At 46.8% G+C, this 72089-nt stretch overlaps 1 protein-coding gene across 2 annotated transcripts; it reads right to left on the bottom strand.

The window, feature by feature from the left end:
* Nucleotides 1-32864: 32864 nt before the first annotated feature.
* LOC146816506 (endogenous retrovirus group PABLB member 1 Env polyprotein-like) lies at nt 32865-60767 on the bottom strand. 2 transcript variants are annotated; one of them, XR_014962456.1, is made up of 4 exons: nt 60556-60712; nt 60421-60468; nt 46623-46718; nt 46461-46509 (listed from the first exon to the last, which is right to left on the bottom strand). XR_014962456.1 is itself a non-coding variant. In XM_085609124.1 (3 exons), exon 3 carries the CDS (start codon nt 35217-35219, stop codon nt 33672-33674), a length of 1548 nt encoding a protein of 515 aa, XP_085465250.1. In that variant the 5' UTR covers nt 35220-35990; nt 60421-60468; nt 60556-60767; the 3' UTR covers nt 32865-33671. The 2 variants fall into 2 exon arrangements, 1 of the variants encoding a protein (XP_085465250.1); XM_085609124.1 differs by lacking the exons at nt 46461-46509; nt 46623-46718 and adding an exon at nt 32865-35990 and having other exon boundaries at nt 60556-60767.
* Between the last annotated feature and the right edge of the window lie 11322 nt (nt 60768-72089).

The raw sequence follows: 72089 nt of genomic DNA, 5'->3' as shown, positions 1-72089 counted from the left end.
CAACCACTAAAAAGTGTTCTACATCTGGCCCGATGTCTGAGTTGAAGATATCTATTAAATTAATTATGGAGTAGGCCAAACGTTTTACACAAATTAGTGAATGACTTGAGTCCTCTTGCAGATGCTATCTTTCCTAAAGTGGAGATACCCAGACAGCCCCAATCCTTAAAGCCCTAGAGAGAGTTTACATCTGGCACTGCGATGCCCATCCACAGCGGGGTTTGATTTGACAGGGTATTAGACCATCGGATATGTTTACTGGAACTTTTCTAGGCCTCAAAATCAAGTTTTGTGCTCGGAGTGTTCGTGCATGGTAGTTTCCCTCCATATTGAAATGAAGTGGTGACTTAACTCACATAGCCCATACTTCCGAGGCAGGTTCAGGGTCAGGCCTTTCCCTGGCTCATTTGTCATATATCCAATCGTTTGCCACCAGCATGTGTGATGCCCTATAATATGATACCGAATCCATCCTGGCTATTCCTCCATCGTAGGTCAATTTGCAACATGTAAGGAATGCAACACTGGGGTGACTATTATTTCAGATGAAGGACCTCATCAGTGTCGCTGAGGTGCGTAAACACCTATGTGGGAGAGCAAATGGATAATTTTGTAATGTATAAATAATCCATCTTTTTTTAACAAGTAAAATTTGCCTGGTAAAAAACCCACAGGTGTGGGCTTTTACACACATCTCACATAAATTGATTCACGCAGAAAGTCTAAACCCTCCTCCCTCTGCAAAATTACATAGAAACTTGTAAAGCGAGTCCTAATTGAGTAGAAATCGGAGTAGAAACAAACAATGAGCATACGTGAGGCAGAATACAGCAAAAGAGAAAAAATATACTTTTTAATGGGGAGAGAATGTATCCTGTACAAACAGGTGTTAGCACTTTACTTAGTGCAAATTTGGGGGACAAATACTCTCTACCTGGTGATTCGAAGTTCACAACTGAGGCTAGTTAACAAATAAATGCATTTAAATCACATGAAGCACATTAGGCTCCACAAGGAAGATATAGAGTGGTTTGGTTAAAACCATAAAGGTGTATTTAAGGTTAAAATGTTCACAGAAAGTGAAATCATCATGATAGTGTCAATTAATAATCAAGATATGGATGAAATATTTAGTTCAAGTTCAAATCACTCAGTCATATAAGAGGATCAACTATCATAAAGTGCAGGAAAAAAAACATAGTAAATCCGTTCTCTGATGCAGAGATCAATCCTCAGCTTTAATCTACTCTGCACTAATTTAATTTACATAATTCGACCATTTGTTACACGTACATGTAGTTTGCCATAAAATGATCCAATCGGGTTAGAGTAAAAAGATACAATCTTGAGCTCATTCATTTCTCATAATCCTCCACCACGGAGCTGATCTAAGCATCCTTCAAACTCACCTTTATCTGAAAGGAAACCAGATACATTGGACCAGCCCGTGCCCTGCAGGTGCACTCTTGCAGCCAATCATGACAACGAGATATATTGGATCAGCCCGTACCCTGCAGGTGCACTCTTGCAGCCAATCATGACAACGAGGTATATTGGACCAGCCCGTACCCTGCAGGTGCACTCTTGCAGCCAATCATGACAACGAGATATATTGGACCAGCCCGTACCCTGCAGGTGCACTCTTGCAGCCAATCATGGCATTCTATGATTATCAGAGTAACAGAAAACATATTGCATGAGAAAGAAAGCGAAGGAACATCGGTCTTTTAAGCACACCTGTCACAAAGCAAGATGGCAACCAATGTTGGCCATTTTAAACACAGGCCTACATCAACTATGGTCAATCTAAATGCATATACTACACAATTAATAGCAAGTGCTTTTATACATGTTAATGTTAAATAAATGCAAAAACGTTGAATTTGGAGAAAAAAACCTCACACGCATGGGGTGTGTCCAAGCAAAAGTTTTTTCTGCATGCTCCCAGCACAATGCGTCACAGAAACATACTAAGTGGCACATTTTTTAAATTAGGGGTTCAGGGCAGCGTAGCAAGTCATCTTACTGCGCTGCCCTGCATCACTGCGAAAGGGCAGGAATGCACCGCATTTATCCAATTATTGTCCTTTCCCCTTGCGCTGTCGACGTTTTGGCAGCCTAGCACCAACAAAGGCACCCTTAGGGTGCCTTAGTTCCATGCAGGATTGTTTTTGAGTGGGAAGGGGCATCTTCCTACACAAAAATACTCCTGAGAGGCTTTTTCCTGTTTTTATGTGTGCTGCAAAATACACCACACGTGGAAAGAGAAAAAAACGAGGCAAAATAAAGATATATTGCCTAGTTATACTTTACCTGGGGATCTGGCTGGGGGCCTAATCATGAGTTTGGTCCGAGGACTGACAGACTGATGGCAGGGGGCCGGTGATCTTCCGACCACCACATTACAACCCTTGCGGTCATGCCGCCCTGGGACCACCGACGCCCCCTGCGTGCATGGAGCCACATTTCAATCACGGCATGGACTTCACAGGGAGAACTCCTATGGCGTTCTCACTGCGTGCATGGACTTCACAGTCCATGCCGTGCTGGAACTCCTATGAGTTCTCACTGCCGTGGCACCGTAGTGGGAACGCCAAAGAATCACCTGCCAATGACTAAAACAGTCTTTACACGTGGGCAGTTCTCACACGGGTTTGGCGGTGCTGCGGCAGAGGGTGGGCCGCCGGTCCCGCCACCTCACCTTCAAACTCTTAATCTGTCCCTTAGAGGCTAGCCTCACGCATGTGCTGCTTCACGTGTTGTGAACGTGAAGCCACCCTCTCATAAATATGCCCATAAAATGACAGCAATTTCCCGCCTCATCACCACCAGAAGCTGTGGCTGTGCAGCAAATAGGAACGCGCTGGCGCAGAGCCACGCATCCTGCGATTGCTAAAGCGAAGGGCAGAGCCACGCATCCCGCGTTTGCTAAAGCGAAGGGGCGGCTGTGTTTACAGTTCAGGCTATTCTGTTCTGAGGCCCCGTGAACCACGGCTGCTGGAAATATCACCAAAAGCCTTTCTTTTATCTGCCAGCAGCGTTCTAAAACAACCACGGAGAAAACAAGATGGCAAAAGCAGTCTTTCGTGAAAGGGGGCAATAATTTAATATATCTGTCCCCTCAGGCTTGCTATCAATTTTTCTAACAAAGGATAGAGCCAAAACCTCTGTAGGGAAATCGCCGAGCAGGCCGCATAGCGTGGGACCGCCACTTACAGCAAAGCGAACCGTTTCCGACTGTAAAACATCGCGTGCACACTTCAGTGGAACAAAAAAGGACGAAAGTAATAATTTCTCACTCCCTGCCACATATTTATCACGTGAGCTGAACAGCTGGACATGGCAGGAAATGTCCCATCATTCAAAGACGTGACACATCTCGAGAGGGCGAACAGTAAGTAAGTAAATAAGTAAGTAAGTAATTTTATTAGCATAGTTACTTAAAACCATTGCTGTACAAAATAGATTAAGAACAAGTATAATAAAAATGCAATTCTAAATAGAATCAGAATAAAACAATCGCATTTCCTTAAGTCGACTGTACACACGGCACAAGTTTTTTTTTTTTTTTTTTAAAAGATTGATCAGCTGAGAGGGCGAACAGGTTTCAAACGCAGGTGACAAAACTGAGCAATCATCTCAGTAGAATGTGTTTTTTTTTGGCATAAATCGTCTTTTTTGGGTCGCAAATGTAAGACTAGACAAAGACAAAAATGAAAAAATTGATTTTGAAAGGTATCACAGCTGTCTTTTGTACTTCTCCACACTGGTACATTTAAGCTATTGAAGAATGGGGGGAAGTAGTGGTGCGTCTATGATTGCTGTAGCTGTTCAGTTTCTTTCCTCAGTATTTAAAGACCCGTCATATTTATAACGAGTAAAGGGGCCTTTAAGATCCATGAGTAATTGCTGAAATGGGAGGACACTGCGGTGGCGCGGACATTCTTATACAAGCAGGTAGACATCTCGAGTTTCCATGAAAGCATGTGTGCAGCTGGTAAAAGGCGCAAAACTGGTTTTATTCACTTTATTGCCATTTTTGACCAACTGGATCATAAAGAAGCTAAACCTCGCCGGACAACAACTGGAAGTGTTCTTTGCGCAAGAGAATTTTTGCACTTGGCACCTCATTGACCTAACTGGACCTTGTATGATTATATATCTACATTTATTGCAGTGTATATGGTTGCATCACACTACATCAGTTTTTATCTACTCCTAGTCCACACTACCTAATTGACTGCCAGTGCTACGAGTTGAAAAAGGGACACGAAGGCGCACTTTGAGGAAAACAGTTTTGTGACATAAGTGAAGGAACGCAAAATGTGTAAGTCAGCCATTTTGTGACTAGGAGATTTCCAGGCTTCAGATCACGCCTCACTGCTCAGTTCCACCTGAACCTATTTCACTTTTGTATTCTGCAATTACTAGTCTGCCCGCTGCCTTGTTCTGTTTTTTTTTATTTACTTATTATTTTTGCAAGTTGTATGTCACTTTTTCCTGCACCCTGGAGATGTCATCAGGGCAGAGGCGTGCCGGTCCTGCAGTCTCTGGAGGTGTCACGGTGCGCAGCATTTTTGGTCGGGGAGGTGCTAGCACTCATTTATGTGCTGAAAAACCTTCCCCTCATGCTGGGAGAAGATGGAATTACATTGAATGAAAATAAATTTGTCGAGAACGCTATTACTCTGAGGTGTCTAGGCGCTGTAGCCTAGAGATAGAACACAATCCAAGGGACAGCTTATTGATAGCCTTGCAGCACATGCTCTGTTAAAAAGCCACATTTTAAGATGACGGCCCTGGAAAGGGCTCTGGTCTCCAGGAGATGAGAGACCGCTAAGGGCATGTGCCCAGCTCTCCAAAGACCTGAGCAAGGCGCTGGAAGACCGATGATGGGGCCAACCTCTCTTTATATTCCGCAGACCTGTGGGAGGCTGTGGGTGGTAGTAGCACCTGTTCTCACACCTCCAGCCACAATTTCTGCTGTCAGCTGCATGTCTGCCCAGCTGAGGACAAGAGAACCCAAGTCAGTGTGGGTGTGAATGCTCGTTTCAGGCTCCAATTTAAAGCAGGGAGTACAGTATTCAGGTAGGGTTGATGCCCCAGAGAGGTGTAGAGGTGTAGAGGGCATTAGGAGCGCCATTCACGCCATGCCAGGTATTGGGAGTTACAAAAAAAATATGTTGACTAAGTAAAGACAACTAGGGTGGCAGGTACTCTGCATGACAGGTGTACGTTAAAAAAAATATTTTGGTAGGAGAACATTATTGGGGAGAGGATGTGGTCTAACGACTTGGGTGGTCTATCTCAAGTCTGGGAAACCGGGTTCGAGTCTCGGCAATGATGCTCAACATCCTGCGATTCTAGGCAAATCACTTAATATCCCTGTGTCTAACAAAAATGAATGTGTCCTTGTGCAACGCAATTAGTGCTCATGTGAAGCGCTCTGATACCCGATACCTTCGGGTCAAGTTAGCACTATATAAAACTCCGACCCCTCCCCCCAAAAAAAACATAATTTTGGAGGTGAAGGTTGATAGGCAACAATTGAGAGGGGAAGATGAAAGAGCCCACGGTCATGCTTCGAAGAGGTGTGTGTTTTGTGACTTTGAATATGTCTTTAGTGTGATAGTGAAGGTAGGTTAGGAGGAGAAATAATACTTATAGGTATTTGTAGGGCGCCTAATTATTGGTAGGCTAAAAAGAGAGAGGATGACAGAGTGGGTTTGTATGACTGTCAATATTTAAAATTGTTTACTGTGGCCAGAAATAGTGATCGGCAACAGGAAGATCCCAGCCAGGGGCCAGAGCAAATGCAAGACCTCCAGTGCTGCAGGGGAACCTGTTAGGGGTAAGAGTGAGTCTAAAAAATATATTCTGTGTGGATACCTGATATATTCAGAAAAGCGAAAACCATCTGGGGTGTACCCAAAGAGGTTGAGTTCCCATCACCCACAAAGGTGGCTATTCATCATTTGGGAGCTCTGAACTAAACCATAAAAACCAACCACTTGGGTAATAATGGCGGTTGTATGGTAGTCCCAGTCGTGGGTGACCAAAAGTAGGGTGATGGTTTGCAGTGCCAAGAATATAAAAGGAAAAAGTGCTATTAAAAATGGCTACCAAGACACAAACAATTTTTATTCTGGTGCTATCTTTGGCATCAAGATAGCACCAGAATAAAAATTGTTTGTGTCTTGGTAGCCATTTTTAATAGCACTTTTTCCTTTTATATTCTTGGCACTGCAAACCATCACCCTACTTTTGGTCACCCACGACTGGGACTACCATACAACCGCCATTATTACCCAAGTGGTTGGTTTTTATGGTTTAGTTCAGAGCTCCCAAATGATGAATAGCCACCTTTGTGGGTGATGGGAACTCAACCTCTTTGGGTACACCCCAGATGGTTTTCGCTTTTCTGAATATATCAGGTATCCACACAGAATATATTTTTTAGACCCACAGTATTTTTTGGTATAATGCTTGTTGATTGGGGATTTATACTGTAGGTGGTCTCTAAACACATCCCTTGGACCCTCTTTACCCACACTTCCCCTTTTGTGTAGGGTTGTCTTATATTGAGGGGTAAGAGTGAGTCATATTTATTCTATTTAAAATTGGATGAGTTATGATAATTCTTTCGTGATTTCACAATTATTATTCACCTGTTTTTAAACAGCATGGCTTTACCATTGAAGTTGTTAAGCCTAAGGGGCCGATTACGATGTCGGGCAGTAAGCTTCCTCCAGGCTGTCGAAATCTCCTCAGGCGCGTTGGAGCCATTCCGACTGGCCGGTCGGTTTCCATTTCCACCTCACGATTACGATGTGCGCAGTCGGAATGTAAATTGTGCAGTCATTCCAAATTGGTTCGGACCGAAACGTATCAGTCGGAACCGTTTCGTACACCCCTATGGATAGCATTTCCGCCCTCGGGATTACGGTGTCGATTTCAAACAGCTTTTCTGCATCGGCCAGTCCGACACGGAAAGGCTGTCGGAAAATGTCTTTGGGGGCCCCTGGCAGGGACCCTTGCCCGACGGCTTACGGTTTATGGTCAAGGGGGCACCTAAGGGACCCCCTGTAAAACCCTGTACTGTGTGGCAGGCACCGTGGGGTGCGTGCCACAGGGTGCAGGGTTTTCTGCAAACACCCCATTTCCCCATAGGAGCCTTTGTTATGGCCGCTTGTCGGGCGAACATGAGCTCCCATATGGAACAATGGGACTGCGACCGAACAGTGTTTGGTCACATCGTAATCTGGAGCCCAAACGACCAACCGTAAGTCGGTTGGTCCTGATTCTGAGTCGGTGTCGGCTGGAAGCTTTCCGCCCGACATCGTAATCGGCCCCTAAGTTGTGAACAAACATGCTGTACAACTTTAAACAGGGTTAGCAAGAGATTTACACAGTTATTTAACTGGAGATGCTTAAAGAAAATATAAAATGAGGCGTTGAAGCCCCTCAGAGGACTAAGGCAATGGCAGTCCCAAATGTCATACTGAAGAAATACATGTAGGTGGGGGTTAAGTGATAGCTATAGGATACAACATAAACTATCAGTAAGATGAGGACTGAGGCGGAAGGAGTTGGAAGTGCATGAGTTCTGAACTAGAGTAGATTTATTGAACTTTTTATTTTGTATTCATGATTGCGCTTTGCTTTTTATTATTTACAAAACAACAATTGATGGAAAGAATGCAGAACAATGTCATACATTCACCCCAGTACAGAGATCTGGGCCTAAATCCATCGTTTTTTAGCTCACCATGCCAGTCCAGTTTTGACCCAGCCATATGCAGATCAGTTTTGACCCTGCGCCCAATGTCATTGTTCAACAGTAATCCAACTCCTTGCCCAGGATAATCACTTCATCACAGAACCTTATCACACAGGACAACAATATGGCTCATTGAAGGTGAGAATAACACAAGACCCCTTTTACCGCTTTGGGACGGAGGGAGGGCAAAGGCACAGAAAAAAATGTGTTTTTCCAAAATAAAGTTCAACTTATTCCTTAAAAAAAAAAATTCAAAAGATTGGAATCTGACATTTGTTATCTGTTAGACTAAACAGTTAGTGGACAGTTGGTGTATTTCCAGTGGAACGTCACACTCTGGCAGCAAGCAGGGTTAGTATTGTTTCATGATAGAGTACCAATGTGACATTTTTAATGTACTTCGACGGGGATGGAAAGACAGACAGCAACAAATAACCTAGAAGTAGGCCAATGCAACTTTTTCCATTACGCTTTTGTCATTTCCGACATCTAAGTAATGTTGCATTAAGCAAATTACACAAAATGTCAGAAATTATGCCAGTGTGTAAGTTTGTACCCTTTTTGGCTTTTGTTGCAAGTGATTTGTTTGAGTAGAAAATGTCTCACAGGAAACAGGCAGAAGCATAAAATGCGTTGCCAGAGACATTTTTCCTCGAACCATTCCCCTCACCAGTATCAGACTTTTGAACGCGGAGTATACCCTTATGTCATGTTTTCACTCCAGATGCTAAAAGTGCATTTTGAATAATTTATGCATAATTTTGGGCACATTTCTCAACATTTTGCAAAAAAATGTGCACACCCATAATTTTGTATATTATCATTGCAGTCTTCTACATAATATAGAATCAGAGTTTGCTTTATGTACCATCACTACATTCCTGTCTACATAGGTGCTACATTTTGGGCATTAACAATTTTAGTGCCACCTCTAAAAATGTTATCAGAAAAAAATAAATGCAGATGCAATTCCAATCACATGTTGCTATTCTCGACAGAAACTTTTGTACTTCTTGTAAAACGACGTTCTATCCGATTTTATTACGCAAGTGTTCCAAGTGATATTGTAGGAGAATGAATTAACTATTCATATAAAAGTGCACGCGATATTAGTGAAAACACTGTGGTGCAGCAAAGAGGCAGCATGAGTTTGGGGGGTTCCGCCCCCACATTACCAGCAGCTGTCATGGAATTCACTAGCACCCCCCCTTCCCCGCCCTTACATGGTGTTGCGGGCCGCAAACATAGGGACCGCCAGAGGCGGCACATGGGCTAGCTATGCCATTGTGAAAATGTGAACAGAAAGAATGACCTCTACATAAAAAGTGCACGCCCAATTAGTGAAAATGTGAATAAATAGAATGACATCGTCATAAAAGTTGCATGCCCTATCAGTGAAATGGTGAACAGAAAGAATGACCTGTTTACAAAACGTGTATGTCCTACTAGTGAAAAAGTGAAAAGAACGAATGACCTCTTCATAAAAATTAAATGCGCTATTAGTGAAAAGGTGAATGAAAAGAATGACTGTTTTATAAAAAAAATGCACACCTTATTAGAGAAAATGTGAGTAGAAAGAGTGACCTGTTCATAAAAGTGCACACCTTATTAGTGAAAATTTAAACAGAATGACCTGTTCATAAAATGTGCATGCCCTATTAGTGAAAATGTAAACAGAATGAACTGTTCATAAAATGTGCATGCCCTATTAGTGAAAATCTAAACAGAGGGCCAGATGTACGACCATTTTTTGCGGTCACAAAGGGGTTTGTAGGCCCGTTTCTGACCACAAAAAAAGTGTCGCCAATGTACCAACCCTATTTTGTGAGTCGCTAATCAATTAGAGACCCACAAAATAGGGTTAGCATCTCGCTATTAGGAAGGGCCGTTCCAAGGTTGTCCCTTCCTAATAGCGACTCCAAAACCTATGTATGAATCTTTTGCGATTGCAATTGTGGTCGCAAAACACCTGCAGTTTACAAGGCACTCGCAAACTGGAAGGGGTCCCCTGGGGACCCCTTCACATTTGGGAATGCATGAGCAAAAAATTTTTAAGGGCAGGCAGTGGTCCCAGGGACCTCTGCCTGCCCTTAAAAGAACAAACTGAAAAGTTTCATTTTTATTTGTTAAATGCATCCCGGGTTGGATTTTTTTTTTAAAATGCTTTACTGGCAAAGCTGTCCCAGACATGGAGGCCTGCTGACCCCAGCAGGCCACCATCCCTAGGAGTTCTAGACATTCCCAATGGGGTCACAAATTGCAACAGCCTCATTATTATTCATGAGGCATGCAATTTATGACCTCATTGGGAATCGCAAACAGTGTCTCAGACACTGTTGTACATAGCATTTTGCGAATCGCAAATTGAGACTCACTATTTGATGCAATTTGCGAGTTGCAAAATGCTATGGTCGTACTTCTTGCCCAGAATGATCTGTTCATAAAATGTGATAGCCCTACTAAGGAAAAAGTGAACTAGAATGGGTGCAGGATGCGCTCGCTCAGCTCCCTCATGTTGGTTTAGGTTCCAGCTAATATGTCTCGAAGAACTTGAATTTAATACCAACTAGAGAAAGACTCTTCTGACTACAAAAACATAGCTGTAAAGATGACTGCGCTTTTTGAGTCATGAAAACCTTCATCTCTTAGTGCCTGTAGCCTTCCTGAGTTATGATTCTTCTCTACAGCAAAGGAATGTAATATTCACTCTTCAAGGTCAATCTCTCCTCTGTTTAATCTCCAATACTTTCTTTTCCAAAACTGTTCATAAACCATCCTCTTAGGAGAAAAAAGGTGAGACAAAAGGTTGGAGTTAGAGACAGATGCTGTCCTGAAAGTAGATTAATGTGGTGCAATAGTCATTTGAAAATAGATTGTCTGATGTGTGATGTGCATGAGCCACCCGAGATGACTGCCTCGTGGGATTATGCCTCATACATATTAAGTGCATTTTCCATTCAGACAGTGAGTTGCAAAGGTCTACTTGTTACAACAAAATATGGAATTCTGAATTTTTCAATGCATTCTTCACAATAGTCTACTTTGGTTCGGACATAGTACACTAAACCACAGTTTATATATCTCAATATTGTCTGATATAAATATTGTGTCCTAAATATCGCATACAAAAACATCATACAATTTAGTGTAGAACTTTTCTAACTTCAATAGGGCGATATTTGTTGTAATCTATACTTAGTGCACAACGCTTATGACATTCTAGTTCTACACCATGCGGTTCATATAGTTTAGGTCTGGCCTTGACACAGTGTCCTGCCAGACTATTGTTTTTTACAATTAATGTCGAATAAACAAAAAGACAGGAGCTTTGGGTCAGAAGTCTTCATCAGTGGGTCTGCTGAGTTGTCATTCATATGCTGCTTCTGCCCACCACAGCATACACCATGGGGTAATGGGTAAGCCCACTTCAGCCATTGGTCCTTCTCCCTGTGAATGACATCATTTTGCCCCAGCACATGTGCCTACCCACCTGCAAAGTAGGGCACTTCACTGTCACTGTCAGGGTTCATTAGCTAATGTCTCCTATGATTTGTTTCTTTTTTTTTTTAATTCTACTATTTTTGGCTTTCCAAAGATTTAACCTAAGTGTTTTTTATTTCTCTGGGTGGGCCTTACTGCTCCCATACATCGTTAATTTCTGCTGACTTCAGATCAGTTGCCCTCTCTCTCTTTCGTCTCCAAATTAGCGGGCACTGGCCATATCTACACATTAAATATATTGTTGCTAAGCAAAATCAGCTCTCAAAGTCAGAAAAACATTTTTTTGTTCCCTGCTGAAAGAATGTAAAACGTTGATCCCTAAAAACCGCAAAACTTTGCATTATGCACCCAGCAAGTACAATTCTATTTGGGAAACAATTTCGAGAACTCCTTCATGCTGAGGCTGTAGCTTAGTGATAATTTCCTTACCCCTACAATATTAGTCTGCAGTCAATATTCTAACCCAAGTATAGCATTGTTGTGGGCACAACACAGGTACAAGTCCAGATTCCTGGTGTATTTCCTTATTTATAGATGAACACAGACAACACACGGCAATTCCTGTTGACCACTCCAGATCTTGCCTCAACTGACAAGATCTGGAACACTCAACTGGAAGCATGGTGCCATCATTCCAAATAAGTTATGAAGAACAAGGGAACCCAATTGAGGTTGGTCAGGGACCTTGGGTAAACAATTATTTCTAAAGACAGTGGTCCCTAGACAAGGATTAATGATAGCAAACAATAAATATAGACCCAATCAGTACTATATTTTACAGCTGTCCAGCCGGACAGGTGTTTTTAATATACAGTTGCTTAAATATACACACAATTCAGCAAGAAACAAATAAAGTGGGACACAAGCCTGTATCCAACTTAGTGGGAAGGATGTACAACATGAAACAAAAAGGCTCAGGCAGAGTAAATTGTTTGTATGAGACACTTTTTGGTGGGACAAACAAATTATAGTGGAGACACCATTACACATGATAAGTATTAAATAAGGAGGTGTATATGGCGTACAACAAGTCAACGGGGTTTCGATCCTTACAAAGGATATAAGATCATCATCAGGATATTAACAACGGTATGCTTGTATACATTTTGCCTTGATCCAGGTTAGAGTGACTTGGAGGAGGTTAGTTTCAGGCAAAGACCGAGTAGAAGTCCAGGCCAAGTGCAAGAGAGTAAAGGATGCAGACAGCCGCTGCCGTGGTCTGTGCAGTTAAATACTGGTTCGAGTCGACCTAATAAAAGGCTGTAACTACTTAATTAAGCTACCAGGAGGCGTTGGGAAGTTCGCACCGTGGAGCGGTCTCCAAATCAGGGTGGCCTATTGTAGTGGGCTGCTGTAAATCAGGGACGGCAAGCCTGAGAACTGTGAGCCGTGTCCGCGGTCTTTAGTGACAAGGAATGGGTCGATGCCAATCTGTGAACAACCTCGGTTACAGCATGTCTTGGCTGTTTGGATCGGAGATACGAAGGATCCTGGATATCCCCGATCCCGACGGACAAGGCTCACAGATCTCTGGCTTGCCGTCCCTGATTTACTCTCTATCTACCCCCATCTCTTTCTCTATTTATTCCTCTCTCCCTCTATCTCAATCTCTCTCCCTTCCCCTCTCTCACTCTCTCTTTGCCCCCTTCTCTCTCTCTCTCTTTCTCTCTCTCTCCTCTCTCTCTTGCTGTAATGATTGGCCTTTGGTGTTTATCCTTTGTTGTATCCAGAGTTGTTCTGCAATTGTTTACGTTAACTTTTAGTACATGGCCCATGATTGTGTTCGTGTTCGTTGTGTTGAGAATTATTCTGCGAGGCAGTGCAGACTGGAAGACAAGGAAGCACTCCTGTGGGCTCCTGTTGTACCTTTGAATAAAACCAGAAACTGCAAAAATATACACTTTGGTGCCGATCACAATCCGGTAAAAAATTCCCCCGTGCGACTCGTATCGGGTCTTTTTACCGTACGAATCGTACAAGTGCCGTACGAACTGGCAATCACGATTCGCATGGTAAAAAGTCCATACGAACCGCACTGGGAATCATTCCCCACACGTCCTCGGGTCGGAAAATGTGTCCGACACGTCCTCGGACGATTTACCTTACAAACGTGAAAAGCCAAGTCCGACCGAGGAATCACGATCCATCCCGTGCGTCCGAGCGTACAACCGTATGGAAAAAACACCGTCCGCACCGAACACCCATAGCAACCATGGAGACATGTGCCCGCATACGCGCCCAACACTCCCCCCAGCCCCCGTACGTCCGACACGTACCCCCCGTGTATGTATACCCCCACCCGTCTAGGTACACCCCCCCACCCCTGTACGTGTCGTACCCCCGTGTACCCCCACCCCAGTACGTTCCAGTCGTACCCCCACCCCTGGACGTGTCGTACCCCCGTGTACCTACACCCCAGTACGTTCCAGTCGTACCCCCACCCCAGTACGTGTCGTACCACCGTCAATGTACACCCCCCACCCCTGTACGTGTCGTACCCCCCGTGTACCTACACCCAAGTACGTTCGAGTCGTACCCCCACCCCAGGACGTGTCGTACCCCCCGTGTACCTACACCCAAGTACGTTCCAGTCGTACCCCCACCCCTGGACGTGTCGTACCACCGTGAACCTACACCCCAGTACGTTCCAGTCGTACCCCCACCCCTGGACGTGTCGTACCACCGTGAACCTACACCCCAGTACGTTCGAGTCGTACCCCCACCCCAGGACGTGTCGTACCCCCCCGTGTACCTACACCCAAGTACGTTCCAGTCGTACCCCCACCCCTGGACGTGTCGTACCACCGTGAACCTACACCCCAGTACGTTCCAGTCGTACCCCCACCCCTGGACGTGTCGTACCACCGTGAACCTACACCCCAGTACGTTCGAGTCGTACCCCCACCCCAGGACGTGTCGTACCCCCCGTGTACCTACACCCAAGTACGTTCCAGTCGTACCCCCACCCCTGGACGTGTCGTACCACCGTGAACCTACACCCCAGTACGTTCCAGTCGTACCCCCACCCCTGGACGTGTCGTACCACCGTGAACCTACACCCCAGTACGTTCGAGTCGTACCCCCACCCCAGGACGTGTCGTACCACCGTCAATGTACACCCCCCACCCCTGTACGTGTCGTACCCCCCGTGTACCTACACCCCAGTACGTTCCAGTCGTACCCCCACCCCAGTACGTGTCGTACCACCGTCAATGTACACCCCCCACCCCTGTACGTGTCGTACCCCCCGTGTACCTACACCCCAGTACGTTCCAGTCGTACCCCCACCCCAGTACGTGTCGTACCACCGTCAATGTACACCCCCCACCCCTGTACGTGTCGTACCCCCCGTGTACCTACACCCCAGTACGTTCCAGTCGTACCCCCACCCCTGGACGTGTCGTACCCCCCGTGTACCTACACCCAAGTACGTTCCAGTCGTACCCCCACCCCAGGACGTGTCGTACCACCGTCAATGTACACCCCCCCACCCCAGTACGTGTCGTACCACCGTCAATGTACACCCCCCCACCCCAGTACGTGTCGTACCCCCCGTGTACCTACACCCAAGTACGTTCGAGTCGTACCCCCACCCCAGGACGTGTCGTACCCCCCGTGTACCGACACCCCAGTACGTTCCAGTCGTACCCCCACCCCAGTACGTGTCGTACCACCGTCAATGTACACCCCCCACCCCTGTACGTGTCGTACCACCGTCAATGTACACCCCCCACCCCTGTACGTGTCGTACCCCCCGTGTACCTACACCCCAGTACGTTCCAGTCGTACCCCCACCCCAGTACGTGTCGTACCACCGTCAATGTACACCCCCCACCCCTGTACGTGTCGTACCCCCCATGTACCTACACCCAAGTACGTTCGAGTCGTACCCCCACCCCAGGACGTGTCGTACCCCCCCGTGTACCTACACCCAAGTACGTTCCAGTCGTACCCCCACCCCTGGACGTGTCGTACCACCGTGAACCTACACCCCAGTACGTTCCAGTCGTACCCCCACCCCTGGACGTGTCGTACCACCGTGAACCTACACCCCAGTACGTTCGAGTCGTACCCCCACCCCAGGACGTGTCGTACCCCCCCGTGTACCTACACCCAAGTACGTTCCAGTCGTACCCCCACCCCTGGACGTGTCGTACCACCGTGAACCTACACCCCAGTACGTTCCAGTCGTACCCCCACCCCAGTACGTGTCGTACCACCGTCAATGTACACCCCCCACCCCTGTACGTGTCGTACCCCCCGTGTACCTACACCCAAGTACGTTCCAGTCGTACCCCCACCCCAGTACGTTCCTGGCGCACCCCCAACACAACCTCCTAAGTACGGAGCGCACCCCATGCCCCAACATCACAACCGCATGTACGAGTCTTACAAAGCCACACACAAGGACAAAATCGTACAACCAAATGGCCCATGTACACACCGTACACACGCTCAAAACGCACGTACACAACCAGGACAAAATAAAACAACACAAGAATACACCAGTCGAAAGGCACACAGCCACTAAACATGGCCAACAACCACTTAAATAACACAATCACTGACCTGCAACTGCCAAAAACAAACAGAGGCCCAATACACCACCACTCCTTATAACACACCCACCCAAAATTCAAAAACTGCCACACCCACCCATGGACCAATAAAAAGGGCCCACACACACAAACCATGAGCCTTTCCAACAGACTCACTGCTGCCAGACACCACAGAACCAGACTACAAGCTACACCACACCTTACACTTGCACACCTTCAAACGACCACCCTCACAAACACCCTCTCATCACATTCACACACACACACAACCATCCACACCCCCCCCCAACATCCACACCCCCCCCCCACACCCACACCATCCCCACCCACACCCCTCACCATGCCCACTACCAAGAATCCAAAGTTCAGTCACCGAGAGTTGGAGGTCCTTGTTGATCAAATCCTCAGAGTCGAGCCACAGATCTTTGGAACATTGGTCAGAAGCACCAGCCAGGCAGCCAAAACAGCCATGTGGCAGACCATCGTCGATGCTGTGAATGCTGTTGCGGACACCAGGAGGACCAAGCAGGATTGCCAGAACAGGTGGTACGATCTGCGGAGGAGGGTCAGAGCCAAGAGGCAGGAGGAACACGACCAGGCCAACGCCACCGGAGGAGGGCCCTCCCGCAGAGCCGTACAGTACCATCCCTGGGAGGAGAGGGTGATGGCCATACTGCCGGTGGAGGCAGTTGAAGGAGTAGAAGGACTCCGAGACCCGGGTGAGTACACAAACAACGCACCTCACATGGGGGGAACTGCAACCACAACCAAAATTAATAACAGGCACGCAACCACCACAAGCCATCGCATTACTCAACCACACTCCATGAGCAGGCACATGCCACTGCTGCCACCATGCCCCATGCACCCAGCTGGACAATGTCAAGTCACAGGCCACAGAAGACAACAACACATGACACGGTAACCCGGATGGCGGGAGGCTGGGCACCAAGAATCACATAGTGCGACTCCAAAGCAGACAACAATGCCCTCTGCCCATATGGCCTAGGTCACAGCCAGACAAACACTGTGTCCCAACACAGGAATGACTTGCCAGCAAATGGCGGACGCCTTGCATCAACACATGGGGGTGAAGGCACTGTTTTGCACATGCCAGCAGCTAATGAACAGCCAACAGTGTGAAAGAGTGGCAGCACACACCACCACAGCAGCAGCGCACAGACACACAGCAGACAAAATGGGTGCCTGGAGATCAGAAACAAACTCACATCAACAGGCCAAGGGCCACTCAAAGATCTGCTAACAGTGTGTGCCCAGGAAGCTGGGCCAAGGTGACAGAGGGTGACACACGGAGGGAGGGAGAGGGGGACACAGAGGGAGGGAGAGGGGGACAGAGAGGGAGGGAGAGGAGGACTGAGAGGGAGGGAGACGGACAGAGGGAGGAGGCTGACACACGGAGGGAGGGAGAGGGGGACACAGAGGGAGGGAGAGGGGGACAGAGAGGGAGGGAGAGGGGGACTGAGAGGGAGGGAGACGGACAGAAGGAGGAGGCTGACACACGGAGGGAGGGAGAGGGGGACACAGAGGGTGGGAGAGGGGGACAGAGAGGGAGGGAGAGGGGGACTGAGAGGGAGGGAGAGGGGGACACAGAGGGAGGGAGAGGGGGACAGAGAGGGAGGGAGAGGGGGACAGAGAGGGAGGGAGAGGGGGACTGAGAGGGAGGGAGACGGACAGAGGGAGGAGGCTGACACACGGAGGGAGGGAGAGGGGGACAGAGAGGGAGGGAGAGGGGGACACAGAGGGAGGGAGAGGGGGACAGAGAGGGAGGGAGAGGGGGACAGAGAGGGAGGGAGAGGGGGACTGAGAGGGAGGGAGACGGACAGAGGGAGGAGGCTGACACACGGAGGGAGGGAGAGGGGGACAGAGAGGGAGGGAGAGGGGGACAGAGAAGGAGGGAGACACAGGGAGAGCAAATCAGTCCTTTGGTGTGTGGGAATGTCTGCTCGTCAGCAGGTGGACTGCGTGCATGTAGACAAGGGTGGCCAGTGCCAGAACCCCCCCTCTTCATCATGGCAAAACGCAGGGCCATGTTACAACCTGTACACGAGCACAAGGACAGCCACCTGCATCATATGAGTGTGTGGATCCACTCCATGTGCACATGTACAGTGCTACAAGGAAGGCGCAAACGCATAGCTCGGCACACATGCACACTCCACTGCTGACTGCAGTCACACTTGACGCAGCAAGTAAGACTGTGCCACACATAGTTAAAGGGGCCAAATTGGTGCCCAAGGGACACACACATGCACAAGTGCACTGTGAGTGGAATGCAAGACAGATCCTAATTCCAAGAGGAAATGTGCCAACTTTGTAACGGATGAAACATGGATGTTGCATGGATCAAAATTAACATTGTCTCTCTCACACACAGGTCAACGTCGTGCTGCACCCCCCAACACTGGGGGGGAACACTCACAGGACCCGGATCTGCAGGAGACCGATCCCACCGGCAGCGACCACTCTCACCACTCTGCGGACGACCCCGACCGACCTGGCCCCTCTGGTGTCCAACCACCTGCAGCACCTGCGTCAGGTACAACCGTGCCAACCACCACCCCCACTCCTGCCACATCCCAGGAGACACCCAGGATCCCTGCCCCAACACCACAATGCAGCCAGGCTCGCCAGGAGGGACACGGTGTCCCGGGCACCCAGGAGGAGGCAGGCGACAACGCCAATGCCACCCCTCAGGGGTCCCGGAGACCCCATGTGCCCACAAGTGCAGGCCAGACGCAAGTGGGCAGGGGTGGTGGGAGTGGAGAACGGCGGAGGCGCGAGCCTGACCAGTTGGCTGGGGATCCGGTATTTTCCCATGTCCGTAACATCCTGGACTCATACCGGCAGGACACCACGGGCATGGCCCAGGTTGTGTCCGTCCTCGAGGGGATCAAGGTCCAGCAGGCCCAGCAACATGCGGAGCTAATAGCCTGTCTACAGCTACACCAACGGAGGATGGAGGACAGACAGGCTCAGCAAGTGACGGCGTCCCAGGGGATTCACGCTGAACTCCGTCGGATGGCCGACACCATGGCCGACCCTCCCTGTGCCAGAAGGCGGAGAACATCACCACCCACAGGGAGGGATCATGAGGAGGAGGAGGAAACATCCGACGGAGCATCCCAGACGTCGTCACGGCCTGCTGCTGAGGTTCCCCGCAGGAAGCCGGGTCGTCCACGGAAAGGACCGTGAGGGTGGCTGCTACATCACCATCTCCCAGGACACCTGGCCTGGCACCTGGCCCACTGGAGCAACAGCATCACAGCATCAAGAGACATTCTCTGCCACATGGCCCTGCTGGTCACTGGCTGACCAATGTTGACAAAGACTGTGGCATGGACTCTGAGGATTTCCAATGGCAAGGACACCAACTCCCCTACTGAACTTTGGATTCCCTAATCCCGGAAAGGCCCTCACTTGGCCCCCCCCCCCAATAATAAATCACACTATTAAGAGTAGATGCCTGCTGGTAGCATTATTACCTAACATGTGTCTTGTACAGTCTAAACATGCCTGAGTCATCTGTTCACTTCAACCATCCACACCCTGGGGCCTGAGTCTGGGACAGGACACATGGGTCACAGTTTTCTAGGCAAGACAGACATGGAGCACCATACACACCCGTGATGGTCAGAACCAGCTGAGGGGGTGGCCGAACAACCGTGCTGACAGACACATTGAGTACAGCAACAGTCATGCGCAGAGGTCAGGGATCCTGGCCCGTGTCCTGGGGGGCACCCAGGTACGTGTAGACAGGTGGCAGAACCATGTCCTGCAAGCTTGAGTCCGGTGGATGCAGAGAATGGGGTCATGGACAACGTTGGATGCATGGGGATGGCACATGTCACAATACCCACACAGTCATGGACATCATGCCCATTACACAGTCTCAGCACACACACACAGCTTGCATCTTGCCACTCGACACATTGACACATAGCCACAATCAGGGAATACCATGCCAGACATGCAGGATGCACCGTGCCAACACACCAGCATTGACTGAGAAGAGGCACCTTGGAGGCATAGGGACACCTTTAATAGTCATGTGTTTGGGATTGCAGAGGCAACTTGAAGTACACATGAACACATCATGTGGAGTAACATGTGGCTCCAACACTGGCACCCCCCTTCTGCAGCACAAATGCGTGATAGCCATGGAACTGGCACACAAGTGTCGGATAACAGCTAAATACCCACAGCTGCTCACGGAGAGACTGCCATACACCATACATCCGCTGATGTGGAAGTCCCACGCCATGTCAAGACAATGTTAACCGTATGTGTCCGAGGGCAGTGTCACACACATTGATGCCTTCATCACAATCCACCATCCCATCACTGATGACTGACAACCAGGCAGCCCATCTATTCAGGTGTACCCAGCTGCATGTCGTGTCCCATGGGGATGCCACATGTCTGCAGAGGACCCAAACCCCGACCGGGGCAGTGTGCACACATCGTGAACAACTGCCACACCCAATACACCCCAGATGCATCCCTTACCCCATGGAGACTTCCAAACGTGTCCGTGCCTGTAACGCTGAGTCAGCCCACGATGCCATGTCCATGAGGAATAGCAGTGCCACAACAATGCAACCAGCAAACGGCATGCGCAGGTACCTGGGGAAGAGAGACACACAAGAAGTCAGCCACAAGAAGCACAGCCACTTGCATGTGCATTTACTCGACACATGTATGTATGACAACATGCTAGGTCACAATTATGCCTGGGGAAATACTACCATCACTGCCACCATCACTCCAGTGACACACCCACACACACCTCTGACCCACGTGCCATACATGCAGGTGGAGACACACATCACAACGCATGCCACACGGGGACCAATGCGTGCACACTCAGACCCTGGTACTCACCACTAAGCAAAGAAGTCGCGTATGAGCCGAGTCCGGATGTCCTCTTGCGGCTCCACATCCTCCACATCACTAGCCCCATTGCCAAGCCCTTCGTCCTCCACGGGTGGATGGTCCTCGTCATCTTGATCCAGGATGAGGGGCACAGCTCTTTCAACTGCCATGTTGTGCAGCATGCAGCAGACCATGAAGATCTTGCAGACCTTCGCCGGGGCATATGGGAGTGCGCCGCCGGTCTTGTGGAGGCACCGGAATCGGCTCTTCAGCATGCCAAACGTCCTCTCTATCACTCGCCTTGTCCGGCCATGGGCGGTGTTGTAGCGGAGCTGGGCCGGCGTGATGGGGTTGCGGAGAGGTGTCAGCAGCCAAGGCATGTTGGGATAGCCAGCGTCCCCTAAATGGAAAGCACATGGATATCGTTAGAACTGGCGAAGCGGTAGTGCTGCTCGGCCAAACAGAATACAGGACAGACAGACTGTACCCACCAACAACACATGCACGTTCGTTGCGCAGCTGCATCATCATATCAGGCATCCCGCTACGCCTCATGATGTAGGCATCGTGTGCTGATCCTGGAAAACGAGCACAGACATGTGAAATCACCATGTTGGACAGACACACCACAAGGGCATTGATGGAGTGGTAGTGCTTCCGGTTGCGGTACGCCACCTCCCGTGCGTGTGGTGGTACCAAACCTACATGTGTCCCATCTATGGACCCAATGACATGGGGCATCCCTCCCAGGGCATAGAAACCACGCTTGACCTCAGTCATCTGTTCAGGGGTTGGGAACTTGATGAAGTCATCCAGGTGAATCAACATGGCCTCCAAGAAATCATGCAGCACACCGCTGAACATGCTCTGGGACATGCCACCAACATGAGCTATGGTATATTGGAAGGTACCCGTGGCAAGGAAATGTAGGGCAGCCATTACCTTCAGCTGGGGTGTCAGTGCCGTAGGATACCTGTGCTGCGGTTGCAGGTGTGGTGCCAGTCTCGCCGTCAGCTCCAGAATCAACGGTTGGGTGAAGCGGTAGAGCCGGATCCTGTCATTCTCCTGCATGGTGGCCAAGTCTGGAATTCTTCGGGCAACAGGAGGCGCTCTGCAGTAATTTGGAAGTGACAAGGAAGAGTGAGTGCACTACGAGAACAACTCATGTCTACTGAGCACATGTAAATCTGCCAATACACACATGCCACATAGGGAGTCAGGCATGTGCTACATGCCCAGGACACGTATGGATGCAAGGTGACACTCCTTCCAAGACCCAGCTACACACGGTGATTGAGAACCTCCCCATGCCACGCCATGGGAATAGCTGTGTCCCAGTGCAAGTGCACTGCCCGACGCAAGACAGGAGTGACATACACCCACACATCAGCAGAAGTGTGATGCTGATTGCAGAGACTGGCAGCGGAACACTTGAGCCACAGGTCACATGACATTACACTAGTCCAGCCCACACACCTTGCCATGAAGGTGCACATGTCATGACTCCCCACACATTCCTTGTGAGTTTGCTGACATGGCCTTGTCACGCTACTCCGTGTCCCTTGCATACATGTGCACCTCACATCCGGTAACACATGTGGCATGGTGTTGGGAACAGTGTGCAATGACAATCTACACACAGCCACATGTTGGTTGCTGCAACGGCTGCAGCTTTTGAGGGTGCTACAACATCAACCCGATGTAAATCCCGGACACATATATGGCATAGTCACATTGTGCACTGTGGGTAGTGATGAGTCATGTGTCATGACCCCTGTACCGGGCATCATGGGACACTTCCGTGTGTTGGTGTCCGTGCCATGCCAGTGACGCTCACCCCAAGTGCGCAGTCCCACATGCACACATGTCAAAGGAGTCAAGGGCATGCCTGGCACACATCGCACCCTCACACAGTACACATGTACACATCTCATCATACATCTGGTGCCTTCTCCACTCAGGAGGCATGTTCCACATCACAGCCTGTGACACCTGTGCCACCCACACATGTGGTAATGCACAGACGATGCCTTGGTGTCCATTCCTGGACAAGTATGTCCATCCATGGACAAGTATGTCCGCCCTATTCCGACATGTGTGTCGCCTATCACCACAGTGATGTCTAAAATCCGCCGTACTGCTGCTGAGAGGGCCTGTGCATGTTCCCAAATCACTGTGGGAGTGCTGCCGTATGTGTACCCATCGTGATGGTGAGCGTAGATGCGAGTGTACGGTCCGTACCACTACGGGTACGCATACGCGTGCAGACCCATAGTGATAGTGAGCGTAGATGCGTGTGTACGGTCCGTACCACTACGGGTACGCATACGCGTGCAGACCCATAGTGATAGTGAGCGTAGATGCGAGTGTACGGTCCGTACCACTACGGGTACGCATACGCGTGCAGACCCATAGTGATAGTGAGCGTAGATGCGAGTGTACGGTCCGTACCACTACGGGTACGCATACGCGTGCAGACCCATAGTGATAGTGAGCGTAGATGCGAGTGTACGGTCCGTACCACTACGGGTACGCATACGCGTGCAGACCCATAGTGATAGTGAGCGTAGATGCGAGTGTACGGTGCGTACCCGTAGTGGTACGGACCGTACACTCGCATCGTCGTCCTGATTTCCCGGCAGTTTTTGGCTGCCGCAAAATATTCACCGTGCGGGGTGACGTCGGTGCGAATCGTGATTCCTGGGTCGTGAATGGCTGGCTGCGTGCGTCCCGACGTCAGGTCGGCGCTTTCCCGGATCGCATTGGTAGGTGTTTTTTGTTCGGTCGGGCTTTTTTACGATTCGTACGGTAATGGTGTACCCGTGCGAATCGTAATTCCATGTTTGTATATTTTGACGACCGGGTACGCGTCGGACGGAGAATATGCTCCGTCCGACGGTTCGTACCCGGTTTTTACCGGATCGTGATCGGCACCATAGTTTCTTCATCATCATTTAGACCAACTTTACATCTGGTGACGAGCTGTTTCAACAAAAGCTCACCAATTTTGTGCATTTCCTAAATAATGTGTGGTGCTCAGGAGAATGCTGAGGGATTTCAACAGGCACTCAGTTTAATATTTTTGTGGAGGTCATTTTTGCTATATTTTCAGGGTTGGCAAACTTTGTGCTGCAAGACCAGTGTCTGGTGCTTTAACTGAGAGGGCATCCTTTGGACAGGATGACGCGCTCTTCCAACGTGTAATGTGACTAGTCCAGCCTACGTCTACAAGCATGGTGGCCATCTTGGATTGGTCTATTCCACATGGTCAAAATAAAATGCCCATAAATCCAGGATTTCAGTTCCTGTTTCAATGATTTTTACAGAGTACCCTGGTATCCCTCTACGGTGTGGCATAATTGTGCATTATTACTACAAGGATATTTACACATAACATTGGCATTTCTCTGTCTATGTGGTAGGTTCGTTGACTCTTCTTTACCCTTCCAGTTGTGTGGTGATAATTCATAACAAAGCCTCTTTGCAGCAAGTTGTTCAGCTTGCGTCATTTTTACCTGCACCAGGAAAATCCAAAATTTTGTGGAAAATTTGGTTTCACTCTTTTGAGAATTTTGTAGTGACAATTGATGCAGATATGTATTTGCCAAAAAGGAGGTTAACACTACTCTTCAGTAATTTAGGCAGCAAAGGTTAACAAATCTGTGACAATCTACCTTTGTTAAATCCTCCCTCTGTGATGGATGGAATGTGTACACTGAGGTAGTTCAAAGATTGAATATGAAGTTTCTTGAAAAAATTAGCGTCACGTTGGAACATTTTAATTTTATAAAGCGAAAGCAGGAGTTAGATGTTGAAGAATATATTTTTGGCACTAAGGAACTTGAAATCCAATTGCAATTTTGGTACAGCATTAGACACATATATAAAGGACCAATTTGTTTACAGTTGCAATTCTAAAAAAATACAAGAGCGTATTCTGAGTTGTAGGGACCCTTCAGTTACTTAGGTAATAGACATGGCAAAAGGAAGTGAAGGGGCTATAGTTTCACCTAAATGTATTTTGAATTATTCTTCCAGATATTCTACAGTTAATTTAGTACAAGATGGAAAATCAGTCAATGCTCTTTCTTTTAAAAATAGGTCGCAGAAACCTTTTTAAAAAAGCCAGGTACAATGTGTTTCATGTGTGGTCCCCGCTCACATTTGAGTAACAGTCCCACTTGTCCAGGTCTTAGCAAGAAATGTGTTAAATGCTGCAAGTTTGGACATTTTCAATGTGTGTGCAGAGGGAAAAGTGTTGCGCAAGTGAGCAATGTACAGGCGAATGACGGCCAAGTTAGGATGGATGTGTGCATGGTGAATGCTTGCAGAACACATTAAAAAAATTACTTTAAACTATTGATACGGGTGCAACATCTCATTTGGATCACAAAGCAAAAGGGATTTTTGCCAGGTTCTTATGGGTGATTTGAATCTTGACATGATGGCAGATTCTGGTGCCCCTGTCACAATAATTTCTGATCAACGTTTTACACATCATTGGTCCTCTCAAGTAGTGGTTCAAAAAATAGACATTCTTTCCAAAGCTTATGGAGATAATGATATTGATATGTTCTGTTATTTCAAAGAAAACTCAACGTGTTTGGGTAGACATGTTAACACAAAAGCTATGTGGCATGAAAGTGCAATAATATAGTAGGATGGCAGGATCGAGCCCAAATGGGTTTGAAACTTGTTCTGGGTTCAGATAATCCTATAATATTGAATGAATCACAGGTTGCCCTTGTGACAGATTGATGAGATGGTGGTGAAGATTTACAAAAATGTTTAGGAGGTTTTCCAGGTGTGTTTGAAGCTAAGTTTGGTAAAATTACAAAGTTTGAACATGTTATAAAGCTTATACAGAATGCCATTCCAATTGCTCATAAGGCCAGACCACTACCAATAAGTGTAAGCGATGACCGCAAGCAATTATTAGACAAATTAGTAGGTGAAGGTGTGATAATTTCCACAGATCCCTCTGAATGGGTCAGTCCCATTGTGGTAGTGCGCAAGAAAACTGGGGATATTCGTTTATGTGCGGACTTGCGCACACTTACTAAAAACATCATGGTTGATTGCCACCCACTCCCCAAAATTCAGGATCTACTTGGCAGTATTGGGGGTTCCAAATATTTCAGTCTTTTGGAATTAAGGTGTGCACACCATCAAATCCCTTTGAGCCCAGAGCCATCTGATCTTACCACCTTTGTGACCCCTTATGTGGTGTACAAGTTCCTCATGTTACCTTTTGGCATAGCACCAGCATCCTGTGTTTTCCAGAAATTAAGTAATCACATTCTGGGAGGGACTGTTGGTGTACAGGCATATCAGGATGATGACCTTATATTTAAAAATTTGAATTTGAACATTTGACAATTTTGAAACAGGTGTTAACCATTTTAAAGGTGTTAGAATCACTCTAGGGTGAGATAAATCAAACATTTTAACAGATAATCTTAACTATTTAGGGCACGCAATCACATCATCAGGAATTAAGCCAAACTTTTCACTCACTGAGGCTATTTCAGAAGCACTTTCTCCTAAGGACAAAGATACATTTAGGTCATTACTGAGCATGAACGGGTATTATTCTTGGTTTGTTCCTGGTAATGCTCAAGTGGTTTAGCCACTGCGCTCTTTAGTAAAAGAAGGTGTTCCTTTCAATCGGCAAACTGATGCCAATGATGCATTTTAGGAAGTGAAGAAATTAATTCCCAATGCCCCTATACTATCATCTTACATTTCTGGGCATACATTTTTCCCTACCATTGATGCTAGTCAACGTGGACTGGGTGCTGTTCTATGTCAGTGGACTCCAGGTATAGAACATACTATGGTTTCGCCTCCAGAAACCTCAAGCAAGCAGAACTTCACTACAGCACAATAGAAAGAAAGGCTACAGTCTGTTCATGGTCTGTGGAAAAGTTCAAAACATTCGTCTGGGGAACACAGTGTGAGGTTTTCACAGATCATAAACAATTATTACATCTGTTAAATAGCACTGGGACAGATAACACCTCTGCAAGACTGGTTACACTTTTGTGTAGATTGCACAAATAAACTTTTGTTATCAGATACATTCCTGGAAGTCAGAATGTCAGAGCTGATTATCACTCCAGATTACTCCTGCAAAACTCTGTAGTAGATGACCTGCAGAATAATGTAGAGTGTGTTGTGGCTAGTGTTTAAGTTATGGTTGAGTCTCATGGTATTGTCTGATCAAGGAATTGGTTGGATGCTACAAAAAAAATGATGTACTTCAAACTGCCATGGATGTGATAAGAAAAGGTTAGCCCAAGGAGCGGTCACTTCCGGCTCCCTTCAAATACTTTGCACAAGTTTCTAAAGAGTTGCCAATAAGTAAAGAGATTCTCATGCATGCTGATCTATGTATTCTCCCACTTTCCATGCGCAACAAGCTCATTGAGGCAGCTCCTGAATGACATCTAGTGGTTGATGATACATGCAGACATTTAAAACAACACTTTTAGTGATCTTCTATGGACAATACCATTTTGCAATGGGTATTTCAATGTCAAACACGTCTCCGATCTGATAAACATTGGAAAATCAGTGATACTCCATTACATCTGGTATCTGTTTCTGATGAGACTTGGATTACATTGGCCTTAGACTTTGCTGGCTCGTTTGATTTCATGCCTTCAGATAAAAAGTGTCTATTTGTCTAAGTGGACTATTACTCTAAGTGGGTTGAATTTGAATTTACCCCTAACCCCAACATCTCATCAGTGATTGGATTTTTAAACAGAATGTTTAACTACGAGAGCAGGTAAACAGAATTAGTAAATGATAATGGGACTGTTATAAATGGAGTTTATGCTTGGCTAGGGTATGTACCTAAGCCAGACAGTTTACCACTCTACTCAAGGTAAGGGAGTTACATACCCAAGATAACTCCTGCTCACCCCCTTAGTAGCTTGGCAGATCAGTCAAGCTTATCTCACAGGCAATAGGTAATGCCTTTGCACAACACACACACACACACACGCGTACACACAGACATGCACGCACACACACACACACACACACGTGACACTAGGCACAGTACAAAAGAGACTCCACACATTGTATTATACATAAAACACAGAGACGACAATCACATAAATCCCTTTTCCCCTAGGCAATTGTCATACCATCATATAGATCATAAAGCACTTTGTCATAAGGCAACTGTCATAAACAGAACAATTTGTGCACCAAAGCTCATATTTATAAGTTGCACATGTCATGAAGAAAACACTATAAAAACCACATTACTGCACATAAATATAGTTCCTGAATACAATACCTATTAGGGTGTCACTGCGAGGCATGAACCTGCTGCAGTTAGTTCACCCATAAATCACCATAAATTCATAGAGCACAGTGCTTATGTGCTTGTAATCCACTCTCTTTAGTAAAGTGGTTGTCAAACCTAGGATACAGGGCCACCGGCTTGCCTACAAAAGTGAATGTGGTAATTTTCCTGGTTCTGTGATACCCACGAGCCGGGCGCCTCTGCGGAGGCCTACCCCCGTAATGCCAAAACAAAACAATGCCCCCACCACTAGAAGCCAAAAGTAGCGATGCTCGTGCTTAGGTGGCGCTGGGGTGAGTGACTTTGGGCAAATGTTGCTACCCACAAACACGCAGTGTAGCCATTACAGGATTATGTGCCAAGACAGGAGGCTGGAGCGGGGCCAATCCTGATGCGAGGTGGCCACCGTGGATTGGGGTAGGCCACTTTCCGTCCCGAGCCTGCACAAACCTTTGCTCTACATGGGCACTTGGGGGTGGACCGGCAGACACATGTGGAGTTCCCGGACGGCTCCGGATATTTAAGCAATGCGATGATTGCGCTGACGTCACTCCGCATGCTCGCGTGGGCTTTCCTTGCGGTATGGTGTCTATAGGGCCGCAGCAAGGAGGGCCATTGAGACGCAGGGTTGCTGCCATCGGCAGAGCAGCGTGGCCCTCCTGGCAGAGCTGTTGCTTGTTGTGGTTCCCCTGAAATGTGGGGAGGAGCCACATGGTTGGCCACACCGGTTGGTCCCAGGTGCCGATCAGAGCGAATGGCTCGAGCTAGGTGAAGCGCTCTCCATGCGATTTTCTATTAGTACAGCAAACCTTTCAACAAATAAAAAAAGCTCCTCATGCTTTGTTTACAAAGTTTGAAGGACATGGCTCTTAGGGGCCACGCAGGCTGCTTACAACCACCTGCAATGCCTTCCCAAAAATGAAGAGTCGATCAGAAAGTAGAGAATACAAACATACATGTTTATTGTCAGTACTCTGCAGAGGAGTTCAATTAGACCTGCATGCTAAGATGTCTGTCGAGGGTCCATTCTAAGCAGCCTAATAGGAATTGCGAAATGCAAAATGAAGTCACACTTGCTAACTGAAGCCTGCACATTACGGGGATAACTCAGCGGGTTGTATAACGTGAATGCAAATAGCATCTATTTAGCCACGCATTGCTAACCTAATATAGCAAAAAAAGTGTGCATTGCAGGAATATGAATTTCAAACCCTACAGACCCTCCTTTTAGCAGATGTGGCTAAATGCTTTATTTGGCTATCCAGTAGGGTCTTTACAATTCTAAGGGAGGAGGAAATGTATAGGTACTCATATAGCAAACATCTAACGATGGAAGGAAGCAACACACCCTAATTGTGTAAACCCATCTAATACTCAAAGATGCCCTCATCTATGAGCATTAGATCCTGGATACCCTGCATCATCATAGTGGAGACTTTATTATCACGTCCTGAGGATCTAGGAGTAGGAGTAAGCTCAGTCACACAGTAAGTGCAGCACACTGGAAGGCAATGAATACATAAACAACAGGTAAAAATGACACCAGCAATAGCTATTAAGACATTTAGTATCTTCCAACCCCATGATGTCAATAGACCCCAGAGCCATCCTGTGAGGGACCATGAACCATTATCTTCATGGCTTTCTAAGGTAAGTCTGCGTGTATTGCGGAGTAGACAGTGGGGGCGCTATCGGGATGTAAACACAGCAGCTGCTGCTGATGACGCAACAGGATCCACCCCTATCAGCCAGGATGACGACAAAAACCCTCCGATTTTGGAGAGCAACGAGCCTTGTAGCCTGAAGCTCCACTGTAACCATGAGTATCACAAACAAAATAAACATTAGGTGGTGGGATCAATGGTGGACTCTTGGGCATTCTCAATATGGAAGTGGTGTTGCATCTACTTTCCCCCACCTCTATGTCTCCCGCCCCTTGACAGCAAAAAGGAGCCGGTACGTCTACCACTGCCAGGGTTATGGGCTTATCTTCAGTGACATTGCAGGCTTGGAAGGATTGGTAGTATTCATTAAACTGCGAAAATCTATCTCCATCCATCCCTGTTCTGTTGGTCTTTCTACCTCGATCTGCTGACCTGAGGCAAGAGCTCAAGAATACTCGATCAAACTGTCCATCCCCTGGGTAAACACCTGTTGGGGACCTACTTTGAGGATATACATTCATTGTCGGAGAACGGGAACTGGTGCCTCTGTGTTCCAAGGAGTCAGTTTGGGAGAAGGAGCGTACCAAACTAAGTTGGGTAAACCATCCCTCACAGCTATTAACATAGGATAAAGGCATAGGCAACATGTTCTCACTTCGATGTGTGGCAAAAGGAAATAAACCACATACCCAACATTTCGATGTTTTATAGACAGTATGGGTTTGATGCAATGTTTGAATAAAAACATTTTCCCTATAGGACTTCCGGTGTTCTTCTTTGTGAGGAGCTAAGGTACCAAAAATATGCTCAGGAGGTGTTGGCGTAGTACTCATCCAAGCATGCACAGGATATTTCTCTACTAGGAAGAGCAGCACCCCAAACACAAATATCAGAGAAAGCAAACTTATTGTCACAAACACTATTTTAGTCTTGGGGGACCAAGTTGACCAAACAGGACCATGTGGGATGGGACGCGGAGCCGCAAGGGGCTGCTCCTCATCAGGGAAAGGATGACCAAAGGGACACATTTTTTAAAACGTCAAGGGCAATTTAGAGGTGTCACAAGGGAGAGAAAAATTCACGGGCTAGAGCCACTATTGCAGCCACAGTACCAGGGGGCACAATTCACCAGCGTCCGTTTAGAGCCTCGCTGGCAGGCTCTTATTGTTCATCAACGATGGTACTATTTAGCACTCCCACGGAGGAGCTGCACAATTGCAACCCTTACAGAAAAAAACAAATCCTTCTTTCAGGATAGGGCAACCTCCCTCCTGGGCAAATACCCTCAACTATCTATCCAGTGTCTAGGGCAGTGCACCAGTATAGTTCACCCTAGTCTAATACAGGCACCTTAGGCACAGCAGTTGCTCCCTAAACTCAAGTCTTTCCCTAACTCCTGGTCTGTTCAGCTGGTGCACCGTCCTTCTTTCGGGGTCTCAAGTTGTATTTCGTCATTCCAGGCACTGTTTCATCAACAAAAAGGGGCTGAAACTCAGAATAAGATGGGCATCGCGACTCAGAGTCGGGTGTATTGGACACAGAGTGATCCGAGGCAGCCCTTATCTCCGGGGGTATCGCCTCTGACAGGGCAGCATCACTTTCCTCATCCATTTGCGCCAACCTCAAACGGGCATCAGAGAAGGGAACAAAGCCTGGCACCCTTTTGCACTCTTAATCAGTGATGCCGTTGTTAACCCAGCGGTCATACGGGAGCCAGAGAGGAACCCGTTTCACATGAGATGTATGGATCCAGTGCTTTCTGCCATCTACCTTGACAACCATTCGAGTGACGAGAAGAACGATGACAGGCCCCTTCCACCTCGGCTCCAAGCAGCTTTTTAGTTGAAAATTCTTAATTAAGACAAAATCACCTGGCTGGATGCAATGCCTTGGCCCCTCTGGTAAGGGCTGCAACGTGGCATGAATCTGTTGGTGAAGAGACTGGAGATCTTTAGACAACTCGTACAAATAGTCTACAAGCAGGAGAGACTCTAGCTCGGAAAAGCGCTTGAGTCTTGGGACACCACAAACATTAGCAGGGCGCCCGAAGACCACTTTGTACGGTGACAACCCTATTCTAGCACTGTTGCTCTGGTAGATAGTAATGCCAAGAGTAACGCATTTGTCCATCGCAATCCTTTGCTCTCTTGAATCCTTGCTAATTTCAGTTTGAGAGTACCATTGTACTTCTCAACCAGACCTGCTGGTGGTTTGCTGCATGAAACTTCTGCTTAATATGTAAACCTGTGCACACCAATTCAATGACTCGTGTATTGAATTGACTTTCGTTGTCACTCCAAATCACGCATGGCAATCCGTAGCGCGGAAAGTACTCTTTAGAAGTGCCTTCGCCGTCGCCATGGCTGTATTCTCTTTGGTGGGGTAAGCCTCAATCCATTTACTGAATGCGCAAATCACTACTAGCACATACTTTAGGTTGTTCACACGTTCCATTTCAATGAAATCCAGTTGGAGAACCTTGAAAGGGAAGGAAGGTAGGGCAAAGTTACCAGCGGGTGTAGGAGTACATTTACCAGGGTTGTGCTTCAGACAAATGATGCAGTGTTTGACCAAGTGTGTGACTACCTTAGCGATATTATCATTCTTCCATACTGGGTCCAGTAGCTTGCATATTCCTTAGGCACTAATATGTCCCGGGCCATGGGCCATAGTAACAACAGGGAAAACAAATGCATTGGGGAGCAACCATATCTGTTTCCCAGACAAGTTACTACAACACCCATCCTCAACCAAACGACCTGTTCTCTCCTCCCACATGGCCAATTCATCCACAGTCGCCTCAGCCTGAATTTCCCTGACATTTTCCAATGTATCTTCAAACATTCCATTGTCTGGGACCCACCCAGCGGGACCTGCTGCCAACATCTTTTTCATCTTTGATGGAGCTGTCTCCTTAGCTGTCTGGTCTGCAAAAGCATTTCTCCTCCCAACATCATCTGTGATGGCTTTCTGAGCGCTGCATTTCACTATTGCTACCTTAGTGGGAAGTGTGATGCGGATAGCAATCCTTGTATTGAAGGACTGGGTTATTCTTAAGACCCAGCGGTGCCAGGGAACAACACCTGAAACCTTCGTGGGTTACCTGTTCTGGCGTACCAAACACAGAGACACGGGACACTTCCAGCGACGTCAGAGATCAGCGTTTATTACTGCAGGGATACAGAGGTCACAAGAAGTACACAACGTGTAGGTTCTCGGAGACTGCTTCAAATTCGTAGAAGTGGGTCGCTCCTTTTATACACGTTTTTGCCATAGCACAGTATGGCGAACAAAGGTTACAACTCGGTTCCCACAATAAACTTCAAAAGGGTCGCATTCATGTTTCAGGAGGCCGGAACATAATTACAACAGTCCTGCCAGTTCCCAACTGTAAAAACATATTCCCTCCGCCATAAAAGCATTAAGGAAGGACAAAAAACAGAATGCGGGGAAAGAACGAGGATGCACAACAGGTTAGAAAAGAGTGTTAGGGGCAATATAGGAAACTCGATAGAGGGGTCAAAGACCTCGTGTCTAATGTATGCGTGACTGAAACAATAGACCGGAGCGGCAAGATGGGCCTTGAGCGGGGCCATCTGCCTCACTCGTGTCATTTCCCTCATCGTAAAAGTCACCTCAAAGAAACACGTGTCCTTCGTACTAGCTTGAAAGTTCCAGGGTCACGAAGCGGACAAAAAGCCCGTTCGCTGGCTACCTGAGGGCAAGAAACAAAATGGACGCTGTATCTAAAATGGAACCCGAGGGTTCGGATGAACGAACCCAAAAATGAGATGAACCATACGTGGCTGCATAGCGAAACTTCGTACACCCACTATACTCGTCATTTGCGGTTCATAGATACCAAACTCATCCATATTCGTCACCACTCAGAAAGTGCCGTCCCGTCTCACACGGAACCTCAGACGCTCCTTTTGCCCTCATGTAGGCAAGCACTAGTCAAGATCGGAATCTATATCAATATTCATCAGATCGTTCAGCTGCTGCTGGAACATCATTCTATTCATCAATGTCTCCTTGGTAACAGATGGCCGCCTTATACACGTCGCAGCGCATAGGCCACATAAGGCAGGACCACACTGTACACAAAGACAACACGTAAACAGAAACGCTACAACAGCCCCTACGATCATCAGAATCTTCCAACCCCAGGTTGACATCAGGCCCCAAAACCATCCTAGGAGCGTCCAATTACCTTCGTCCACGTGTATGGACTCGGAAATCTTGTGCAACTTCGAGATGGCTTGATAAACAGTTGGAGCATTGTCAGGAATAAAAATGCAACAACTCGAATGGATAATTTTACACACACCCCCTCTATCTGCAAGAACAACGTCTAGAACCATACGGTTCTGCAACGTCATGAGTCTATCCGCCTGTAGTTCAGCTGTTAGATTACCAAGGGCATTTGCAGTAATATTAGCAGTCGATTCTACCACACGGGTCAACTGTCGCAGGTTCCTACTATTAACCATAGGTCCCCAAAACGGCAAGAAACCCTTAAAGAAGTCTCCTGCTTCTTGACCAGCAGTATCCTCTTTGCTAATGACGCCTCTCACAACTCTAGTTTTGTGGTAGTCCGAAGCAACTGTGAAGGTCGGAGGTAAAAGATTCGCAATATAACAGGTACCCGAAAAATCGCGGGGTAACCATGTATATGCGCGTTCATAACACACAAAATAGGTGCCCTTAGCAGTCAGAAAAACAGGGGAGGAGAGCGTCGGTAGGACATACGTTTCAGTGCAGGCACTGTTCCCAAGTTGTGCTCTCGGATTTCGACCCAAACCCTGCAGGCAGAAATTTCCAAGGTGCGGTACAATCCATATTGGGGACGAGCTCTTAAGCTGTCTATCACCCACTGATGTACTATACTCAGTCTCACTCAGATCCTTATAAGCCTGCACTTCTTCATCTGGAATGAGTGATGCATCGAAAACATCTCTGTCCAGATCTGCTATGGCTATCGCCAAAGGCTTGTGGTACGGTCCAGGACCAAAGTTGACAGACCGTGGCTCTCGACTGGGGTAGGAATCTAGTGCACTACGGAACATAGTTTGGAATGCTCGAGCTGAACCCTGGGAGCTGTATGGAAGGACCAGATACGGAATACCCCTATCCATGGTGTGTGGCATTAACCCACATACCCAACAATTGGTAGTATTCACCACCAACTGATGCTGATGTAGGAGTTGAACAAAGGAATTATTCATAAATTCCGCACGTCTAACCTGCTCATGTTGAGGCAAAGGATGAAAGGAATGTGGGGAGACAGTGGTGAGGGAACTTAGGTTAAGAGAAGAGGTAGGTGAAACAGAAGGCAAGAACAACGATACTCCGAAATACACTCCACCCACCAATAACATAGATACAGTTAGGAACAATAGAAACACCTGAAACAGAAAACATTTTGTTCGTACAACCCTCCATAACTCTGATCTCTGTGCCAACACCCTTTCTTCTTCCACCAGCTTAGAGAATGCCATCCTCTACAAACCGTCCGTGACGTACTTGACGCACTTCGTTCTGAGTAGCGATTATCAATCCCCAGGAGTTCCCAGGAATCGACAAAAGTAACCAACCTAACGTCAGAAACCTGCTAAACAGAAAGAAGTACCCGCACGGCCCTACGGTAACCCGGATGGCGAGGTTTCCTTGAAACGTTCAGATTTATTACAAGTCTCTTAGCAGTGGAAAGCACAAAAACTCAGAAAGAAAGGATGTAATTGTTCATAATATTCGTAACGTTAAAAACCACTATACTGTTAATTTTTATTAGTCCTTGAAGTCCTTGAACGAAGAAAGTATCGACTTCTTCCAGGTCGAGTTTGCTCTACGAACAATTGTTCAGCTGGCGCAACAGTGTTCAATGAAGTGGATGACGAGTCGGACCTTGGGTTCTCTGCTACTAATGACTCCACCTGTGGATCCGGCAAAGACGAATCCTCTTCCACAAGTTGAGCGTCGCTAAATGGCACAAAACGCGGAGGAGTCTCAGTTTCTCCGGCCGAAATCCCGGTTCTCACCCAACCGTCGGTTGGTAAGGGGATCGGTACCTTCTTTGTGTGACTGGCATGGACCCAATTTTTCCGGCCCTCCAGTCGAACCGCTGTCCTCGTCGTCAACAAGACTAGGTGGGGTCTGACGAATCTGGGCTCCAAGTTACGCTTCCGACCGAAGTTTCGGGTAACCACCCAATCTCCTGGCCGGAGCTGGTGTCCAGGACCCTCTGTCTGCGCTGGTAGAGCTTCAAAGACCTGTTGATGAATTAATCATAGTTTAGTGGTCAAATCATACAAGTAATCAATCAACATTGGATATTCAAGACTATCAAAAGCCCTAGGTCTCGGGACTCCCCAAATATTTGCAGGGCGACCGAACACAATCTCATATGGGCTGAGCCCTACTCGAGAGTGTACGGTCGCTCTGGTCGATAGGAGAGCCAGAGGCAAGGCATCAGGCCATGACAGACCAGTCGTAGCTTGAATCTTAGCGAGTTTCAGCTTCAGGGTACCATTGTACCCTTCGACCAAACCCGCTGCCTGAGGATGGTTGGCACTGTGGAATTTCTGTCGTATCCCAAGGCCTTTACACACACTCTGCATTACACTTCCCACAAACTCACTTCCATTATCCGACCACACAATCCGCGGCATTCCATACCTAGGAAAATACTCCTTCAGCAGGATTTTTGCTGTGGACAGGGCAGTATTATCCTTAAGAGGATAGGCCTCAATCCATCTGGAGAACGCGCAAACCACAACTAAAACATACTTCAGGTTATTGCATCTCTCCATATGGATAAAGTCCAACTGGATAACCTCAAAGGGACAGGCAGGAGGAGCGAAATGACCAGGTGGAGTGGGGGTACCTCTTCCGGGATTGTGCATCAAGCACACCATACAATTTTTAACCACTCTTTCGGCACACTTAGCAATACCATCATTCCTCCATACAGGAGACAAGAACTTGCATATTCCTTTCGCACTAATATGTGACAACCCATGGGCCATCGTCACAACAGCTAATACATACGCATCCGGTAACATCCACCTCTGATATTCCGTCAGGTCAACCCAACATCCATGCGTATCCAATTTCCCTGTACTTTCTTTCCACTTAGTCTTTTCAGCTTCAGTAGCTTCGTTCTGAATTTCTTTCACACTTTCAACAGTATTCTCACACATACCAGTCTCCGTCGGCCACCTTACTGAACTCGTGACATACATTCGAGTCGCAAGATTCTTAGCCGTGTCCTTAGCAATCTCATCCGCAAATGCATTACCACGACCAACATCATCCGTCACTTTCCGATGTGCACTACATTTGACGATCGCCACTTGTTTAGGCAACGTAAGTGCATCCAAAAGATCATTCACGAGATGGCCGTGCTGGATCTTTGTACCATGCGATGTCATAAATCCTCTTTCTCTCCACAATCTTCCAAAGTTATGCGCAACACCAAATGCATACTGACTGTCGGTAAACACATTCACTCGCTTTCCCTTCGACAGAACACACGCTCTTGTCAATGCAATTAATTCTGCTGCCTGTGCTGAATTCTGGTTCAATCTCGCGGTTTCCACAATCGTGCTCAACGTCACCACAGCATACGCAGTCGTCACATCGCCATTCGGCAATTTGAAGCAAGAGCCATCCACATATAAAGTACCATCAGGATCTGACAAGGGGGTGTTTTTCAGGTCCACACGACCTTTTGTTTCTTCCTCAGTCCGTAAATAACAATCATGGGGCAGGACATCATCTGATTCCATATTAATCGGCAACAATGTCGCCGGATTCAGTACATTACAACGCTTAATCTGTATATGACTTGCCAAAAGGGTCAGCTCGTACCCGGACAACCTTGCACTCGTCAGATGTTGAGTCTTTGTCCGATTCAAGAGCGTATCAACTGCATGTGGAACCATTACTATGAGCATATTGTCCATGACCAGACCTGCGGACTGCCGAATAGACGCCGCAGCTGCCGCTGTCGCTCTCAAGCAACTTGGCAACGCTCTAGCCACCGGGTCTAAGGTCGAGGAAAAATATGCACACGGACGCTGCTTATCACCAAATTGTTGCGTTAGAACACTCAACGCACAACCGTCCCTCTCATGGACGTATAATGTGAAAGGCTTGCTGTAATCAGGAGTACCTAACACAGGAGCCGAACACAGCGCATCACGTAGTTCAGAAAAACTTTTCTGGCATTCCTCCGTCCAAGGCAAAGGAGTTGAAACGTCCTTGCACGTGAGAGCTACCAATGGCTTCGCTAACAGTGAAAAGTTCGGGATCCACTGTCTGCAGTATGACGTGATACCTAAAAAGGCACGCACATCTCTCTGAGTTGCTGGCACAGGCATTCGAGCAATTGCTGCAATTCGTTCAGGGGTCAACCTTCTTCCCGCCTTTGACAATAAGTGACCGAGATAGGTAACTTCTTGACAACAATATTGTAGTTTAGAAGGTGACACTTTATGATGTAAAGCACAGAGATGCTGTAACAAAGACACTGTAGCGGCTCTACAGAGCTGCTCAGTGTCAGCAGCAACCAACAGATCATCAACGTACTGAATCAAGGCTGCACCAGCCGGTAACACAAATGCATCAAGCTGACTTTTAAGAGCTTGGCTGTAGATTGATGGACTCTCACAGTAGCCCTGTGGAGCGCGTTTGAATCTGAAGCTACGACCACCTAATGAGAAACCAAACAAGTCTCTGCTTTCCTCAGCAATCGGAATGCTAAAGAACGCATTCTTCAGATCGATCACCGAGAACCATGATGCAGTGGCTGGAATCAGAGTCAGTAAAGCCGTAATGTCTGGCACCACAGGAAACTGTGGAACAACGACTTTATTTACCTCCCGTAAGTCGATAACTAGACGATACACGGGAGGCTTGGAGGGATCCGTTCGTTTCAGAATCGGCAACACGGGACTATTGCACACATTGCCTCGTGTCTCCTCAATAACATCTTTGCCGATCAGATCATAAATGATCGCTAACAGTGCCCTTTCACCATCGAGGGAAATACGATACTGAGGTATACGTGGCAAACGCGCACCAACTTTTAGTTGGACAACATAAGGTGGTATATCCAACAGGCCCACGTCATTGGGACCTGTCGCCCACAAGGAGTCTGGGAGAGATCTCAATTCCGATGGGAACTTATCCATCGATAAATACATAGGGGAAATCACGCTCTTACCCAACGTAAGCTCCACACCCGTAGGAGAACAGTACAAAGTCGCATGTAACCTTTTCAACAAATCTAAACCCAAAAGATTCTCACCACAACCAGTAGTCAAAATCAAAGGAGCTTCCAGCTCATGAGACCCAATTGTAAGGGGCAAAGGGCTAGAAACTGGATTGCTAACGGGGGCGCCAGAAAATCCAACGGAAACATTCGTTAAGCCAGACAAAGGCGCGCCAGGGAGTTTTTTGAATGCATGATGGAACTTTTTGCTGCACCAGTGTCCAACAGAAAAGGCTCAACGACGCCCATAGTGGCTACTGCAACATAAGGCCCTCTCTGATCTACCGGAACTGATACTTCTCCATTCCTTTGTCTATGGCTGTCCTAGTAGATACCATCCGCATCAACATCACATTCAACATAACAGTCATCCACATGATACTGTGCAGACCGACTGGACGATTGTTCGCGCCGATCGAAACAATTTTGCGAATCCGAAGACGTCGCAAAGCGTTCGGCCTGATTCTGGGTAACTCCGCGACCTCTACCACGAGAGACCTGTTGAGGACCGCTACGTCCTCCCCGAGCCGATACGCCATTGGTCCTATCACGGAGAACCGGACAATCAAACTTCAGATGGCCTTCCCCACGACAATACGCGCACTGATTGTATCCCAGCACAAAACGAGGTGCGGGCGAAGCATTGCGCGGCTGTGGTCTAGAGAACTGTGATTGCGATCTGTTTGGCTGCTGTGTATCACTGAAATTCGAACGCGGTGGATAGGCTTGCTGCAACAAAACCTTAGTTTTGAGATCCTTAGTTTTCTTTTCTGCACGCTCACTTTCCTCTTTTTCTCTATTTTCGTAATATTGGGCCGTAGCCAATATTTGGGCAGTGGTAGAGACAGCCCACGCACTCTCAGAATTCTTCAACTTGTTGCCAAGGTCGGGTGACAAATTTGATACAAATTTATCAACGAACAACCGCTGACCACCCTCGGAACCCATGTCCTGACCACTATGATCAATGAACGCTTCCTCAAATCTTGTAAAGAAATCAGAAACACTTTCATCCCTCTTTTGCCTGCACGCTGATAATTTGTCCCAGTTGACGCGCATCGCTGGCATAAGTGTTTTCATGAGGGTAATTATCCTCTGGGGCAAAGCCACAATAATCTGTTCGGGTTTAGCCCCACCAACCTGCCGGGCATCTGCCGCTGTAAGGGCGGCCCAGTCACCGCCTAACTCGGCTACGTGATTCTCGTGCCGAATTTTCGCCCAAATCGGCTGAGGCACCACATTGCCGAACAACATATCAATATCGGCTAGGTTCATAACAGTAGCATCCACCAATTGGGACAGCTCCTTATAGTAACCCGCAGGATTCTTACGGGGATCAGGTAAGGATTGCTTTACTTGTAACACTTCCGATCGTTTCCAAGGGAGGTGTATCCACACTCTCTGGAAATGGCCTGGGACAGGAGGGATAGCAGCCTGATCACCTGGCATCCATACCGGGGGAACTTCCCGTATAGGATATTGACCAGGTTGTACCATCCATTCCGCGGTCGCGTCCTTAAACAGCGCACGTGGTTGCACTGTACATCGAAAGGATAACAAGCGTTCCAGAGCCTCTCGAACTTTGTCACCTACAATTACACCCGTGGCAAACCGAAGCTGTAGCTCGGAAACCTCAGGTGGTATATCATCCACTATATCATCGTCCCACTCCTCTTTCAATGACTTACACAATTCTTCGAACACGAATCGCTGCGTGGGCACATTAAACTGAGAAAACGTTTCGAACACTACACGTGGGGTGTATTTAACAGGGTTACGAATCCATCTACGTGCCGTTTTCACCAACGATTCACGTTCCCTACCATCAGGAAGCTGGCTGCGTCTTTGAGCAACGTCTGAAAGAGTTGAACCAAGTATCGGCCCAAAGAGCGGAGACTAAAGAGAAGCAACAGCAGTCATGAGACGACTACGAACAGAAGGAGAAGAGGAAGAAGATACAGGCGTAGCAGCCATAGGGGTGGAAACAGTAGAAGTAGACGCAGCAGCAGGAGTAGCGGGAACGACAGGCTGAGGAGGGACTTGGAAAGGCGCAGTAGGGAGAGAAGCCGGGACAAGAGGATGTACGATCTGTGGCCCCAGGGGATTCGGGAGTACGGGAGGAACGGCGGGCTGACCAGCAGCCGCCAAAACCGCGGGTTGAGGAAGAGGTGGACGAACGGGACCCATAACATCAGGAGCATAGGGAGGTGGCGATTTCATCAGATAAGACAAAAGCGAATCTTCCACCGATTCTTCTCCTGTCTTATCGATCGTAGAAGGTAGCGCCGGATAACATTTGTCCACTGCCATATAATGAAGCCGAGCACTAACTTCCTGCTCTTTCTCATCTTTGTCTAACTGATATTGTTCAGCATTTCGCATCACCGTAATAACACCTTCTCGCTTATTTTTCTTATTCTGTTTGATTTCTTTCTGTTTGGCCTCTTTCCGCCATAACCGGAAGGAATCAAACATGGCCGGCCTAGCTTTCCTTTTAAATAATTTAGCTTCCAAGTTATCTAAAATAGCAGTCTCGAAACTACCATGAGGTGGCCAACTAAGGACGCCATCCTTTTTAGTGTAACGAACCCAATATTCATTATATACGATAGGACCCACGCCATGGCGACTATAGAGCTCATAAAGCGGAGTTCCAGCCGGAGGTAAAGGACATGAATCCTCCAGCCGGGAATCCATGCTGCAACATTTGAGAAACCCAAACAAAGTACTACGGCCAGGCATCGTGCACACTAACCAAGTATACAAACTTCAAGGGCTATCGAATTACGATGTCCTCGCAAAGATGCAAGACCCTCGGTTTTTGGCAATTGCAATCGTCAAATAAAACCCAACAACTAAGAACCACGAATGCTATGGAACCATGCAAACAACAAAGCAACACTGGGAGCGACCCACAAATACTTAACTGAGAGAACAATGGCGTCACCAGGAAGGCCCGTCAATCGTCTCGCCGTACAAAGGACTACGCCAGGCGCCAAAACAGGTCGACAGTCAGGGCATCGGTCCGTCGCAGCCGTCAGGAGGCGGGGATCTTCGCGGGAAAAGACGTCGGGCCACTTGTTTCGACAACTGGATCGATGAAGCGGGGTGCACCTTCCCTCGGAGATTTCACACGAAGTTCCTCACGATCGTCGGGCTTTGGACCGGTACCGTTGATGTCGCCCCACGTTGGGCGCCAACTGAAGGACTGGGTTATTCTTAAGACCCAGCGGTGCCAGGGAACAACACCTGAAACCTTCGTGGGTTACCTGTTCTGGCGTACCAAACACAGAGACACGGGACACTTCCAGCGACGTCAGAGATCAGCGTTTATTACTGCAGGGATACAGAGGTCACAAGAAGTACACAACGTGTAGGTTCTCGGAGACTGCTTCAAATTCGTAGAAGTGGGTCGCTCCTTTTATACACGTTTTTGCCATAGCACAGTATGGCGAACAAAGGTTACAACTCGGTTCCCACAATAAACTTCAAAAGGGTCGCATTCATGTTTCAGGAGGCCGGAACATAATTACAACAGTCCTGCCAGTTCCCAACTGTAAAAACATATTCCCTCCGCCATAAAAGCATTAAGGAAGGACAAAAAACAGAATGCGGGGAAAGAACGAGGATGCACAACAGGTTAGAAAAGAGTGTTAGGGGCAATAAAGGAAACTCGATAGAGGGGTCAAAGACCTCGTGTCTAATGTATGCGTGACTGAAACAATAGACCGGAGCGGCAAGATGGGCCTTGAGCGGGGCCATCTGCCTCACTCGTGTCATTTCCCTCATCGTAAAAGTCACCTCAAAGAAACACGTGTCCTTCGTACTAGCTTGAAAGTTCCAGGGTCACGAAGCGGACAAAAAGCCCGTTCGCTGGCTACCTGAGGGCAAGAAACAAAATGGACGCTGTATCTAAAATGGAACCCGAGGGTTCGGATGAACGAACCCAAAAATGAGATGAACCATACGTGGCTGCATAGCGAAACTTCGTACACCCACTATACTCGTCATTTGCGGTTCATAGATACCAAACTCATCCATATTCGTCACCACTCAGAAAGTGCCGTCCCGTCTCACACGGAACCTCAGTATCAATGGGCCGTTCTGTATTCGCTGTTCGTGCGAGATCGAGAAACCTCTTTCCGCCCAGGGGCGCCCCAAATTATGGGCCACCCCAAAGGCACACTGGCTGTCGGTGTAGATATTAACAGCCAGTCCCTCACTCAACTCACAAGCCCTAAGGAGGGCAACCAACTCTGCAGCTTGGGCCGAATTGGTGTGGGATACGGGATGTCTGAACTACAGTGTGTACGTTGTGATTGCATAAGCTGCAGTGGTAGTGCCATCTGGCAATTTGAAACACAAGTCTTCCACCTATAGTTCCCCTTGGGGGTCAGATAAGGGAACATCAGTCAGGTCTACCAGTCCTTTCATTTTTTTCTCAGTCCGAAACAAACAGTCATGGATATCATTGTCCTTTTCTTCCAAAGGGAGGGGTAGTAACATGGATGGGGTCAGAGTAGCGCATCTTTTGATGGTAATGTGCTGAGCAAACAAGGTCAATTCATTGCCAGTCAAACGCTCACTAGTAAGGTGCTGCTTCTTTGTCTTATTCAATAACGTATCCACAGCATGAGGTACCATTACTGTGAGATCAGTATCATTGACAAGCCCTTCCGATTGTCTGATAGAAACGGCCACCACAGCGGCAGCTCTCAGACAGCTCGGGAGTGCTCTGGCTGACATTATCAAGCATAGCAGGGAAATAGGCGCAGGGTCTCTGCTTACCACTGAAACCCTGTGTTAGGACAGAAAGCGCGCAACCGTCCGCCTCATGCACGTACAGCGCAACAGGCTTCTGGCAATCAGGGGTACCAAGCACAGGAGCAGAGAAAAGCGCAACCTTCAATTGTTCAAAAGCTTGCTGGCATGCAGATGTCCAAGGCAGGGTTTCATGCACATCCTTGGTGGTCAGGTAAAGAAGGGGTTTTGTTAGTAGGGAGTAGTTAGGGATCCAATGCCGACAATACGATGTTATCCTAATAAACCTCGTGTTGGGTCTTAAGAAGAGGCATATTAGTAAGAGCAGCTATGCGCTCAGGTGTTAGCCTGCGACCCTCCTTCGACAATAGGTGACCTAAATAGGTGACCTCCATTCGACAATATTGAAATTTGGAAGGTGACACCTTGTGCCTGTGTTGTGCCAAAAACAATGGTCCTGAGCAGACACTAAATTTTACATAAAATTAAATATAGACCACAATGGGTTACTATACACATCCGATGTCCAGCCGGACAGGGGATTTTTATTTTTCAGATACTAAAGGATATGGTCAAGGATAATGAAAACACTACATTTATCGTGGGGCACAATCCTGCACCCCACAGCATGGGGAACGTGCGGGGGGAAAAAAGGAATAACAATGCAGACAGTTTAGGACAAACAACAGTTACAGGCAAAGACTGAGAGCCGTTGCAACTTGCAGGCATAAATGAAGTTGTAGCAAGTTTGACAAAATAGAGACCACAACGAGTAAGCACAATGGATATTTGTGGCACTATTTTTAAAAAGTATTTTTAAAAATAGTGCCTGTAACTGTTGTTTGTCCTAAACTGTCTGCATTGTTATTCCTTTTTCCCCCCCGCACGTTCCCCATGCTGTAGGGTGCAGGATTGTGCCCCACGATAAATGTAGTGTTTTCATTATCCTTGACCATATCCTTTAGTATCTGAAAAATAAAAATCCCCTGTCCGGCTGGACATCGGATGTGTATAGTAACCCATTTTGGTCTATATTTAATTTTATGTAAAATTTAGTGTCTGCTCAGGACCATTGCTTTCTACATATATAATTGATACCCGTGGTCCTTAGCCATTTTTCGGGTTCCTTTGTTTGTATAAAATATGTGTTGTGCCAAATGCAACAATAATTTAACTGTGACTTAATTGCAACCATCCTCATCATCCTAAGCCCTGAGGAGGTCATCAACGTACTGCAGTAGCTCATTACCGGGGGAAGCTCCAAAGAATCCAATTGAGCTTTCAAGGCTTGGCTATAGATACTGGAACTTTCAGTATAGCCTTGTGGAGCACGGCAGAATTTAAAGCTCCGATCGGCTTTTGCAATTCCAAACAGATATCTGCTATCCATATGGATTGGTATACTGAAGAAAGCATTCTTTAGATCAATTACAGAAAATATTTTGCTGATGGGGGGAATCCTTGTCAGGATCGTGGTAATGTCTGGGACCACAGGGGACTGAGGAACCACTATTTTATTCACAAAGCAGTAAACATCAGGGTGGGCATCAGAAGAGTCCAAGGGCGCCTTTTTAAGAATAGCAAGAATAGGACTATTACACACATTCGCCACAGTCTCTTCAACCATGCCAGACTTAATCAAATCCTGTATTATCTGCAATAGTGTCTTTTCACCTGCTTGGGATATCTTGTGCTGGGGAATACATGGCAATCTAGCAGTGTCTTTGATCTGTATTGATACTGGCGGGATCTTAAAGAACTGAATGCAGAGAGCACTGTTCACTTGGAACTAACCGGTCAAATCTTTTGAATCATTCAATGCAACATAAACCAATATAATCAATAAAAACACTTCCTGTTGTGTGTCATAAGCAAATTATTATTCATTGATGCATCATATGAAGCACATCATCTGTTGTGTATAACAGGGAAACAGAAACATCCAAGATACTGTTATATTTTTACAGTCCGACTACAATTGTATACATGAAATTACAATCTTTGCAATGACAAGTAATTATAATCTTAATACGAAGCCCAATGCATTTTGGGACTCTGCGGTCCCTCGGGCGTCTTCTGTAATCAAAACGAATCTCAAATTAAACATACATAATGATGCACCATAATTATGCGTATAGGGAATCCTATATCCCGACAAGTGAACAACTTGATTCATGATTTTGACCAAACCCATGTCAATAATTGAACAAAAGGGTGTAGCAGTGGCACGAGAGATAAACAAATGAAGAAGTAGGGAAAAAGAAACCAAAAGGAAATGAGACAAATTCCTCTGATGAAAGTCCTGCATGGAATTGTGAATGCAAGGAGAACTGTGGAGAGATGTCAAAAGAAGGATATGTAGCCTGCGTATATATCACCATGAGTGTGAAAAGAAGTGAAGGGGACATAAGGAACAACGGTAAAGCGTACCTGTATTAAAGATCAAATCTGGGTCCTGTGGAAGTAAGGATGCTGTTTTTTTAATCAAAAAGAGCAATGATAATATGCTACCTTGGAATACTAGATATAATACAAGTGATCATACCTCAAAAATGTCAACGCAACACTCGATGCGTGAATGATGATGTAACTACGAAGAAACCTCATTTTTCCTAAAGGAATAAGAACAATTATAGCCAGTGAACACAATATCATAGGGCGAGACAAATTGATGCGTATAGAAATGAGGTGAATGCTGCACTCACTCGAAGCCAGTACAACGGTTCCGGGTTTGAACGCTGCTCGATCTCCAACTAGAAATGAAGGACATTGGAAGCATGAGCTTGGATGCAGAGCGTGCCGGAATTTTTTTTACCGCGTGAAGGAAAAAATACGGGAACCTTACTCAAGTAAATACAAGTCTTACCATAACGGCGAAGAGTAGAGGGTATCATGTTCGTGGCAGCTGTGTGAACTAGTCCGAGAAAGCGTTCAGCGTAAATACATGCGGGATCGTCGAGACCTGAAAAACGTGAAAAAAACACCTAAACAAAAGTTGCGTCGTAGTAAGGCTGAAAAAAATACTAAAAGAAAGACTTACACGAATCAAGTTGTACATATAAAAAAACCAAGCCAATGTGGATTGGGATCATAAAAATGGATAACCAAGTTGACACAAGTAGTCAATATAAAAAATAATACCGGGTTGTTAAAGCATGTTAAGATGGACAGGCGGAGAATACTAAGACTATGGGTGTGGAGGATACGTGAAAAAATTTACCAATAAACCACTAAAAGGTGATGACCTGGGATGGACCACTTGATGGTATGTGAATGGTTGGTTTAAAGGGGGATGCAGGTACGCCTACAAGAAGTTGGCAAGTACATGATGCCAGTAATAAATCTTAAGGCTTATAAATATAGTATCAAAAAGCTCGAATAAGAATCGAACACAGCGCAATCAATAAAGAAAGGACATGATGCCTAGAGTGTGAAAGAAAAGAGTGTCAGGAAAAAAGTTGTGTTAGGGCTCTGATTGTAAGTCAACATTTACAACATTTGAATTCAATGAGTACATGATATAACCAGTGTGATTTATAAAAAGCAGCTCATTGCTATTCTGTCATTTAACCCTTTTGGGACTAAAGTTTCCAGAAAATGTATCCAAAATACCTCGCGTTGTAGTAATCTCTTACTCATTTCAACGCCCTCGAGCTGTTCCACTACTTCAACAATTTGTGCCCTTAACTGGGCAATTGTGTGTTTTGCTTCTTGCCAATGAACCGCTACACTTAAAATTTTGTTACCAGTACGAATGGTACTTTTGTGTTCTGTTAATCTGAGTTTAAATTTCTGCTCAGTTTTACCTACATAGGCCTTCCCACATGGGCATTTCAGACAATAAATAAAATTTGTCGTGTTACAATCTGAAGTGTGTCTTAGTTGAATGTTTTTGCCTGAAACAGGATGTGTGAGTGTGTCTCCTACTATTATAATATTGCAATGAATGCAATTGAAACATTTGGCTGTACCCTTATAGTTCTTAGTTACTGGGCGTTTTCAGAAGATGACAACAATTCCTGTAGATGTTTCCCTCTTGTATAGAAAAATGTAGGTTTGGTATTAAAAATGCCCTTAAAGTCGGGTTCATTCTGAAGAAGTTCCCATCTATTGTTAAGGATCCTCTTGATTTGATTGGAACTTGTAGAGTATTTGGACCCAAATGTCGGTGTGTCTTTATTTGTGTGGGTGAACTTTTCTAACAGAGTCGTCCGCTCTTTACTACATATCTTGATCAAACTTTTCTGCAAGATGTCCTCTAGGTAACCCCTTTATTCAAATCCCTGTTTATACTCATTGATCTAAACTGTCGCTGTATTTGGTTCAGAACAAATCCATTTAATTTGAAGAAATTGAGAAAACTGTAAATTAGAAATCAAACTCTTAGGATGGAAACTGGTGTAATGAAGCGTGCTGTTCCTGTCTGTTGGTTTAGTATAGATCTCAGTTTTTAATCCAGTACCAGTTAAATCTTTAGTCACTAAAACATCCAAGAAGTTGATCTGTTGTTTATTAATAGTTTGCGTGAATTGGATTCTGGGATTCCTGGTATTCAGTTGTTGTATCTGATGTTTCAGATCTTTATCAGGTCGAGTCCAGATCAAAAAAATGTCGTCAATGTATACGCAATATTGTGCAATGCCCATTGTACAGTTGTTGTCATTTAAAATGAAGTCATGTTCAAATTTTGCCATGACGATATTGGTGTACGCCGGCGCTCCAGGAAAGCCCATTCATGTTCCAGTTAATTGGGCATAGAAATCCCCTTGCCACTTGAAATAGCTGTTGTGTAGACAAAAGAATAGGAGTTTCAACAAGAACACCTTGTCTGTCTCTACTTCTTGCATTTTCAATAAAGCGCATTCCGTGGCTTCCAGACCTTCAGAATGTGCTATGGATGTATATAAAGCAGTGACATCAATCGTACATAATGTCCAGTGAGCTTAAATATAATGTTGTATTTTTTGGAGTCCATGCAGAAAATCGGTTGTGTCTCTAGTATATGTAACCAGGCCTGGACAAATTTTTGCAGGTAAGGATCTAAATACCTCCCTAGTGGATCAAAGATAGAACTGCAACCGGAGACAATTGGTCGAAATGGAGGAATGGTTGGATTTTTATGTATTTTGGGGATCATGTAGATCCTAGGTCTCTGTGGATTATCGGTAAAAAGGAATGATTTGAGTTGAGCGTCTATATATCCCATTTCTTCTGCCTCATCTAGGATGTGTTGTAGAATGCTTTGCAATTTGATAGTGGGATCACTGTCGAGTGCCAAATACGTTGTAACATCCAGAACATGTTCATTAACTTTTTGGACGTAGTATGGTGGAGAGGTGTGGCTCACTGGTTAGAGGTGGCAGATCCGTAAGCAGAGAATCGGCCAGGGACCAGGGTTCAATTCCCAACGCGGCAGGGTCGTGGACCAGGGTCAAAATGGACTCGATAATTCTCACCTCCGTACCTACTCTAACCAGGAACACACTCGGCAACTCTGGGCATTAAGCTTGCCTCATCTCTACAACGGCCCCCCACAGACGCTGGGGATGCCTGGTTTCACCATGGAGATACCCAGAAAGGGACTGTTAGAAATGGGATTTCTGGTTGGCTAGGGCTTGCGCCAAAGCCAGACAGAAACCACCACTCTAGTCAGGGCTGGGGAGTTACACGCCAAAGATAACCCCTGCTCACCCCCTTGGTAGCTTGGCACGAGCAGACAGGCTTATCCCCTTGGTAGCTTGGCACGAGCAGACAGGCTTATCCCTGAGGCGATGTGTAAAGCGTTTGCGCGCGCACCCAGCAACAACACCCAAGGCCCACCACAAAGGAAACTCCACACAAGGTATTCTATAAAAATAACCTTTGTATTATACACAACACATTAGATAAAAACACACACTTTACAATGTGCCAACAGGCACGGGCAGAATTTACAAGGGATTATATATACAGGGGACAGGGCCACATGGACCACTGTCAGGAATTAGCACTTTGTAGAAATAACACTTAGAATATAGGAATAATATTTTAGAACATAGCACATACAATCACTGTAGCACTAAAAATAGAACATATAGCACACAGCCAGTAACTACTGGTATTGGGCAATTACACCCTACGCAATCCTAATACACCTTAGGTACACATCACGCAGGGGGGGACCATGAACACATCAGCCTAACCTACACCGGGAAAACCCTCTCCTACGCATAGGCACCACTAGACTGAGACATCGCCTAAATACATTGCGCAGGCGCAAAAATACACAAGGAATAATGATCAGGTACCCTAGGGGAGGGCACAACACAAGAAGACCTGTCCCCAGGCCAACCTGGCCTCTCAGGGGCAAGGACGCCCTATGTCCAGCAGAGTCAGGGCGCACTTGCGCAGGCTGCGCAAGCCAGGAACACAAAGCACAACCTAAACGTGGCAGTTGCCCACTAAGTGCTGGGCAACTGGAGAAATGCGTGGGCACCACTGTGCCTTCTCAAAACCAAATACAGCAGGGGGGGTTGGAGCCTCTTTGGGACTCTAAATAAATGAAATGCCCCCTGAGCCTCGCTGGGCTCAACAAATGAAATGCCCCCTGAGCCTCGCTGGGCGCAACAAGGATTAGGCCAATCGTTGGAGCCTTGCAGGCCTTTTAAACAAATGGGGGCGTGTTGGAGCCTCGTGGGCTCTTCCCAGAATGTGGGCCCGACGCTGGAGCGTACTCGCGCTCGGAATCAAATAATGCGGGGCGTTGGAGCCCCACGAGCGTTCTAAAATGATATGCCCCCACGATGGAGCCTCACGGGCTCTAGAATGAAGGTGCCTCGGGGGAGTCCTTCTAGAATAAACAAGAATAATGCCCCCAGAGCCTCGCAGGCTCTAATCAATGAATGCCCCCAACGATGGAGCCTCTCTGGGCTCTAGGCGAAGCGGAATAATGGCCCCAAGTAACGTTGGAGCGGCCCGCTGCCTTCCGGGGCCGCTCTGCTGATCAACAAAATGCCCCCGTCCTGTTGGAGCGCACTTGCGCTCTGGGACCATCAACACGGTCCCTTCGGAGCCTCACAGGCTCGAGCAGCACTGACCTCAACTACCGGGATCCTGGCAGAGGCGGCGCTGGCGTCTCGGAAGGCGGCGGGGCTCTCCTCTTCCTCCTGAGAGCCCCGCTCGGGCAGCCAGGACCTCGGGGACTCTTCGCTTCCCGGGCGAGGGCACCGGGGCGCAGAGTCGGCTCCTGCCTGCTCCGGGGTCAACAAAACCGTCGCGAGTCCTCGGAGGGAGGCGGGGTAGGCTCCCGCCCTCCTACTTCCTGCTGTCCCGGAGTCCCGCCCCACGCCTGCCTGACTTCCTTCGAGCCCGGCCGCGGCGGTGACTTCTCTCGGCAATAGGAGGGGTAGGCTCCCTCGCGATATGAAATGTACGGCGGGGTGGGCACCCGCCGTGAAATTAAGACCAATAAGCGGGGTGGGCACCCGCCAACAACCACGGCAATGTCCCTGGCAGGGTGGGCACCTGCCAGGGGACTTCGGAATCTGTACAGACGGGGAAAACGCCGGGTGGGCACCGGCTTTCAGAAATAAAGCGCTCTGAGCGCTAAAAAGCGCTTCCAGGCGCTTGAGGGGCACAAATAAAGCGCTCCCAGCGCTTAGGCAAATCCAAACGCTGTGGGGGAAAGAAAAGTGCTTCCAGGCGCTTAGGGATGCAAATAAAGCGCTCCCAGCGCTTTAGGAAGGATAACAACAAAGTCCAGCAAAGTTCTCCCCTGCACACAGCAAGGCAGGGGTGGGGGGCAAGGCTGGACCCAGAGCCAGCTCACTGGGCCTCCAGGCAGGGAGGGAGTCCAAGTGGCGGTCCTCTGGTCCAGCGGCAGCAGCAGCAGCCCCCCTCAGGTAAGATCCCGGCAGAGAACAGTTTCTGTGGGGACACAGCCCCATTTTTATACAGGCAAACCCTTTGTTCTGGGTTCAGGGTGAGGGGGAAAACCAGTCGCAGCTGGTTGGGGAGCACCCTTGATGTGCTCAGCCCCTCACTCTATTCACTGGCAGGGCTAGGGTCGTCAGTCGCACCACAGGGGGCGGGGCCAGCATTGTGTTTGGAAAACCCTGTCCTATTCAGGACCCAGGTGGACTCCTCCCACCCATCTAGCTGATGATCTCCCCATTCACCACTGGGTGACTCATCCTGACACTGGGGAATCCCTAGCCCGTCACATGACACGACCAGCCAATCACGCGACAGACACACTGCACACAGAAGTGCCCACTTCTAGAAGTGGCACTTCCACACTAGGTACATACACGCCGCACACATCATCGCGCAGCATTCACTCCCACGAGTCCGCACATACCAAACTCGGGCCTGCACACCCCACGCATCAGGAACTACTAGGGACACATACATTCCCCATGCATTCCTATGGGAGGGCAGGCCTATCTCACCTCATGCACTCAGAGCACGCACGCACTTTACCCTGGGACACAGGGAAAGTGCGCAGAAACCAACCAATCACCACACCAAGTCACCAGTAAAAATCAAAAAAGTTCAGGGGTGAACCTGCCAGAAGGGCCAAGTCCAACACAACCCCCTTCCAGCCAAAACGCAGGGCAGCCCAATCACCACCGTGATGGACTTCCCTGCTTGGGGCGATAGAACACGGACGCGGGCCCGCAACTGCAGGGACACCCTCCGGTTCTACGCCACGGCGAACCCATGGAATTCTTTCTAACACCACTGTCTGGACCAACTGGGCTACCCCACTGGTACTCCCAAGCTGTCCGCGGCCAAGACCAGGCCCTAGGCCACCCAGGTGCCACTGGTCTTTGCCTAACCACAGAGTGGGGGGTAGTAACCCCTGGCACATAGCGGCCATTCTCCACTCTTCCTCTCTGAAAGACAGGACTAGACTGCCACTGGTTCTCCAGCCTAGGGTCTACACCCTCAGGCGGACCAGGAGTCTCAGGGAAGGCTCTCCTCCCCCTACCTCTTCTCCTAGGGTTCCTCCTCCTCTGGCGAGGGGTACACCTAGAACGCCATTCCAACCCAGGGTTTAACCCCTCAGGTTGTACCGGGGGCAGAGGTGGGCTCTCCCACCCTCTGCACCCCCTTCCAGAACCCTGCTCCCTACCAACTGGGGCGGTACCTCTGGAAGAAGAACTGGTCGGGACGCTGATTACAGACGTCCCACCCTTCAGGTCAGGCTGATCCCGAACCTGGCCTTCCAACCTCCGGCCTAGAACCTTTGGTGGAATAATTGCCTGGCACTCCAGGACTTCTGGGGATCTCCACTCCATCCCCCTGAGGCTATCAAATGACACGTATGTCGAGCGACTGTCTGTCTGGCGCTGATCTCCCGTCCCCTGTCCACCTGACAGTGCGCGGAGATCCCCCAGAACAGAAGTGGTGTCACCCTGGTCACTACACGGGATCCTAGCCCAACTGGGAAGTCCCTGACCCACTGGCTCTTCCACTGGGGAACTCATCCCCCAATCACTCACGCTGGACTCCTGTACCCTCCCTACCGGAGCTGTACTGCCAGCCTCTAGAACTACAGGAGCCCTGGTTACAGGTGCCCCAGGTCCTCCACTCACTAAGAGATCTTCCTCAAGTGGACTAACAGGACAGCCTAGGTCCCCAACTTGGTGTTCCCTCATGAAACCATCCAAGTCCTGAGGCAGGGTTTCGGGCGTCTGGGGACCCTCGGTCACCCCCTCACTCCTGCTCCACTGAGCCAGGCAGTGAGCCCCTACACCCTCCTCGCTATCCTGGGACCTAGCTGGGCTACACTGAGCCTCCTCCACCACGCTGGGCTGGAGGATCTCTGACCCACTATTGTTGGAATCACTCACTAATGACACTAGAGAACCTCTGGCCCTTTCCCAGCGGTCTGCTTCCTCTGCAAGTTCAAATGGACAAAAAGAGTTATACCTCAACAGGTGTTGGCGCAACCCTGGAGAACAACTACTGAGCATCTGCTCTTTGATAATCATATTTAGTACTCCATCCAAATCCTGCTCCGGGTTAAACACCAACCAGTCCACCAGTGCATCATGACATTCCTCCACAGCCTCCTCCCAAGACTGGTGAGACAGCTTCTTACTGCCCCTGAACTTCAACCTACATTCCTCCTCTCGGGAACAAGGTACCACACTCGGGGGACTGGGACTCTCTGTACTGCACTTTATATCGCTGCCCCCCCTGGACTCCACCCTCACTGGGGAATCCAGAAAACTACCACTATACTCAGGGGACAAGGAAAGGGATGAGGCGCTATCTCCTACGCTGGACCCAGCAAGGGACTCCCTACCTACGGGGTCCTCACTCTCTACTGGAGTCCAGGTACTGTCATCTTCTTCTAAATCTTCAGGGCTCCCCACGGACCCACCACCCTCCAGGTGTGAGGCCCGGGCCCTTTCTTCCTCACTGCGCTCACGTTCCCATTCATCTGCTTGCCATCCAATCATGTAGTTCCTCAATTCGTACACAGTGTCTGACTCGCTCACCCCTATGTTTCTCTCTCTACAGAACCTTTCCAACTCCTGCATACCGTAATAAACTAGATCACTGAGATCAAAAGCAGGCTCCATTCTGGCAGACGTTCTAGAGAAAAGATCACACAGGGAACCTAGGGGTCTGAGCTTAACAGGAGTACACACTTCACAAAAAGACTCAGCAAGCTCTCTAACCCAGAGAACTCACAATCACTTGCCTAGTGCCACACACCATTCATCCACACACAACCCTCCCTTCGGACTGGTAAGGCAGTTTCTACCACCCCTGATTCCTCAACCTGACCACCACGTGACACAGGTACCAACTCTGGGCGCAGGGCGGGGGACAAATGTACAGGACACTATTACGCTGCCACCACTGGATCCCACCCTCTGGTGAATCCAGAAACACAATGCACTAAGGGGGATGATCTACCCTCCCGAGCTAGGAACACCTAACTCACAGTGCACAAAAACACATTTCCAAAGAAATGACAATTAAAAACAATTTTAAAACAATAATCCCTATACCATGTGATTTATCTAAATGCAGAGTTTTGTAGTGCGGCCAGTTGCCGCTGCGGTACAGCGCAAACGCAAGTCCAAATCCCACCGCTGATCACCAATGTTAGAAATGGGATTTCTGGTTGGCTAGGGCTTGCGCCAAAGCCAGACAGAAACCACCACTCTAGTCAGGGCTGGGGAGTTACACGCCAAAGATAACCCCTGCTCACCCCCTTGGTAGCTTGGCACGAGCAGACAGGCTTATCCCCTTGGTAGCTTGGCACGAGCAGACAGGCTTATCCCTGAGGCGATGTGTAAAGCGTTTGCGCGCGCACCCAGCAACAACACCCAAGGCCCACCACAAAGGAAACTCCACACAAGGTATTCTATAAAAATAACCTTTGTATTATACACAACACATTAGATAAAAACACACACTTTACAATGTGCCAACAGGCACGGGCAGAATTTACAAGGGATTATATATACAGGGGACAGGGCCACATGGACCACTGTCAGGAATTAGCACTTTGTAGAAATAACACTTAGAATATAGGAATAATATTTTAGAACATAGCACATACAATCACTGTAGCACTAAAAATAGAACATATAGCACACAGCCAGTAACTACTGGTATTGGGCAATTACACCCTACGCAATCCTAATACACCTTAGGTACACATCACGCAGGGGGGGACCATGAACACATCAGCCTAACCTACACCGGGAAAACCCTCTCCTACGCATAGGCACCACTAGACTGAGACATCGCCTAAATACATTGCGCAGGCGCAAAAATACACAAGGAATAATGATCAGGTACCCTAGGGGAGGGCACAACACAAGAAGACCTGTCCCCAGGCCAACCTGGCCTCTCAGGGGCAAGGACGCCCTATGTCCAGCAGAGTCAGGGCGCACTTGCGCAGGCTGCGCAAGCCAGGAACACAAAGCACAACCTAAACGTGGCAGTTGCCCACTAAGTGCTGGGCAACTGGAGAAATGCGTGGGCACCACTGTGCCTTCTCAAAACCAAATACAGCAGGGGGGGTTGGAGCCTCTTTGGGACTCTAAATAAATGAAATGCCCCCTGAGCCTCGCTGGGCTCAACAAATGAAATGCCCCCTGAGCCTCGCTGGGCGCAACAAGGATTAGGCCAATCGTTGGAGCCTTGCAGGCCTTTTAAACAAATGGGGGCGTGTTGGAGCCTCGTGGGCTCTTCCCAGAATGTGGGCCCGACGCTGGAGCGTACTCGCGCTCGGAATCAAATAATGCGGGGCGTTGGAGCCCCACGAGCGTTCTAAAATGATATGCCCCCACGATGGAGCCTCACGGGCTCTAGAATGAAGGTGCCTCGGGGGAGTCCTTCTAGAATAAACAAGAATAATGCCCCCAGAGCCTCGCAGGCTCTAATCAATGAATGCCCCCAACGATGGAGCCTCTCTGGGCTCTAGGCGAAGCGGAATAATGGCCCCAAGTAACGTTGGAGCGGCCCGCTGCCTTCCGGGGCCGCTCTGCTGATCAACAAAATGCCCCCGTCCTGTTGGAGCGCACTTGCGCTCTGGGACCATCAACACGGTCCCTTCGGAGCCTCACAGGCTCGAGCAGCACTGACCTCAACTACCGGGATCCTGGCAGAGGCGGCGCTGGCGTCTCGGAAGGCGGCGGGGCTCTCCTCTTCCTCCTGAGAGCCCCGCTCGGGCAGCCAGGACCTCGGGGACTCTTCGCTTCCCGGGCGAGGGCACCGGGGCGCAGAGTCGGCTCCTGCCTGCTCCGGGGTCAACAAAACCGTCGCGAGTCCTCGGAGGGAGGCGGGGTAGGCTCCCGCCCTCCTACTTCCTGCTGTCCCGGAGTCCCGCCCCACGCCTGCCTGACTTCCTTCGAGCCCGGCCGCGGCGGTGACTTCTCTCGGCAATAGGAGGGGTAGGCTCCCTCGCGATATGAAATGTACGGCGGGGTGGGCACCCGCCGTGAAATTAAGACCAATAAGCGGGGTGGGCACCCGCCAACAACCACGGCAATGTCCCTGGCAGGGTGGGCACCTGCCAGGGGACTTCGGAATCTGTACAGACGGGGAAAACGCCGGGTGGGCACCGGCTTTCAGAAATAAAGCGCTCTGAGCGCTAAAAAGCGCTTCCAGGCGCTTGAGGGGCACAAATAAAGCGCTCCCAGCGCTAAGGCAAATCCAAACGCTGTGGGGGAAAGAAAAGTGCTTCCAGGCGCTTAGGGATGCAAATAAAGCGCTCCCAGCGCTTTAGGAAGGATAACAACAAAGTCCAGCAAAGTTCTCCCCTGCACACAGCAAGGCAGGGGTGGGGGGCAAGGCTGGACCCAGAGCCAGCTCACTGGGCCTCCAGGCAGGGAGGGAGTCCAAGTGGCGGTCCTCTGGTCCAGCGGCAGCAGCAGCAGCCCCCCTCAGGTAAGATCCCGGCAGAGAACAGTTTCTGTGGGGACACAGCCCCATTTTTATACAGGCAAACCCTTTGTTCTGGGTTCAGGGTGAGGGGGAAAACCAGTCGCAGCTGGTTGGGGAGCACCCTTGATGTGCTCAGCCCCTCACTCTATTCACTGGCAGGGCTAGGGTCGTCAGTCGCACCACAGGGGGCGGGGCCAGCATTGTGTTTGGAAAACCCTGTCCTATTCAGGACCCAGGTGGACTCCTCCCACCCATCTAGCTGATGATCTCCCCATTCACCACTGGGTGACTCATCCTGACACTGGGGAATCCCTAGCCCGTCACATGACACGACCAGCCAATCACGCGACAGACACACTGCACACAGAAGTGCCCACTTCTAGAAGTGGCACTTCCACACTAGGTACATACACGCCGCACACATCATCGCGCAGCATTCACTCCCACGAGTCCGCACATACCAAACTCGGGCCTGCACACCCCACGCATCAGGAACTACTAGGGACACATACATTCCCCATGCATTCCTATGGGAGGGCAGGCCTATCTCACCTCATGCACTCAGAGCACGCACGCACTTTACCCTGGGACACAGGGAAAGTGCGCAGAAACCAACCAATCACCACACCAAGTCACCAGTAAAAATCAAAAAAGTTCAGGGGTGAACCTGCCAGAAGGGCCAAGTCCAACAGGGACCATCTCACAGGGATAGCCAGGATGGGTTCCCCAGCGGTCTATAGCGCTGGGACACTTCCGAGTAGCTGTGCACTGTATAAATGAAAATAACATAACATGTGGTATCCATGACAACTAGTGCTCCTCCTTTGTCAGCTGGTTCCAAGATTAATGTGGAGTTGTTAGCTATTGATCGGATAGTCCTTTTGTAAAATTCAGTGAAGTTTGTGTTCTTCAACGTTTTGTAATTTAATTTGGATAAATCATGTCTTACTGTGTTTTCAAAAGTATCTAGTATTTTGTGGGAAACCGGTGCGTGGTACTTGCTTTTGGGTTTGAACAAAGTTGCAGCATCTTCCTGAGGATCACTTGTTCCTTCCATCACATTTGCAAAATAGTGTCTGAGACATAATTTACGCATGAATTTGTAGAGAGCTACCGCCATATCAAGTCTTGTGGTAGTTGAAGTGGGCACAAATGACATGCCTTTGTTAAGTACTTTCATTTGTTGTTGTGACAACGAAACCAATGATATATTGATGTTTAGACTATGCTCTTGCCACTGCGTAGCATTTTTTCTGCCTTGTCCTCACCTGATTTTGCGGTGGACTCTGGTATTTTTGTGGAGCTCGATAATGGAGGGTGCCCCTGATCCGGGGCCTGTGATAAAAAAGACTTTGTAGAAAGTGTGGGTATTTGAGAATCCCCTGTCATAATTGGTGTTGTAGATGGGCCCATGCTTGTCAAAGCTGACTTGGCTACCGGTGGTCTATTAAGAGCAGTATTCTGATCTGTTGCCATACTCTCTTCAGACGAAGTGGTTTTTGTTTTCTCATTAAAACGCCTTTGTGCATATATTTCAGCCCAAGTGTAAATCTCTTTTAGTTTGTAGTCGATGGTATCCCTACGGTTGTTCAATTCTTGCCTTCTTGCAACTCCTTGCTGTAGCAATCAAGCTTTTGATCAAGGTCTTCCAAGTTGTTATTTTCATTCTTCTTTCCAACTCTTTTTTCAGATTAAATATGTCTTCATCCAGTTTGTGTATTGTTTTGGAAAGTTCTTCAATTATTAGTAGAATTAAATCCAAGGAACATTTGTTCAGAATAGAAAATTATTTATCAATATTTGCTGGATTTAAGTGGAACCTAAATAGCATAGGTCTAAAAGATAACTGCAAACCCCGTAATATTCTTTTAGCTCTATGACATTGCACAAAAGTAGGTGCATGCAGACTCTGGTTAAGTTGTTGTCGAGTCAGGTATTCTAATTGTTTCAATTGTTGGTTAATGGACCCTCCATGAGAGTCAGATAGTTTCACCTCTTATATCAACGCATAAATGTCCGTTGCTTGTTCATTAGTATAGGCTAGAGTATTTGCCCAATTATCAGTAATGTTTGTTATGGAATCAAATGACATTTTTTATTGATGTTCGTCAACTGTGTAAACTTTTTTAGTGTGAGGGGTACAGGAGCACACCTAAGTTAAACGTTCGTTTTTAACTTTTAATAAATATACTAAATCTTTTTATTAAGGGTGCATCATTGCTGCAGCGTGTTGACGACACATGCGGAACATTAACTACAAATCTTACAGGTTAAGATCCGTAATGCAGTGAGCACTGTTCACTTGGAACTAACCGTTTGAATTTTTTGAATCATTCAATGCAGCATAAACCAATATAATCAATAAAAACACTTCCTGTTGTGTGTCATAAGCAAATTATTATTCATTGATAAATCATATGAAGTACATCATCTCTTGTGATGCATTGCACATATAACAGGGAAACAGAAACATCCAAGATAGTGCTATATTTTTACAGTCCGAATATAATTGTATTCATGAAATTACAATCTTTGCGATGACAAGCAATTATAATCTTAATACAAAGCCCAATACGAAGCCCGATGCATTTCGGGACTCTGTGGTCCCTTCATCAGGGGAGTCTTCTGTAATCAAAACAAATCTCAAACTAAACATACATAATGATGCACCATAATTATGCATATAGAGAATCCTATATCCAACAAGTGAACAACTTGCTCACAAATTGATTCATGATGTTGACCGAGCCTGTGTCAATAATTGAACAAAAGGGTGTAGCAGTGGCACAAGAGATAAACAAAGTGAAGAAGTAGGGAAAAAGAAACCAAAAGGAAATGAGACAAATTCCCGTGATGAAAGTCCTGCATGGAATTGTGAAGGCAAGGAGAACTGTGGAGAGATGTCAAAAGAAGGATATGTAGCCTGCATATACATCACCACAAGTGTGAAAAAAAGTGAAGGGGTACATAAGGAACAACGGTAAAATGACCTGTATTAAAGATCAAATCTGGGTCCTGTGGAAGTAAGGATACTGGTTTTCTAAACAAAAGGAGCAGTGTCGATATGCTTCCGTGGAATACTAGATATCGTACAAGTGAGCATACCTCAAAAGATGTCAACGCAACACTCGATGCGTGAACGATGATGTAACTACGAAGTAACCTCGTTTTCCCTAAAGGAATATGAACGATTATAGCCAGTGAACACAATATCATGGGACGAGACAGATTGATGCGTATTGAAATGAGGTGAATACTGCACTCACCCGAAGCCAGTAGAAAGGTTCCGGGTTTGAACGCTGCTCAATCTCCACCTAGAAATAAAGGACATTAGAAGCATGAGCTTGGATGCACAGCGTGACGGAAAAAATGTTAACGCGTGAAGGAAATACAAGTCTTACCGTAACGGCGAAGAGTGGAGGGTATCACGTTCGTGGCAGCTGTGTGAACTGGTCCGAGAAAGCGTTCAGCGTAAATACTTTCGGGAACATAGAGACGTGAACAACGTGAAAAAAAGACCTAAACAAACAACAAACATGTTGGTCATACCGAGGTGCCGTGGTCGGAGGTTTAGAGAGACGCTGCCACACACAGCGCATCGCGGATGTATCTCTATTACCGCGTTAATACAGACATAAGGACACAACACTAATAAATGTGTGTCGGATTGACAGATATATTGAGGACGGAAATAACCACACAATTTTGGAATTTCCCAGCCGCGATTAGGCTGGGACGGAATTAGAACCAGCCAGAAGGCTCATAACGTATTCCGGTAAACATACAGCCCCGAGGAAGTCACGGGTCTCTTTTCCCGATCGACGAAACACGTGTTGGCTCTAGCAACTTGAAGAACACTTTAAAATTCATCCACATATGCCATGATTGTTTTCTCTTACTATAAGTGATTGACTGTGAATTTTGTCTTATGTGTGCCGGGGCTTAGTATAATTTGTAGTACAGATCGTTTGATCTGAATTTGGGGGTTTTGGGCGATTCAGAATATTAAGGATTAGCCTTGCCGCAGCGTTCTGTTCCACCTGGAGCAAGTTCAGAGATACCACGTTGATGTTAAGGTACAGAGCTTTGCAGTAGTCCAGCCGGGAGGAGACTAGTGCGATGATGAATGCAGTTCGGATGGAATATATGGCAGCACCTTTCGAAGAGTTCTTAAAATATAAAAACAAGTGCTGACAGTACGGCTGACCTGAGCATCAAAGGTCAGACCCTCGTCAAAAACGACCCCCAGATTTTTCACTGTCCTGGGACAGGAAGCGTACCAGAGTCTGCAGCCCACCAGGCATTTGACCAGATGGAGGTCTTGTCTGCATTGATGTTCAGTGAGTTGCCCTTCATCCAGCAGTGGTAAAGTACCCTGAGTCCTATAGCCAACAAAAACGGTCAAAAAAATAGGAGGCAAAATGCAAAATGTTTGGGGATTAACCTGCAAAAAGGGCCAGGTCTAACAGTTGTTTAAAAAAAAAAAAAGGGAGAACGTGTAATGATTTGACTTTGGTGTTTTTCCTTTGTTTATCTTCACTGTATCTCTTCTGTATTGTATTCTAGAAATGTTTACATTTGTGCACAATGTGCATGCTACTTATGTTTGCTTTTAATACATGGCCCGTGACGGTGTTCTTGTTCGGTGTGTTGAGAATACTTCTGCCAGGCACTTGCAGGCTGGAAGACACCGGACAAGGATGCACTGCTGTGGGCTCCTGTTGTACCTTGAAATAAAATCAGAAGCTATGAAAATAGACACTTTGTTTCTGCATCATCATTTATACCAACTTTACTTTCACTCCCTCTCTACCCCTCTCTCTCTCTTCCTCTCTACCCCTCTCTCTCTCTTCCTCTCTACCCCTCTCTCTCTCTTCCTCTCTACCCCTCTCTCTCTCCCTCTCTCTCTCTTCCTCTCTACCACCTCTCTCTCTTCCTCTCTACCTATCACTCTCTTTCTCGTCCCCCCTTTCTTTTTCCACTCTACCTCTGTCTCTCTCACCCCCTGCTCTCTCCCCCTTTACCCCTCTCTCTCACTCCCTATCTACCCCGTCTCTTTCTCTCCTTATTCCCCTCTATCTCAGTCTCTCTACCTTCCCATCTCTCTCTCTTCACCCCTCTCTTTCTTTCTCTCTCTCCTTCCCCCGTCTCTCTCTCGCGCTCCCTCTTTCTCTCCATCTCTACCCCCTATCTCTCTTTCTCTACCTCTCACTCTCGCGCTCTCTCTGTGTCGCTCACCCTCACATGTTTTACGTTTTCACGTTTGGTTTGCTCCCCCAGATAGCGTGCACCGACCGTATCTGTAAATTGATGTTATGTTTTTTAAGCAACCTGAGAACCAAACTTTTTCTGGCGCAGGAGATGCTGCAAACTCCAATAATGCAAAGAGACATTCCCTTAAAGGCTTCACCCGTGATTCAAACAGAGGGTGCAGTGTGCCTCCAGAGGGCACAGCTCGAGCAGGTAAAGCGTTTTCAGGGTACTCCTTGGATTCACAAATGCCAACCAGCTGCCACCGCCGGTAAAGAAGACGTTTGAATTATTGACTCTTATTTGCAAAGGTTGTTGTGGAAAAACATATACGTTTTTACTTCGAACTAGTATCGTTCCTTGAGAGGACGTGCACTTTCCGAGCAGTTCATATTTTTTTGCATGCACGAGTCCAGAAGCTGAGCCCCGACTGTATGTGACACGTATTGCCCTCTCTCCTCTTGTCTCCCGTGCCCTTCCGTTTCCCTCCTCCCTTAACACAAGGACACTGACACTCTCTTGTACTCCCTGGTCCCAGAATCCGTGTCTCATTTTTCTTTACTATCGTACCCAGATGTCTCTTTCTCATTCTCTCTATTTCCCCTGCATCAAAGTTTAGCTTTCATGTGCATGTTTCTCATTGTCCATTTAATCAAGGGCTCACTCTCAATTTGACTCTCGTCTCCCTCTCTTCCTTTCTCTCTCTCTCTCAAGTTTACAAGTCTTACTATATCTTCTTCCTCCATGTCTTTTCCTTGCCCCAGCTCTCTTGTGCTCTCTCACAGCTATCTTTTGCTTTGCTCTGTTGCCTTTCTCTGACACCCCCTTGTGCTCTCGCCTCACTATATTTCTAGCTCTCTTCTGTTGTCTCCATGGTGTTGTATCTCCCTCCCACTCTCTTTTCCTCCCTTTCATCAGATTTTCTGTCTCTTCATCCATGAAGTGTTTTGCTTCTGCGCACCCAGGTGTCACAATCTTTTTCATCCCTAGTTCTCATCCCACTCTCGCCTGCCCCTAGCCCACACCTTCAACATCTCTACCTATCTGGGTCTCGTCGCTGTCTCCGCCCTGGGATATCAACTCTTTACCTCCTCTTCTGACATCAGTTTGACTCCTAATCAACAAAAGAATCCCCTTCAAGCTCCACGTGCACGCCTAAAAGGCCCTCCACAACATCGGACCTGAATACGTCAACCACCTCCTCTCCGTCTACACTCCTATCAGACACCTGTGCTCCGCCAGCCTGGCCCTGGCCATTATCTGATTTATCTGCAAGACCACGACCAGAGGAAGATCCTTCCTCTACCTCACCAAAAAGACCTGAAACTGTCTTCCTCTACATCCCGGGCAATCACTCTTACTGCCCCCATTCAGAAAGGACAGCAGTACCTGGCTCTTCAAGTGAACTGGCACTTCAAATCCATAATACCCACTAATACACCCTCAAGCATTCTTCTCATTTCCATCTAATGGCTACAGGAACTGTATTTTGGTTTGTCATTGAATTAAATAAATCCCACATCCTTCTGCAATTTACAGGCCAGGCCTCTTCGCCTTGCCAATGCTTGGTTTTACAATGGAAACAAGATCTCACACTTTTTACTGGCCTACCTGTGGGATGCAGGGTTTTGCTTTCCACTGTTTATACCATAGCATAGTTTTCCCCCACAAATTGGATATGTTTCCTTGCAAATACCAATATTTCTTCTTGAGTGCTAATTGGCATTAAAATGGATATGCCACTTTCTGGTGATTTCAAAATCATTTTTCAATTATTGTTACGTCACCAGGAGAAGCGTTTGCTTCCCCTCACTTTCCCTGCCTCTTCAGGGTCGGTGGAGGCATACGTGAAGCAGTGGAATGACCGCTGGCTGTCCATGTTCTTCTGCCTCTCCTGGGTCAACAAAGATCGGAGGGAGGTGAAACTGTTAACACTGTCACTGATTTGACCTGATTAGATATGAGATAACGCATCTGCAAAGGATTGGGGCGGTTAGCCTCAAGAACATATGAGATAATGTGGCCTAACAGGATCACATTTTTACTGGGACCTGAGGAGCAATCTGTTTTTAAAATTTACAACTTGAACTTCTTTTTCCCAAGAGGGATAGGTTTGGAACCTCCATGGTTCGAACCGTGGAGTGAGTAGCACCGATTTTGATAAAAAATTATACTCACTGGCTGTTCACCTCATGATCTACATATGGGCCACTCTGGTCTACCTCTAGGTCTGCACCAAGCATGCAAACCTTCTTTCCCCTCGGTGACTCATTGGGAGTTGTTGAAATATGGGGAGAATCATAGGAAATTATCAACGGATTATGTGGAAAACAAGCCAGTTTATTTTGATTGAGCTACAGGTATTTTGTTTTAAAATAGTACTTTGTTCAGTTGTCATATACAACATACAGTGTCGGTCATACATTTATGCAAGAGCATTCAGTTTATCATGGAGAAATAACCCAACTAGCTGGGGTTTAAGTTCCACCCAAAATCTACTTAAAAAATACATAAATACAAGTTATCTTGAACAGATGTCACATTGCCATGTCACTCCATAATTGGAGAGGCCAGTTCAAAGTGGTTTTTACAAGTGGAACCATCAATATATTTAACCATCATCAGGGGCATCACCCCACAGCTATAGGTATCTCCTCTTCATATGTATAACCGAACACACAATTAGTAAATTAAACATAATATAGCATAACGTGTATTTGTAAAGCACACATTCACCTGTAGGCACCTTGGCGCTGAATAACAGATGTTTATTGTTACCTAACTCAATGGCACTCATTTTATTGACCTCAGATGGATGAAAGGCAGAGTGGACCCACCGGGATTAGAACCTGTGACCATGAGGTCGAGCACAGGTCCTGCAGTGGATGTATTAGTCCACTGGGCCACCAAACCTGGCCAAACTAGATTCTATGTCAGAAGCACTGCTTTCCACGTCCTTTCTTCACTTACAATGGTGGCCATGTTCCTGCCATACCCACCCGCCCCCAAAGACTCCCAGTCCCTTTCATCGCGTCGGTGACTCGAGGCTCTAACATGTGCTGCTGTAATGGAGTCCTCATCTCCGTACAGGCTACGAGCGAGGCACACCTATTCAGTGTCTTATGTTTGGGACAGCTCTGTTCAAGAAACAAAGCACACCAGATCTGACCACGGGTGCACGCATTAGATGTGGCTTCAAGTTCGAACAGTATCACTTCCCATTGCATTGTTCCCTTCCAGATCCCCTCAATCATCTTCAGGGTGGCAAGTACAGCAACTTCTGCCCTTGCCCATCTCATCAAATCACCCAACTAATGTTTCCGTTCTGGCACTTCCTGGGACTGCCAGGCAATCACTATTTTCCATTCTGCCAACATAAGAGCCAAGTCTGTGAACCTCAAGTGGTATTTGAACCCCTTTGGTCTGGGCGTTGAGTCCACAAATATAGCGAAGGGTCCAATGGTAATGTCTGTCCAAACACTTCACTGGCACCTCAAGTACTTCCCCCAGAATTGTGAGATGACCGGGCATTGTGCCTGTCAGGATTGGCAGAGAAGGCACCTGGAGTCCTCTCCCTCATACATACAAGCTATGCACGCAGGTTTGAGGTAGGCTTGGTGTAGGTGGGTAAACTGAGTGTATTTTAAACAGGCATCACGAGACACCCTGCAGAGGAGCTTCTGTCCTTTAGTCCATGCTCCGTCTGCTGTAACCCATCCTACGTTTTTCTTGCAGCTGGTCTTAGATGCTTTTCTGTGCAGACTGTTGAGGTATTAGGGAATTGTATAACGCCGTTACTGTCCTCCGAGCCCACCAATGAGTGAGCAGCATCTAGAGGGCAAATGTTGTGGGGGCGGGGGGTGTTCCAGCCCCTCCTGCTCTCATGGCTTAAACAATGTTTCGACTGTTAGGTTGTACGTAAAGAATTGTCCTGTTCCTAAAGTAACTCCATCCCATAATTCCTGGTACAATCAGTGAATGCCAAGTATGTAAAGGGTAAGCAATGTTGTAATACCGGTCTTAGTCCATATATTGACTCCTTTGGCTCCGGTGTAACTCTCATAATATTTTACCAAATCACCTCTTTCTCTGGCACCTTGTGCTTTAAAAGTGTACTCACTTCCTTGTACTTTTCATTACAACGGCAGCTGAACTCTTTTGGAATACTCTTGGAGGGTCCTATGTTTTTCATGATGCGGCCTCTTTACATTCAGCCCACAAATCCTTTGGAACAATAATTATAAATAATGTATTCAAATCAATCCAAAGCACCTTCAAGATTGTCACTAGTCTCTACACTTCTTAGTACCACATATCTGGTTCTTCCTTAAGTTTGGAAAGTTTTTCATAAATGGAAGGAGATCAAACCTCTGCCAAGGAACATGCACATAAGCTCCGCAAATGTACTTCCTGCAACGGAAATACTAATGCAACCGTACCCATTTCAGGTTCTCTTCTACTAAAACTTGCTTCTTTTTCTGTTTCTGTCTTTTACTCTTGTGCCTTGCCACCCCTTTCTTCTTCTACTTATCCCTATATTTCTTTATATCTAACCAATTTCATGTACAAATGATTAATTCCCTAATATGTGCACTTAGGTTCAATGAACAAATTCCATTCATCAATTCTTCACTCAAATCAATTCTGTAATTTCTATGCAAATATTTCTTTCTGTATGGATCAACATCATATTCTTCTCCTAACCCCTCAAACATTCCATAAACTTCACATGCATACTAGCTGCTTCCATACTCCATTTTCAGCAATTTTTCACTTTGTCGGTTTACTATCTTCCACTATAGTAGCAGTAGTAACAGCAGAAACAACAGTAGCTACACTAGATGTAATATTTTCACTAGGGCGCAGTTGGCTTGGCCAAAGCTGTACACTGATACAGAGTTCTCCTTCTCGAATATCTGGTCTCGGTATTTGTGGAACATGATTATATGAAGGAGGTGTCAAGTCTAGTAAACCATTTAAAAACATATCCTCCTGATCTGAATTATTCTTTATATATTAATTATCTTGCTCTTTTTCACTTTCAATGTTATCATTCCCACCCCATTGCCTGCATTCAATCCTCTCGCCATGCTCTTTTCTGCATCTCCAATTTTTAATCTAGCCTACGGCTCTCGGCACTACTAACTGGCTCTTCATTCCTTTTCATTCCTTCTCAATTGCTACATGATCCCACTCATTCAGCACTTCAAACTGCACAGGTCTAAATTGCAGCTTTCTTGCAAACATCACACACCTCAGACACTCAAGATTTCTCACATTGAATTTACCCGCCATAGAAAGTTGCATGTTGTCAGATGTAATCTCATTTCATTCTTTTAACCACATTCACATATAAAAAAAACGAATTCAAAATTGTTTTAGAAGCAGGGGAATCTTCTGGAGGAATGTTTTGACTGTCATTCATAGGAACTTTACACTTTTTCAGCACAGCACACATTGTCACTCGATCTCATTCAAAACCATGTGATGTAAAGAACGAAAATCAACCAATTACTGTGCGACTTCAACAGAGACCAAACAATTCCAGTGTGACCAAGAGAGACAACTGGCCAATCGCAGCGAGGCACACTGTGATGATCAACCAATTGTGCATGGCTTACTAACACGCAGTACCTTCATCCAACTCATGCCTCCGAATGAACAAACAAACAATCAAATAACAATAGCTTGTCTGCCTAACCCAAGGAAAATAAGGAAAGAAGAATACCAATCACACTAAGTCAGGATTTCAACTAACGGCAGCACACCATTGATTAGACTATTTAATCCTGTGCAATAGAGAATAGACAATCACCAATATAATTAGTACACACTCAACTAGACCTCTAGTAATTCCGAAATGTTCCCATCACAGTGAAAGCCAGACACAGGTTCCCTGGGGCCCAGATGTACTAAGGAGTTGCATTGTCTTTGCATGATGCAAGGCCTCGGAAGTCAACGCAAGTCCTTATCTGGGATTTACTAAGCAATGCAAAGCCCCATTGTGTGGACTTAGTAAATCGAAAATAACGCATGGGTGTTCCCATGCATCCACCCATGCATTTCGATGCAATCCCAGAATTACTAACGTCAGTAAATCTAGGATTGTGCCAACATGGTGTGCTTCCCAGACCCAGACATAACAAAGAGAAATATCTCTATTTCTCCGATTTACTTCTGTGTTTTTTACATGTGATTCAATCTGCATCACACATAGGAAATGAAAAATGCCATCAAGGACTATTTTTGTGCAGTAAGGTGGTCTTTCCTGTACAAAAAACAATCCTCATTGTAACATAGGCACCCCTATAGCATGGTGCAAGGGTGCCTGCGTTGGTACTGGCAGCACACAATGCACCAGCGCAAGTAAGGAGGATAAGTGATCCATATCGAAGTAGATTTAGCACATTTCTGCTCTCTCCATTTCACGCAGCCTTGCTATGTTGCGTAAAACTTTAGCAAAGAGGCCTGTGCCTCTCAGGACCGGCACGTTTCGACAGATTGAAATTTCTTTTTTGTTATAATTATTTGTTGGTATTTCTCCGCAGAGAGAGGATCATTTAGCGTCTGGTCTGGTGAAGTGTCTATTGAAAGATCAGCAAGTTCTTGGCAGGTATATCTGTGCTGTAAAATGAGTCACCACCATGGAAGCTCCCTCTAAAGCACTGAGTGCTTCTTGGAAGGACAACAGGCTTAAAGTGTCTGCTCTGCAAACTTTTTCTTTAGTAAAAATAATTTCCCACAGTGGGAATATATTTATTTGAACTAAAGGTAAATGGCCATGACATGCAGAAAGGTTATGCCCCACATGTGGCGTCAATTTCACATGCTTCGTGCCTGTTTACATCATGCCTCATGTGGCTGTCAACCTAACCTTAATGGCGCTGGATGACTGTCACTGTGATCTGGTGGATGCTTGGTGGAAGGGCATCACACCAGTGCAGTCAGTAGAGGGTCTGCTGGTGTATACCTGTTGCTTCCCCTGACTTTAAATTGAGTGAGTGAACTGCAAATGTGTTGAGGTGGTAGCACCATTGATGTATTGTAGTGCTTCTGCAGCACAAAAATCAATATGATGAGTTATTTTTTTCCAGATTTGTATTTACATTCAGGTTGACACACATTCAATTAAGTGCCCCCAAATCCCCCACAGCTCCTGTCCTGGTGAGAACCCTCTTGAATATATTTTTTCTCTGGAGTCGAAATGTCAACAATTTCAACTTTATTGTTGGCTACCTCAGCCTCATAGCATTAACCCATAGTAGTAACTGAAGACACAGTACTGTTAACACTCTCTTCGCCCTAGCCACATTATGTAATGAACAGTCAAAAAATGCTTCCTGCTTTTGATCTATGTTGCTCTGAACCTTTGACACATGTGGCACACTGCACTGTCGGTACACTTTAATGTTATTTGTACATTGCACCGTCTAATTTCTTTTATTATAGTTCTCATGAATGAATTTGCATAAAATCACACCTCATATGCAACTGTCTGGTAGGATATTTGTGAATATCCACACAGTACAAATTACTTTACATTCTCTATTTTCAATGATTATCTTGCTTAGATGTATTATTATTTATATGCGAGACACCATTTATTTAAAATGGATGCAGTTTCTGCTCATCTTTCCATCCTGTACCTGATCTATAATTTTGAAGGATTCCTGCTGGAAGTTACAATGCAAGCATGTAGAAGAACAGAAGTCTGTGGGCTATTGTTTTTAAAATGCTTCATATTATGTTGTACATTTCCAAAGTGCAGTTGCTGAGTAAGCAAGAGGAAGATTTCTCTCACCGTAACAGGCCTTGAAAAATCATAAAAATGTTACTAGACCTGCCGGTCTCGTGACTTAAATAATCTACTCGCCCTAATTATAATGCTCTTGACCCATAAACTGATTTCAAATTATGGGATTCTGGGCAAATATTTATTTCACTGAGCCTTTTACTGTAATAAGAAAATGAAAAGTAAACATCATTTTCCAAGATAAGATAAGCAGCAATTAGTAAAAAGACAAACTGACATTTGACCTATGTCTTTAAACAGACAGCAAATGTGTCAAGATATTGCCAAGATTTAAAGGTATTTTACATTTTTCATTCACTTTCTGAATGAACGGAATACCTGTTCCTTTCCAGGTTAAGTTTACTCTCCAGAACTGAGACAAGTAGGTCCTATAAGAGTGGGCGAGTAGATTTTTAAAAAGCCTGTTATGAAATGGGTTAGTGCTAAAAACCTTCATATACTACAAAGCTGTTTTTGATTTGCCAATGCGACCTAAAAATTATCATACCATGCTGAATTTGCTATTTTATTAATTGATATGCATAAATTGTATATAAAATCCCATGGGTTTTATGGATCAGGATGCTGTCAGTATTCTTTATGAGTTTGACACTTGGAATCTGGAGAAATTAAATTGCGTAAATGGGGATTTATGTAATGATTTATGATTCTGTATCTGAGCCTTCATGGCGAACTATGCACTTCTCTGTAATGTTTTTTATTAACAATTCTGTAATAATGTGTTAAACTATTTTTGATCTGGAACTCAGTTATTGAGATGTCATATTTTAGAGTTTGACTTTACTCTGCTAAAATTGAGTTAACCGGTGAGGTGAGTGGTCTGTGACTGATTAACAAGAGTTCAACAAGAGAAATCTCGGACTTGAACTGTCAGAGACAGAATTGGGGCTCACAAAACATTCACGTTCAGGAGATTATTGGGATTCGCACAGTTTCACAACATTTCTGAGAGGTGTGGAATTATATAACAAGTGTACAAATGTATAAGATGACTTGTTTCATCGAAAAAAGTATAATTAAGTAATAACATTAAAAAAAAAACTTATTTTCTTATAACTGCTGCAGGATGTAACACTGACACGCCACGAAGCATGAGAAAGCAAATACCATTTCAGACCACTCTGGGATGGAGATCCCCATACAAATCTTGAATTCCAGGTGGCAGACTAAACCTATGTCCATTCCAGACCACAACCTTGTTGTACAGGATTCATAGGGCTCATGCCCGGAAGCCTTGTGGACATTTATGATCAAGATATTCTTTGTGCCTTCAATTGTGGCCCCTAGTTTGATGTAATCTACTGAAGGCATCTCCCTTGTGGATTTGAGAGACCTCTACTTTTTCTGAGCAATCTCTAATGCCATCATAGTCTGAGGATTACTCTTTGCGGACCTATTGTTAGTAATCTGTGAAAATATTTTGGTAGACTATACTCTCTTCCTTCACGCTGTTTGTGTAAGATCCAAAAATTATATTATTGTTTGGGTTTGGATTTTATTGCAGGATTGAGTAGTTGTGTCTTCCATTGAGTTTGGACATTAATGTAGGACTGCTCAATATCTAGAGGATTAATCTCTATTTTTCCACCTGCATATTGTGTTTTCATAGCCTGAGTTAGGCATCTAACTTCTGTCAGCAATGGACCTTTAGTTCACTTAGTCCTTAGCTCTTCTTAAAGGTCAGCAATTACATCTTCTTGGGCTGTGATCAATAATAGTAAGTACATCCTCTGTGATTTGTAGCAACCCGTTTTCCTCTGTCATTTTGTCCTGTCCTATGTGGTTTGTTCCGTGAGTGGCAACAGAAAGCCTTTCATGCATCTTTTCATAATCCTTTCCCTTTCCTCTTCTCTTTCAAACAATGCTCACCCT

This window comes from Triturus cristatus, chromosome 6 (genome assembly GCF_964204655.1).
Source record: "Triturus cristatus chromosome 6, aTriCri1.1, whole genome shotgun sequence".
Taxonomy (NCBI): Eukaryota; Metazoa; Chordata; class Amphibia; order Caudata; family Salamandridae; genus Triturus; species Triturus cristatus.
The sequence above is the reverse complement of the archived record's forward strand: the minus strand, read 5'-3'. Positions and strand labels throughout refer to the sequence as shown.

Bases quoted from the DNA above. Each gene is read 5' to 3' on its own strand.
- LOC146816506 (XM_085609124.1), bottom strand. From the start codon at position 35,219: ATGGCATTCTCTAAGCTGGTGGAAGAAGAAAGGGTGTTGGCACAGAGA.